We start from the raw sequence: 70,940 nt of genomic DNA, 5'->3' as shown, positions 1-70,940 counted from the left end.
TTCTGACAAGAAATCGACTACGCGTCCGGCATTTCCGACTAGAAATCGCCTACGCATCCAAAATCTCCTCCACAACAAGGAACTCTTGACTTAGAGTCTTCCACGTCTCCAAAAGAGAGAAAGCACACATTCTCTCTCGGGTCCGCGATCTCCGAAGTTATGAGACGTCGCCGAGGACTCCTCCGCGCTCCGTCTCCTTCGTCGAGTACGCTTCTCCACCAAGGCTCCGCGCCTCATACTGCGTCTCACACGCTTGAACTACGTTCTGACCTGATCCCACGCATGGGTAAGCAGCCGACACATAAGGCACGGTCACTCCTCCTCCTCACCCCTTCTCTCCTCTGAGAGGTGGGTCCATCGGAGAAAGCCTAGCTCGAGACTTTCGAGTTCACACTTTTGGCCCGGGTGCGATCACCTTGTCCGGCCTTCGATCGAACCGCCCGAGGTATTCAATAGTTGTTAATTTTTGTGCGACAACATTTTGGCGCTAGAAGGAGGGGACTTCCCGACCTGTTCAGCCTAAAATCCCTTCTATTCATCTTCTTCTTTTCTTCTGAAAACTCGACTTTCTCGGACTTGAGAAAAGATGAGTAATCAGCCACCCATACGTTCTGAGGGCGTTAACAGCCCCGATAACATCACTAGGACCAAAAAAAATATTTCTTGCACTCTAGAGCGCATGGTGACGAAGAGTCGCTCCACGAAGAGAGCTCGACCCGCTCACAATCTCCATCTCCATATAGCAGGGACGGCTGCATCATGGAGTTGGAGGAGAATATCCGCCAACTAAAGGCGAAGAACGTGAGGTACCACAGCCGACTGGCTGCGAAGCCACCCGCGCATAAGACGGTGATCCCTGATGGAGATCCCGAGAACCTCAATGAGGAAAGTCGCGACCGCGACCCAGATTACGAGGGTGCCGATGATTCGGAGGATATCAAAACTTCTCTCACAAAGGACGGGGAACTCCCCGCTGTGAATGAAGCCGGTCCTTCGGATCCTTCACCCAAGACGGGGAATGCACCTGTGGCCTCCCAAGCAGGGAGCTCCCGACGTTCGGCCCATGACCGACTTGGTCAAAGGGAGAATGTTGCGGAAAGTCAGGGCACGCGACGAGTGCGCCGTCTTAGACGAAGCCTGCGCCTCCGTTCAGCGAGCCCGGATCTTAGGGATCATCTTACTGCCCAGCGCAACAAGCGTGGCGATGACCTAAGAGAACGACTAAGCTCTCGGCCAAACATCCCTGTAGCAGCCCCAACTAACGGGAACCGCCGCACGGGTCAAGGGTCAATTGGAAGGCGACAGGTGACTCCTCCCGAATAGGGAGTTACTCCAACTACCGGTCTCGATGTGATCACAATGATCCACAATCTTCTAAATGAAGTACGAGATCTCCAAGAACATGGAATAGGCAGAAGTGCCTATGGGGTCATTGAGGAGAATTCCTCGCCATTTACGGCTCAGATACTGGCCGAGGTTTGTACGGGAAATTTCAAACTCCCAAACCTCGCTCTTTATGATGGAAAAGCAGAGCCAGCTTACCACATCCAGCACTATGAAACCTGGATGACGATGCAGGGTGTCTCTCCCGGCGCTATGTGCCAAGCTTTTAGTCTTACCCTCACCGGGCCCGGCTCCGAGTGGTTCAAGAACTTCAGGCCGGGAAGCATCCAATCGTTCAAATACCTGAAGGACATGTTCCTAGCACGGTTCGCTACATCTATGGTCCAAAAGAAAACCAAGATGTACTTGTGGTCAATCAGGCAAGAGAGTGGCGAGTCTCTTAGACGATAGCTCGCCCGATTCACTGAAGAATCGAATAAGGTCGACTGCTTTGACGACAAAGACGCAATTACTACCATCATTGAAGGCTTGTGCACAAGTGACTTCCTCAAGTCTGTCGTCGGCCGTGTCCCTTCTACCATGGCCGAGTTAATGACTCGAGCAAAGACCTTCATGGGAGTCGAAGATTACCTCGATGGCCGCAACGGCAATGATCAAAGCCCTCACCACCGAGACGAACCTAGCAACAAGCAAGGCAACTCCCGTAAAAGGCGAACCAGAGGAGGTCAGACTTCTAAAAGCCAACCTCCGATGCCCCAAAAGCCACGACTTGCGGAAGACTTTAAGGGTTACTCGTTGTTCACGCCATTGAATACGACGCCAGATCAAATCCTAGCTTTGGCACGTGACAAGTTCACTCCCCCGGCTCCAATGAGCAAAGATCCCGCGACTCGCGATCGATCTAAATATTACGAGTTCCATCAGGAATACGGTCACTTGACCTCCGAATGCTATAGTCTTAAAAGGCAGATCGAGGCATTGATCCAACGGGGTGAGCTGAAAGAGTTCATGTTGCGCATGATCAACGCTGTGGGACCCACCACAAACAGACCACAGTCTGGCAAGGGAGGAGGAACAGCCGCTTCTGCCGACCGAACCACGGCTACTGCCGATGCCAATCCACAGCTCCACGTTGTAACCACCATACTGGGTGGCCCACAAGACGGAGATTCAGCCCGACAACGGAAAAAATACCTAAGGGCCGTAGCTCAAGAAGACGATGCTATGCACGTCAACCTCACCTACGAGGAATCTCCCTCCGTACCTCACGAGATGATGTACTTCACCAACGAAGAGGCCAAGCGAGTTGTGCATCCGCAGAATGATGCGATAGTGCTCAAAGCCCAAGTGGCTAATAACTTGGTGAAAAGAGTTCTCATCGACAACAGCAGTGCTACCGACATAATTTTCAAGTCCACCTTAGAGCGCATGAAGCTCGGGGGGCTACCCCCAACTCCGACCCAAACACCTCTATCTGGGTTCATTGGGGAGAGAGTTATGACCGAATGCATCATCGATCTGCCGATCGCCTTCGAAACTCCCGAAGGCATTGAAGTTGTTCACATGGTCCCATTCCTAGTGGTTGGTCAGGAGTTGCCATATAATCTCATCATTGGGTGACTTACGCTGAACTGACTGTTGTCGCCGTTTTCCGGACAACGATTTAGAAGCCGCAGGCGGTTAGACCCAAGGCCGGACCATGTGGCTTCGCCTGGGCTTGAGCGTGTCGGACTCGGTGTCCCGGGTCTTCCCTTGGCTGTCGGTGGTGTCTGAGCTCGCCGGGGTACCTAGAAGGGATGAGAGAACCGTGAGCTAAAAAGGGGAAACAGAGGGGGTGCCTCTGTTTACCTCTCCGACGCTCAACATTAGTGGGATTGAGGTGGATAATATAGGGTTTAAGTATTTAGGGGCCGAGACTTGAGAGAAACGAGCGAAAGGTGAGTTCGGCAGCGTTTCCTTTCTCAAATTTGGATTACCTCTGGAAGAGGGAGGGCCTCTTGTATTTATAGGCGACCAAAGGGGTCATTGGTGGGCCCTTTGGCCGAGTGAAGTAAATGACCGAGGATAGCCCATGACCGAGTATAGCCATTGGCCGAGGATGGCCCATGGCCGAGGATAGCATTTGGCCGAGGATAGCCATTGGCCGAGGATGGCCCATGGCCGAGGATAACATTTGGCCGAGGATAGCCATTGGCCGAGGATGGCCCATGGCCGAGGATAGCCCCTGACCGAGGATAACATAGGGTGGCGTCACTGGTGGGCCCGTCAGTATGGGCTCGGCTGGGGATAATATAGACTGGCGCTATTGATGTGCCCCCTGGCCGAAGATAACATAGGCTGGCGTCATTGGCGTGTCCCTGGGCTGAGGACAACATGGCCTAGCGTCATTGGTGGGCCCCTTGGCCGAGGTCGAGCTGAGGCCCAGGTCGAGCTCGCTAGGCCGAGGCCGAGCTCGCCAGGCCGAGGTCGAGCTCGCCAGGCCGAGGTCGAGCTGAGGCCGAGGCCGAGCTCGCCAGGCTGAGGTCAAGCTGAAGTCGAGGTCGAGCTCGCCAGGCCGAGGTCGAGCTGAGGCCGAGGTCGAGCTCGCCAGGCCGAGGTCGAGCTGAGGCCGAGGCCGAGCTCGCCAGGCCGAGGTCGAGCTGAGGCCGAGGCCGAGCTCGCCAGGCCGAGGTCGAGCTGAGGCCGAGGTGGAGCTGAGGTCGAGGTCGAGCTCGTCAGGCTGAGGTCGAGCTGAGGCCGAGGCCGAGCTCGCCAGGCCGAGGTCGAGCTGATGCCGAGGTCGACCCATCACGAAAAAGGTTCGACCCGAGCCCCCTTCACTTTTTAATTTCCCTTCTCTGGTTTCTTTTCGTTTTTTGCCTCGCTACACGTGCCAATGGTCCCCACTAACCATCTGTCGGGGCGTGGGTCCATTGAAGATGACCTCTTCCCTCTGCTCGTGGATCAAGATGCAGACCTAGATGATCTTTGGGCGCAATTCTTACCCCCTGTGGATACCCAAAACGCAGCGCCCCCATCAACGCCTTCGGGCGACGGGACGGTTGAGATGGCTGGAGGCGATCCTTGTTCGGTCAATGCGCGGCTGGCCGACGTGGAGGAGGGAACGCGAACCGGAGTCATCGCCAAAGGGGACCCCGAGGTCGCCGGGAACGCGCGCGGCCTGGGGGGAGGTGCGCCCGCCGAGGCGAGTCCGTGCGGAAGCGGGTTGGCCACCGTCGGCCTTGTCTGTGCTGGAGGTGTTGCCGGGAGAGGCCTAAACCGCGCTGGTGGAGCTCCCGCCCTGGAAGGAGTCGCGTCGGCCGGGTCGGGCGCAGGAGGAGTCGCGCCGGTCCCGGGCGGCGGCGAGGGAGGCCCGAGTACTCTGGGTCCGGTCTCCCTCGAGGAGAGGTGCATCGGTGGAGGTCGATCGGAGACGGGCGGTGTTGCTGGCGGTAACGCCGGCGCTAGAGACGAGGAAAGCCGGCTGGACAGTGCCGGCCAAGGGGCGGCGGCCGAGGCGCTGGTTGCCCTAGCCCTAGGGGCCGGTGGCGTCCCACCTGGCGAGTCGGGCTGTGCCGCCGGGCCAGGCGCAAGCGCCAATGGGCCGGGCGAGAGCCCAAGGAGCCCGGGTGGCCTGGGCGCACGAGGGAACTCTCTGGACAGGCCGGGCGCTGACGGTGGGCCCGCTGCAGGGCCGGACAAGGAGGAGACAGGGCCGGCTGGCCCGGGCGGCCGCCGTGAGGGGTCTGCAATCCGTGGCGACCTGGACTGCTCGGGCGTCGATGTCCCGAGCTCGCTCTCGGTCGTTAGCTTCGCGAGTTTGAGGAAGCGTTACGGCATCCCAGACTCGGTGTCGATCCTGAGGCCGTTGGGCGACGATCGCCCGACCCGTCCTCCGAATGAACACGCGGCCATCCACGAGGCGAGTCTTCGCGGGGGGCTACGGTTACCCTTCTAGCCGTTGATTCAAGAGCTATTGATTCGGTTGGGGGTGCACGCGTCGCAGATGTCCCCGTTCTTCTACCGGGCGGTCGCCGCGTGCCATATGATGCTCTACTGAGCGAAGAAGCGGACAGTCACTGCCGACGATATCCAGGATCTCGTGGTTGTTCGCGGGGTCCCGGGGAAACCGGGCTTCTATTGCGCATGCCCTCGGAAGCGCATCTCCATCGTTACCAAGGTTACCTCGAAGCACCGATACCCTTGGGTGTGGGTTTCCGAGTCGGCCTTTGGGTCCGCACCCTTAGCGTTTGGGCCCGCGGTCGACTTTCCCTCCGTCGGGGATGTAGAAGATTCCGAACTCGTATCTGTGATCAAGGCGATCCCGGATTCGAGGCGGCAGGGGTCACTGTTCGAGTCCCCGGACCTCATGGCGAGGACCGGGTGGTTCGTGCCTCGCGGCAACGTCCCTCCGTGCCTCGGTCTTGGCGTGGAGGTTGCGGTGGACCTTGTATCAGAGGCGGGGGGTTCGTCCGCCCCTCCCCCCGACGCGGGGGGTACTATCCGTTCACATGCTCTCGCGTTATCGCGCTCTCTGTTGTTTTAAGCTTATTGTGTGTATTCCAACTTACTGCCGTCTCTCTCTCTTTCAGATATCATGCCCAGGCGACATCGGCCGCGCACACACGTGCCGGCAGCGGCACCCATTGCTGAAGCCACGATCGTGGCTTGCCCCCGAGCCGAGGGTCGCCGCCGCAGGCGGGGAACGAGGCGATCTCCTCTAAGAAACGATCGTCGCCGTCGATTCCCTTCGGGCCACCCTCCGGCCAGGCGAAGTGGCGAGCTCGGCCTAGGCGAACTGGCGAGCTCGACTGGGAGCTCCACCAGGCGAAGTGGCGAGGCGAGTTCGGCTTAGGCGAACTGGCGAGCTCGGCCTAGGCGAACTGGCGAGCTCAGCCTAGGCGAACTGACGAGCTCGACTTGGCGAACTGGCGAGCTGGCGAGCTCAGCCCAGGCGAACTGACGAGCTCGGCCTAGGCGAACTGGCGAGCTCAGCCTGGAGAACTGGCGAGCTCGACTGGGAGCTCTAGCGAGCTCAGCCTAGGCGAACTGACGAGTTCGACTTTGGCGAACTGGCGAGCTCGACTGGGAGCTCCACCAGGCGAAGTGGCAAGCTCGGCCTAGGCGAACTGGCGAGCTCGGCTTGGCGAACTGGCGAGCTCGACTGGGAGCTCCACCAGGCGAAGTGGCGAGCTCGGCCTAGGCGAACTGGCGAGCTCGGCTTGGCGAACTGGCGAGCTCGACTGGGAGCTCCACCAGGCGAAGTAGCGAGCTCGGCCTAGGCGAACTGGCGAGCTCGGCTTGGCGAACTGGCGAGCTCGACTGGGAGCTCCATCAGGTGAAGTGGCGAGGCGAGTTCGGCTTAGGCGAACTGGCGAGCTCGGCCTAGGCGAACTGGCGAGCTCAGCCTAGGCGAACTGATGAGCTCGACTTGGTGAACTGGCGAGCTCAGCCCAAGCGAAATGACGAGCTCGGCCAAGGCGAACTGGCGAGCTCAGCCTGGAGAACTGGCGAGCTCGACTGGGAGCTCTAGCGAGCTCAGCCTAGGCGAACTGACGAGTTCGACTTTGGCGAACTGGCGAGCTCGGCCTTGGCAAACTGACGAGCTCGACTTGGCGAACTGGCGAGCTCGACTAGGCGAATTGGCGAGCTCGATATCACAACAATCCGTTACTCAACTCGAGGACTTATGTGGAGTTTGCACGAGGAGTTACGTGATAAGTCTTTCCTTGGGACCTCCGGCCTAACCACCCGCCGGAATTTTGTTATACTTTTGTTTTTTAGTCGTTTTTTTTTTGTTGAGCTAGTGAGCTCTAGTTTCGTTGAGCATTGTTTCCCGTTAGCCCCCCGAGTTTCTTGTGTGCTTGCAGAGAAGACGAGAAATTGTTACAAAGTAAAGTAAAGGTTTCGAAGCGAAGTGTAGTTCGATTACAACGTTGAAATAGTTAAATAAAAAAGATTACATTCCGAGGCCGTTCGGCCGTACTTGAGATTTAACAAATGTCATTTCACAGAATTGAAAATGGAATGACATAACAAAACATAGAGTAAGCGGGAACGGGCGTCTATTGGTAGTACCGCCGAAGATGTTCCGCGTTCCAAGGGTGTGTGAATACGAGTCCCTCCAGGTTCTCGAGCTCGTACGTGCCGTTGTGGATGGCTCGGCATACGCGGTACGGACCTTCCCAAGTGGGTGTTGTCAATGGTGCCCACAAGAAGAGTAGTAGTGTCTATTTATGTGCATTTGATGTCATATAGTCTTACGAAGACTCTTGCTTGTAATTGCTTATTAATTAATAAAAAGTTGAAACGTTCATATAATCTTCCTTGTTTGAAGCTTTATGATAAAACCTTAGTCTTTAGTCCATAAACAAACTAAACAACTTACGAAGAGACAAATGTAGATTTGCATGAACAAACTCTTCGTAGTTTGCTTAAAACGATATATTCGCAATCTTAGGGTCAAAGGACTATTGACCTCAGTACGATTGTTAGAAGAATCTATGATGTCTGGTTATGAGGCCTTGAGAGTTGGAGACTCTATAGTTCTTCTAGGTATCTTCCGAAGGTACTGAATTGACCAGTGCACTTCTAGAGACAAGATAAGAACAAACCATTTAACCTCTTATGTCTCGAAGTCACTATGTATGAATTGCATCATGCTTACCTTAATCCTGAAATGAGACATGTCATTTCACACCTTAGTATTCTCATTTGAGAAAGTCAGAGTTCGGACTCACTATGTGATTCCGAACAGGGCCTATTGGTGAAGTACTAAGTTGTGAGTATGTCATGAGTAACTTTGTGAAGTTCTCATAGATATGGAATTCATGTACAAGATTGCTGAAATGCAATGTATGTCACCTCATGCTTTGTTCCTTGGAGTGTGAATAAATGAACTGGCCAGTGTCCAAATTGAGTCCTGACTCTTTTGGATGAAACAAGGTGACTTGTTAGCTCCTCGTCAATACATTGCTTCTAACTTATTCACAAGCGACAAAGGAGTTGAGGAAATAACAGCTAGAAGGGTAAAATGGTAATTTAGTAAATCCCGATTAGCTGATGACATTCATGAAGGGTAAACATAGATAATATTCAGTGGATCCGCTCATTATAATTAGGTGAATTCTTGAGTAGAAAATAAATTCATTTGAACCGAGAGATTTTCAGTGTCAGCTCTTTAGTGGAGTCAGTTGGCATTGAGCTAAACTTGGAAAAGGTTTGTGAACTTTTGAGTCCAAGTGTTTAGCTCAAGCTTTGTTCATTTGGGTCCATGAGGTCACTGTCACGAATCACATCGATGGGAATAGTTAAACTGGAAGCTAAGTCAAAACGAGAACGAAAATAGTCAAAAGGGTATTTTTGTCTTTTGAGACAAAGGATGAAATGAATGTCAATAAATTTTTTGACAAGTTCATTTTATGACTTAATGTCACTCGGCCATGACTTGATCATTGGGCCTTGTGGATTAATTTCATTTCATAAGAATTTTATTGAAAATTCTTAATGGGGCTTTCTCATGTTGTTATGAACAAATGACGAGGCTTCTAGAAGCTCCTTCTAGAGAAAATATGGGCGCCCAAATACCTAAGAGAAAGAGAGTTTATTTTGTGCATAAATGTATTTAGATACTTGCCAAAAGAAAAAGAAGAAACAAATTTGCATGTAGATGCACTAGGGTAATCGGCCAACCAAGAGAGAGTCAAAGGCATGGAACAAAATAGGAAACAAATCCAAGGCTTATTGAAGCCTAGTTTGGTCGTGTGACTCAATAAAGGAAATAGGGAAATTAGCTCATGAATATGTGATATTCTATAGAAGAGGAAACTACTTTATTGAAGGTAAAGCCTCTCCTATAAATAGGAGCCTCATTTCCTCACATTTCATTCATCCAAGTTTAAGAGATTTGAGAGACTCTCTCTCTAGAACCTTGGCCGAAACTCCTCTCTCTCTCTCTAGTTTATTTTCGATTTTTCTTGTTTTGGCACCTAGGTCCTCACTCGACCTAGTGTTTAGCTCTGCGACTTCAAGACTCGTTCTTAAGTCGTAGTGTTTAAAAGTGCCCACTCACTAATTCCTTTATTTCGAGTGATTTAGTGATAGAAACTTTCGTTGTTGCTCGAGGTGCCGAGGAAAGAAAGAGAGACGTGCAGCGAGGGGAGACGAGTGTTGCAACTTTCTAAGAGCTTCTCAAAGATCAAGCTTCAAGAAAGGTTAGTAAACTTCTTAGCTCATATTAGTTTTTAATTACATGTACTTGCACTTGTCTAGGTTAGTAAAAACTGTTTTTACTTGTAAAAGAAATTTTTTAAAATTCCGCCGCTTACCGAAGCGTTTATTATTTTCTTAAACCCTAGATCGATTCCAACAAATGGTATCAGAGCTATGGTCAAAGATTAGCATGTACATGTATTTAAAAATATGAGCTTGAAAATCGTTTTCGAAAGTTTACTAATTTTGTGACAAGTTAGAATTGTTATCTTAGGTTTTTTTTTTAATTTATTGCTCTTGCCTTTAAATTAAAAACCATGTTGTTTTTCTATGATTTTGGGATGTTTTTAAAACACATTAGAATCAGTTCTAAAAGTTTTTAATTTTTTATATTGAAAAACGTGTTTTAAAGGTTTGAGAAATTTCGAGTAAAATTTTGTGACTAGTTTTGTTATCTTGCTAGTTTCTTATTTTTACTTGAATCGTTTTATGCTTGTTGTTATTTCTTTTATGCCTTGTTATTATCTTGCTAATAAAACATAAATAAAAGCTTTAACAACCTTCATAAAACGTTCCGTTACACTCGATTCTTTCTCGCACCTAAAAAGGACCAAGCTTTAATTATTTCTTTTTCTTCGAGCTGGAGTAAACCCGCATTAAAAGTGGCATAACTCTCTGCTCAGAAATCTAAATTTAATGATTCTTGAATCAAATTAAATCTCTGTCTGTCCTCTGTCCAATGCCACCGGTTTCAACTCAAAAGGACATCGGACCTGCCAGATATGGCGATTTTACTCCGAGGTGCGCGGCTGTTCCGAAACTCCAGTTTTTTAGAAATCCGGATTTTCAAACCCCACTACCATGAGTTATAGAACTCTAATGAGAAAATTTTCTTGAGCAAAAATGTTTTTCATATGATTATAAACATGATGTGTAAGATTAAAATGTTTTGATTTTTGAAAGTTTAATTGAAATTGAGTTTTTACAAAACTAGTTTGAATTTTGAAAAACCGTTTTCACTTTCAAACTTGAAAATATTTTGTCATCCAAATCAAATAAGTTTTCAAAATGTTTTCAAAACTATATCTATATCACATATGTTCAAAATCTATATGCTCTTGAAAATTTGAGTGGGAGGTCTCTTTGTAGACAAGCCGAAAAATAAAAAGATGTGTAATCTCAAACTTTCAAGTGTTCGAGTGAGTTGAAGTTCACACTTCCCTCATGCACTTTCCCGAAATAGAAAAATAGGAAAAGATCGAGTATGTACCTTGTGCCTTTATGCACTAATACTACTCTGAACATGTCGATCTAGGATTCTCTTCTAGTTGTCTGCTCTGTCGCTCTCTAACTAGGAAATTTGTTTCCGAACTTATAAGAGTCGATGAACCAACTCCAAAAACTAAGTGGGAGGGTTATACTTGTGGTTAGTAACCCACGATCCCCAACACTAATGAAAGAAGCAATTCACGTGGGACTAAGAGCCGCTCTTGCGACCCTCACTTAAATGGGAGTACTCCAAGGCGTTATTGCTTCGATCATTGCTCAATAAGCTACGTCCGAGAGTGAGACGATGATGGCAAGGCCTCCCCTTGGGGGATTGTTTTTCAAAGTTGACCTTTTGGACTAAGTGGTTGGTTGCACACTTAGGCTCAATCCCTAGTAATCCTCCCTTGAGGCTCTGCGAAAGGATGTGAATGAACAAACCAATTTAAAAGGTGGCTAGTCAAAATAGATGTATTGACATCTTGGCTTAGCATTAATGATGTATAATTTACTTATAAAAGGAGATTTTTTGCGGCCTTCTCTTGAGGGAGTAAATTATCGTTTGGTTTATAACACCTTTGGATTTTATAAAAGTCTTAATAAAACTTAAATCCTAAACCAAAGACTAATCATAAACTTGTTTCAACTTTTATAGGCAATATGTCTGTTAACCCTCTCTCAACCATTCTTTCCTCGAATAAACTCGAAGGCGACAATTACGTTGACTGGATACATAACCTCGACATAGTCCTTACTGTCGACAAGCACAAATGGGTTCTCACCACCCCATGTCCTCAAACGAATGATGATTCGACGCAAGAGGAGAAAGACGCCCTGGCGGCCTGGCTTCGATCCGATGAGATTGCGAGATGCTATATTTTGGCATCGATGAACAATGTTTGCAACAACAACATCGTGATTACGAAACTGCCACCGATATGCTCTACAATCTCCATGAGATGTTTGGAGGGCAAGGACGTCAAGCTAGGCAACAAGCGGTCGGACAATTCATGAACTATCGTATGAAGACTGGAACTCCCGTTAGAGATCATATGATGCTGATCATTAGCTATCTCAACGAGATGGAGATCCGTGGATCAGAGATTGATGGTGAGACTAAAATAGATATGATCTTGGAAACTCTCCCCAAAACCTTTGATACCTTCAAATTGAATTATTCCATGAACAAGCTAGAGTACACTGTTACCAAGCTCATGAAGGAACTTCAAACCGCTGAGGCACTCACTAAGAAAAAGAGGGCTCAAGGAGAAGTACATGCTACTGCCTCCACCTCTGGATCTAAGAAGAGACCTCGCAATGCCGAGAAGAAGAACCAACCTAAGGTTCAAACGAAGAAGAAGGCGCCAAAGGCTCCGAAGGTAGACAAGTCTAAAGACAAGTGCCACCACTGCAATGAGCCTGGTCACTGGCGTAGGAACTGTCCTGCCTACCTCAAAACCAAAGTAAAAGGTATTGTACTTGTTACTGAAGCTTGTTTAGTAGCTGATAATGTATCATCGTGGATTATTGACTCCGCTGCTACTAACCATATTTGTTGCTCCTTTACTGGTTTTAGGAAAAGCAAAAGCTTAGAGGATGGCAACTTCTGCTTCAAATGGGGTGATGGGAGCGTGGTGTCTGCGAAGGCTGTGGAATCCGTGACGCTATCTTTTGAAGATCGAACTTTAAATTTGAATAATGTTTATTATGTTCCTTCCTTATGGAAAAACCTAATATCTGTTGCTTAACTTTTAGAGCAAAATTATTGTTTAAAGGTTATACAGAATGGAATTCGTATTTTTTTTTCTAATTCTTTTGTCACTGATGCATGTATGAAGAATGGTCTTTTTTACATCTATCCCACTCAACCTTCACTTTTAGACACCGAAATAGATAACGATCTAATTAGGGAGCCAAAGAGGATCAAACTATCTGAATCCTCCAATCTAACAAAATCAACATACCTATGGCACTTAAGACTTGGTCAAATCAGTCTAGATAGGATTAAGAGACTTGTGACGGACGGTCCACTCCAAGCCTCTGCAATAGGTTCACTACCTACTTGTGAATCCTGCATAGAAGGAAAAATGACTAAGCGACCTTTCTCTGATAAGGGTCGAAGAGCCACTGAGTTGCTGGAACTAGTACATTCTGATGTATGTGGTCCGGTCAACCAACATGCACGTGGAGGATACGAATACTTCGTTACCTTCACCGATGATTACTCGCGATATGGGTTTGTCTATTTGCTCAAACACAAATCCGAGACCTTTAACGTATTGAAGGTCTTTAGGGCTTTCGTGGAAAAGCAAACTGGCAAAGTGATCAAAACCCTTCGATCTGATCGAGGTGGTGAGTATATATCTGAAGAGTTCGATGACTTTCTTAAAGAAGAAGGTATCGCTTCTCAGCTTACCGCACCTGGCATGCCTCAACAAAACGGAGTGTCAGAGAGAAGAAACCGAACTCTTATGAAGATGGTTAGATCAATGATGAGTTACTCAATTCTCCCTCTTTCCTTTTGGGGATATGCCCTTGAAACAGCCGCCTATATTCTGAACCAAGTTCCGTTCAAAACGGTTCGTGGTACTCCTTATGAACGATGGACTGGCCGTGAAGTGAATCTTGGCCGCATCCGAATTTGGGGTTGCCCTGCACACGTGGTGTGGCAAAAGACTAGCAAGTTGGCTAGTAGGTCAGAATTGTGCCTGTTTGTGGGATATCCAAAGGAAACCAAAGGTTTTACTTTCTATAGTCCCGAGGACGATAAGACTTTCGTTAGCAGGAATGCTCGTTTCCTTGAGGAGGACTTTATGAAGGATGCAAAACCTAGAAGCAAAATTCTGCTTGAAGAAAAGTTGGGTGAGGAAGCTTCTACCTCATCTCTAAGAACTGTTCTTACCCCAACTGAAACACAACCTAACTCATCAGAATCTCGTTAAGTAGTACTTAGACGTAGTGGGAGGGCTACTCAAAAGCCTGACAGGTACATGTCTTATGGATACTCTCTTGTAGCCGTCTCTGACATGGATGATCCTGTTTCCTATAGCCAAGCGATAGCTTGTTCTGAATCAAACCTTTGGCTTGACCCCATGAAAGTTGAAATGCACTCGATGTATGTCAACAAAGTCTGGAAACTTGTAGACCTTCCTGAAGGGATTAAACCCGTAAGGTGTAAGTGGATATACAAGAAGAAAAGGGGTCCTGATGGGAACGTCGAGACGTTCAAAGCACGACTTGTGGCGAAGGGTTATACCCAACAAGAAGGGATTGACTATGAAGAAACCTTCTCGCCAGTCACGATGCTTAAATCCATCCGCATACTCCTATCCATAGCTGCAGCTCTCGACTATGAGATCTGGCAAATGGATGTCAAGACAGCCTTTCTGAATGGCAATCTTGACGAGCGCATTTACATGGCTCAACCAAACGGTTTCGTGGAAGAAGGTCAAGAGACCAAGGTTTGTGAGTTGCTTAAGTCCATTTATGGATTAAAGCAAGCATCTAGGTCATGGAATATTAGATTCGATGAAACTGTAAAAAGCTTTGGCTTTGAACAGTCAATAGATGAGCCTTGTGTTTACAAGTTAATACACGAAGGCAAAGTTGTGTTTCTGGTACTATATGTCGATGATATACTACTCATTGGTAATGACGTGGGTAAGTTATCTGAGGTTAAGGTCTGGCTGGCAAAGCAATTCGATATGAAGGATCTAGGAAAAGCCGCGTACATTCTGGGGATCCAAATCTTTCGAGATAGGAAAAACCGGACCCTGTCGCTCTCTCAAGCATCTTATATTGATAAGGTGATGGATCGCTTCTCGATGCAAGACTCCAAGAAGGGCCAAACACCCTTTAGGCATGGAGTTTCACTCTCTAAGGACCAGTCTCCCAAGACTGCACAAGAGATTGAAGACATGAGGAAAATTCCTTACGACTCTGCCGTAGGAAGCCTCATATATGCTATGCTTTGCACTAGACCTGACATCTGTTTCGCCGTTGGCGTAGTTAGTCGTTTCCAATCGAACCCTGGACCCGAGCACTGGATTGCTGTTAAGCATGTTCTTAAGTATCTTCGAAGAACTAGGAACTTGATGCTTACATACTCAGGTACTGACCTGACTATGACGGGATATACTGACTCCGATTTTCAAGCGGATAAGGATTCCAGGAAATCCACTTCGGGATCTGTGTTCATCCTTAATGGTGGAGCTGTCGTGTGGAGGAGTATTAAGCAATCTTACATTGCTGACTCCACAATGGAAGCAGAATATGTGGCTGCTTGTGAAGCATCTAAAGAGGCTGTATGGCTTAGAAAATTCCTTAAGTATTTGGAAGTTGTTCCAAACGTCGACGAGCCCATGACCCTTTATTGTGATAATAGTGGGGCTGTCGCTAACTCAAAGGAACCTAGAAGCCATAAGCGCTCTAAGCATATTGTGAGGAAATACCATTTGATTCGAGAGATCGCGCAACGCGGAGACGTGTAGGTGAAGTAGATCTCTGGCAGATCTATTCACCAAGGCCCTAGCGAACATGGTCTTCGACCAACTTCGAGAGGGATTAGGCATGTAGGACTACTCACATCTTATTTGAGTCAAGTGGGAGTTTGTTGTCAATGGTGCCTAAAAGAAGAGTAGTAGTGTCTATTTATGTGCATTTGATGTCATATAGTCTTACGAAGACTCTTGCTTGTAATTGCTTATTCATTAATAAAAAGTTGAAACGTTCATTCAATCTTCCTTGTTTGAAGCTTTATGATGAAACCTTAGTCTTTAGTCCATAAACAAACTAAACAACTTACGAAGAGACAAATGTAGATTTGCATGAACAAACTCTTCGTAGTTTGCTTAAAACGATATATTCGCAATCTTAGGGTCAAAGGACTATTGACCTCAGTACGATTGTTAGAAGAATCTATGATGTCTGGTTATGAGGCCTTGAGAGTTGGAGACTCTATAGTTCTTCTAGGTATCTTCCGAAGGTACTGAATTGACCAGTGCACTTCTAGAGACAAGATAAGAACAAACCATTTAACCTCTTATCTCTCGAAGTCACTATGTATGAATTGCATCATGCTTACCTTAATCCTGAAATGAGACATGTCATTTCACACCTTAGTATTCTCATTTGAGAAAGTCAGAGTTCGGACTCACTATGTGATTCCGAACAGAGCCTATTGGTGAAGTACTAAGTTGTGAGTATGTCATGAGTAACTTTGTGAAGTTCTCATAGATATGGAATTCATGTACAAGATTGCTGAAATGCAATGTATGTCACCTCATGCTTTGTTCCTTGGAGTGTGAATAAATGAACTGGCCAGTGTCCAAATTGAGTCCTGACTCTTTTGGATGAAACAAGGTGACTTGTTAGCTCCTCGTCAATACATTGCTTCTAACTTATTCACAAGCGACAAAGGAGTTGAGGAAATAACAGCTAGAAGGGTAAAATGGTAATTTAGTAAATCCCGACTAGCTGATGACATTCATGAAGGGTAAACATATATAATATTCAGTGGATCCGCTCATTATAATTAGGTGAATTCTTGAGTAGAAAATAAATTCATTTGAACCGAGAGATTTTCAGTGTCAGCTCTTTAGTGGAGTCAGTTGGCATTGAGATAAACATGGAAAAGTTTTGTGAACTTTTGAGTCCAAGTGTTTAGCTAAAGCTTTGTTCATTTGGGTCCATGAGGTCACTGTCACGAATCACATCGATAGGAATAGTTAAACTGGAAGCTAAGTCAAAACGAGAACGAAAATAGTCAAAAGGTTATTGTTGTCGGTCGTTTTCGGAAAACCCGAGACGCCAAGAAGGCACGTCGCTCAAAGGGCCGATGGTCAGGCCGGAGGTCCTGAAGAGCGGCAAGTCTTCAAGCCTTCGCCCAAACTCTTGACTCTTTGAGTCGAGCCTAGCCCCTCGAGTTGAGACTTGAGTCGGCTCCCCGAGTTGAGGTTCGCTCCTTGGGTTGAGCCTTGAGTCAGTCTCCTCGAGTCGAGCTTCGCTCCTCGAGTCAAGTCACTCTCGTCAAATGGAAACCTTCATATTTCTTGTGGCAAGAATGGTATTCAAAGGCTCGCAAGAGCCCGACGAAACGGGCCGTGCGCCGCGCGCGCAGCCGCGCCGGCCAACCAAGCACAGCAGCCTGCGCGCCGCGCCAGACAGGCCGCGCGCCGCGTCAGGCAGACCGCGCGCCGCGCCAAGACGCGCCCGCTCCGTGCGCTCCATGCGCCGCGCATCCTGCGCCGCGTCCAAAGACCCGCGCGCCGCGCTAGATGACCCGCGCGCCGCGCCCCCTGCGCCGCGCGCCGCGCGCCGCGCGTTGTGCGCCGCTCTTTGTGCGCCGCGCGCGCCGTGCGCCTCCAATTAATGCCACGCGCGTTCCTAGTCCCACATGGACGAAAAAGGAGCCTCCTAAGGCCCCCAAACACCTACAAATACCCCCTCCCATTGAGGGGAAAGCCATCCCATTCTTTCTCAAGGAACTTGAGACTTCTGTCTGCTTCTCTGGATGCCATCCTTGGCCTGCAGCAGATTCTCCACGATTTCTCGTTCTCAGAGATTCTGAAGCGCTTTCCGGGGACTCCCGAGTGCCGCCTCTCTTGATCGAACGATCAATCTCGAGCCCACGAGCGCTCTAACGGTTTTCGACTGAAAATCGCTTACGCGTCTAGCACCCTAGACGCGTCCGCCATTTCTGACAAGAAATCGCCTACGCGTCCGGCATTTCCGACTAGGAATCGCCTACGCGTCCGGAATCTCCGCCACAACAAGGAACTCTCGACTTAGAGTCTTCCACGTCTCCAAAAGAGAGAAAACACACATTCTCTCTCGCGTACGCGATCTCCGAAGTTCTGAGACGCTGCCGAGGACTCCTCGCGCCCCGTTTCCTTCGTCGAGCACGCCTCTTCGCCAAGGCTCCACGCCTCATACTGCGTCACACACGCTTGAACTACGTTCTGACCTGATCCCACGCACGGCTACGTAGGCAGCCGACAACCAAGGCACGGTCACTCCTCCTCCTCACCCCCTACCTCTCCCGAGAGGCGGGTTGATCGGAGAAAACCCTAGCTCGAGACTATCGAGTTCACACTCTTGGCCCGGGTGCGATCACTTGGTCCGGCCTTGGATCGAACCGCCCGAGGTTTTAAATAGTTGTTCATTTTCGTGCGACAACATTTTGGCGCTAGAAGGAGGGCACTTCCCGACCTGTTCAGCCCGAAATCCCTTCTGTTCATCTTCTTCTTTTCTTCTACAAACTCAACTTTCTCGAACTTGAGAAAAGATGAGTACTCAACCACCCGTACGTTCTGAGGGCGTGAACAACCCCGAAAACGTCACTGGGACCAAGAAATACTTCTTGCGCTCCCGAGCGCATGGTGACGAAGAGTCGCTCCATGAAGAGAGCTCGACCCGCTCACCATCTCCATCTCCAGATAGCAGGGACCACCGCATCATGGAGTTGGAGGAGAACGTCTGCCAACTAAAGGCAAAGAACGCGAGGTACCACAGCCGACTGGCTGCGAAGCAACCCGCGCATAACGCAATGACCCCCAACGGGGATCCTGAGAACCTCAACGAGGAAAGCCACGACCGTGACCCTGACTATGAGGGTACTTGCGATCCGGAGGATATCGAGACTTCTCTCACGAAGGACGGAGGACTCCCCGCCATGTTTGAAGCCGGTCCTTCGAATCCCCTACCCCGGAAAGGCGACGCGCCGGCTGCTTCTCAAGAGGGAAACTCCCGACGCTCGGCCCTCGACCGACTAGGTCGAAGGGAGAACGTTGAGGAGAGTCAGGGCACGCGGAGAGCGCGCCGTCGCAGACGAAGCTTGCGCCTCCGAACGACCAGCCCAGATCTTAGGGATCACCTCACCGCCCAACGCATCGAGCGTGGCGATGACCTAAGGGAGCGACTAAGCTCTCGGCCAAACATCCCCGCAGCAGCCCCAACTAACGTGAACCGCCGAACGGGTCAAGGGTCAAATGAAAGACGACAGGTGACTCCTCCCGAACAGGGAGTTACTCCGACTACCGGTCTCGATGTGATCACAATGATCCACAATCTTCGAAATGAAGTACGAGATCTCCGAGAACACGGAATAGGCGGAAGTGCCTATGGGGTCGTTGAGGAGAAGTCCTCGCCTTTCACGGCTCAGATATTGGCCGAGGTATGTACGGGAAATTTCAAACTCCCGAACCTCGCTTCATATAATGGAAAAGCAGATCCTGCTTACCACATCCAGCACTATGAAACCTGGATGACGATGCAGGGTGTCACTCCCGGCGCTATGTGCCAAGCTTTTAGTCTTACCCTCGCCGGACCCGGCTTCGAGTGGTTCAAGAACTTAAGGCCGGGAAGCATCCGCTCGTTCAAAGACCTGAAGGACATGTTCCTAGCACGGTTCGCTACGTCTATGGTCCAAAAGAAGACCAAGATGTACCTGTGGTCAATCAGGCAAGAGGATGGCGAGTCTCTTAGACGATACCTCGCCCGATTCACTGAAGAATCGAATAAGGTCGACCGCTTTGACGACAAAGACGCAATCACTGCCATCACTGAAGGCTTGCGCACAAGTGACTTCCTTAAGTCCATCGTCGGCCGTGTCCCTTCTACCATGGCCGAGTTAACGACTCGAGCCAAGACCTTCATGGGAGTCGAAGATTACCTCGATGGTCGCAAGGGCAATGATCAAAGCCCTCACCACCGAGACGAGCCTGGCAATGAGCAAGGAAACTCCCGTAAAAGGCGAAACAGAGGAGGTCAGACTTTTAATAGACGACCTCCGATGCCCCAGAAGCCGCGACTTGCGGAAGACTTTAAGGGCTACTCGTCGTTCACACCGTTGAACACAACGCCGGAGCAAATCCTAGCTTTAGCGCGTGACAAGTTCACTCCCCCGGCTCCAATGAACAAAGATCCCGCGACTCGCGATAGATCTAAATATTGCGAGTTCCATCTGGAATACGGTCACTTGACCTCTGAATGCTATAGTCTTAAAAGGCTGATCGAGGCATTGATCCAACGGGGTGAGCTAAAAGAGTTCGTGTTACGCATGATTAGCGCTGCGGGCCCCACCTCGAACAGACCACAGTCTGGCAGGGGAGGAGGAACAGCCGCTTCTGCCGACCGAACCACGGCTACTGCCAATGCCAATCCACAACTCCACGTTGTGACCACCGTATTGGGAGGTCCACAAGATGGAGATTCGGCCCGACAACAGAAAAAATTCCTAAGGGCCGTGGCTCAAGAAGACGCTGCTATGCACGTCAACCTCACGTATGAAGAACCTCCGTCCGTGCCTCACGAGACGATGCATTTCACCACCAAAGAGGCCAAGCGAGTTGTGCATCCGCACAATGACGCAATTGTGCTCAAAGCCCAAGTAGCTAATAACTTGGTGAAAAGAGTTCTCATCGACAACGGCAGTGCTGCCGACATAATCTTCAAGTCCACCCTAGAGCGCATGAAGCTCGGGGGGCTACGCCCAACTCCGACCCAAACGCCTCTATTCGGGTTCACTGGGGAGAGAGTCATGACCGAAGGCATCATCGATCTACCGGTCACCTTCGGAACTCCCGGAGGCATTGAAGTCGTTCACATGGTCCCATTCCTAGTGGTCGACCAAGAGTCCCCCTACAACGTAATCGTTGGGCGACCCACACTGAACCGACTAAGGGCCATTACTTCAACATACCACCTACTGGTGAAGTTCCCTACCAAGAATGGAATCGGCATCATGGCTGGAGACCAATCCCAAGCCAGAATATGTTACATCCAAGGAATCGATGGAAAGACCGCTAAAAAGACGGTTAACACGATCTCTAAACTTAGAGATAGCGTCGAGTCGACCAAGGTCCTCCGCGAAGTCCATAAAGACACCTGCATGACACCCAAGTGCAAGGTAACGGCGTCCTCATCAGGGACCCCACACGGTCTACCAGGCCATACATGGACGAGACACCGATCTATCGCCTGTGGAATGCGGAACACTGGAAGAGAGTACTACCACTAGCCAGCGATCCCCCCATTTTATTTCTTTGCTTTCTAAACATTCAATAAGGCCTACGAGCCAACGTTTTAGGATTTCAAATTTATTTGCAATATTAATAAAGTTCGATGTTTTTCTTTCAAAATCCACTTTATCAAAGATTTTTAATCATCAAAGGTTACACTTGTAAACCCAAAACTCGGGGGGCTAGTGCCATAGGCAATGGAAAGTACGCTCAAAATCCTCAAGAAAGTACGCTCCACAAAAAGAAAGCACGCTCCATCAAAACAAAACACCCGAACACAAAACGGGAACAGGCGTGCACATAAGACGCCTCCGTGGCGCGCCCAAGAGACATCCCAGAGATGCAGGCTAAAGACGCCCCCGCGGCGCGCCCAAGAGACATCCCCGAGATGCAGGCTAAAGACGCCCCCGCGGCGCGCCCAAGAGACATCCCCGAGATGCAGGCTAAAGACGCCCCCGCGGCGCGCCCAAGAGACATCCCCGAGATGCAGGCTAAAGACGCCTCCGCGGCGCGCCCAAGAGACATCCCCGAGATGCAGGCTAAAGACACCCCCGCGGCGCGCCCAAGAGACATCCCCGAGATGCAGGCTAAAGACGCCCCCGCGGCGCGCCCAAGAGACATCCCAGAGATGCAGGCTAAAGACGCCTCCGCGGCGCGCCCAAGAGACATCCCCGAGATGTAGGCTAAAGCCGTCCCTCGCGACGCACTTAAGACGCCTACATGGCGCACGTAAGACGCGTAAAGGCGCAACCCGTAAGACGCCTACATGGTGCAACCTAAGACGCCTACATGGCGCACGTAAGACGCGTAAAGGCGCAGCCCGTAAGACGCCTACATGGCGCAATATAAGACGCCTACATGGCGCACATAAGACGCCTACATGGCGCAACCTAAGACGCCTACATGGCGCAACCTAAGACGCCTACATGGCGCACGTAAGACGCGTAAAGGCGCAGCCCGTAAGACGCCTACATGGCGCAACCTAAGACGCCTACATGGCGCACTTAAGACGCCTACATGGCGCACGTAAGACGCCTACATGGCGCAACCTAAGACGCCTACATGGCGCACTTAAGACGCCTACATTGCGCAGCCTAAGACACCTAAACGACGCACAAAACCGTGTCTCGCAACGCGCTCTGAGTCGCCACGAGGTGTTGCATATGATGACTAAATCGCAACGCACCTGAACCGCCGTACGAGGCGCAGTTCATGCCATCTTCGCCATCGCCAACTAAACACGATCACCGTGGGAGAATCCCCGTTCCATGCGAGTTAATTGAAGCTGCTCGCAAAAACTCGCGAGCCCCGCCTCTGAGCAAGAACCTCGCTCAGCCTGAACTAGCTAAGACCTTGCTCCTCGAGTCGAGTCATGCTCCTCGAGTCAAGTCACTCTCCTCGAGTCGAGCTTCGCTCCCCGAGTCAAGTAATTCCCTTTGAGTCGAGCCTCGCTCCTTGAGTTGAGTCATTCTCCTCGAGTCGAGCCTTGCTCCTCAAATCGCACCATTCTCCTCGAGTCGAACTTCGCTCCTCGAGTCGAGTCATTCTCCTCGAGTCAAGCTTCGCTCCTCGAGTCGAGTCATTCCCCTTGAGTCGAGCCTCGCTCCCCGAGTCGAGTTACTCTCCTCGAGTCGAGCCTTGCTCCTCAAATCGAACCATTCTCCTCGAGTCGAACTTCGCTCCTCGAGTTGAGCCATTCTCCTCGAGTCGAGCTCTGCTCCTCGAGACGAGTCATCCTCCTCGAGTCGAGCTTCGCTCCTCGAGTTGAGCCATTCTCCTCGAGTCGAGCTCTGCTCCTCGAGACGAGTCATCCTCCTCGAGTCGAGCTTCGCTCCTTGAGTTGAGCCATTCTCCTTGAGTCAGGACATCCTCCTCAAGTCGAGTCACGCCCTCCTCGAGTCGAGCCATGCTCCTCGAGTCGAGTCACTCTCCTCGAGTCATCCCCCTCGAGTCGAGCATCACCCCTCTCATCAAGTCATTCTCCCCGAGTTGAGTCTTGCTCCTCGAATTGAGTCATACACCTCGAGTCGAGCATCGCTCCTCGAGTAGAGTCATATTCCTTAAATGTCCAGCCAGTCTCCTTGAGTCGAGTCTAGCCCCTCGAGTTGAGACTTGAGTCGGCTCCCCGAGTCGAGCCTAGCCCCTCGAGTTGAGACTCGAGTCGGCTCCCCGAGTTGAGCTTCGCTCCTTGAGTTGAGACTTGATTCAGTCTCCTCAAGTCGAGCTTCGCTCCTCGAGTCGAGCCTTGAGTCAGTCTCCTCGAGTGGAGCTTCGCTCCTCAAATCGAGCCTTGAGTCAGTCTCCTCGAGTCGAGTCCCACTCCTCGAACAAACGCCTGGAACGACCTGAAGAACAGGTCAGCCAAGGTAGAGACCCGCGCTCGCGCCTGGGGAATAAGGGCCGATCTTCCGAACGCAGACGAAGAAGCGTCACCAAGGCGGGAATGGCGGATGCCCCGTGAGGCCAACTTATGCTTGATGCGTGGACAAACTTTTAGCGTTTATCCCCGAGCAGTCGAAGCCCTCCGGTGCGGCAGAGCCTTCCGCCAGGTGCCGCTCCGTCTTCTCGAAGCATCAGCCCGCAGCATCAACCTCCGTCTTCGAGACCTCGGAATGAGCACGCCTTTGCAAAATGCAAAAGTGCAGTCGCCTTCCAAGCTGGCCGAGACGGAAGCCATGATCTTCCCCTAATAGGTCACGATTACACAATCGTCACCCTGCTAGTCACCGTCGAGTCCCATGGACTCCGGGTTGATGATATCATCAAACAAAACGCCATCGAAGATAGAATTGGGCATGACCTCGCCCAAAGATCAATAAGCCGCGACACGCCGGCACGCCTCTACATAAATGCACGCCCTACTTGTGCACGCATATCCCCATTGCTCCGGGGCTAGAGCGACGGACGCCAACGCGTTTGCCTCGCCCACGTCGAGCTACGTCTCCTATCCGCTTGGATCCTCCTCCACCTATCGATCACACACTCGTGTCGACAAAGACGGAAAAGCGAGAAGGAGCACTTACAATTGTGAGAGTATTCTTTATAATCACAAAGGCTTCGCAACACTGAAGCCCTGGGAAGCATATTTTCCTCAAACACCCGGCGAAAACAACTAAAAGTTCACCGCCCGGGGCCTCCCGAGCAATGAACTTGGGGGCCTAATGTTGTCGGTCATTTTCGGAAAACCCGAGACGCCAAGAAGGCACGTCGCTCAAAGGGCCGATGGTCAGGCCGGAGGTCCTGAAGAGCGGCAAGTCTTCAAGCCTTCGCCCAAACTCTTGACTCTTTGAGTCGAGCCTAGCCCCTCGAGTTGAGACTTGAGTCGGCTCCCCGAGTTGAGCTTCGCTCCTTGGGTTGAGCCTTGAGTCAGTCTCCTCGAGTCGAGCTTCGCTCCTCAAGTCAAGTCACTCTCGTCAAATGGAAACCTTCATATTTCATGTGGCAAGAATGGTATTCAAAGGCTCGCAAGAGCCCGACGAAACGGGCCGTGCGCCGCGCGCGCAGCCGCGCCGGCCAACCAAGCACAGCAGCCTGCGCGCCGCGCCAGACAGGCCGCGCGCCGCGTCAGGCAGACCGCGCGCCACGCCAAGACGCGCCCGCGGCGCGCGCTCCATGCGCCGCGCATCCTGCGCCGCGTCCAAAGCCCCGCGCGCCGCGCTAGATGACCCGCGCGCCGCGCGTTGTGCGCCGCTCTTTGTGCGCCGCGCGCGCCGTGCGCCTCCAATTAATGCAACGCGCGTTCCTAGTCCCACATGGACGAAAAAGGAGCCTCCTAAGGCCGCCAAACACCTATAAATACCCCCTCCCATTGAGGGGAAAGCCATCCCATTCTTTCTCAAGGAACTTGAGACTTCTCTCTGCTTCTCTGGATGCCATCCTTGGCCTGAAGCAGATTCTCCACGATTTCTCGTTCTCAGAGATTCTGAAGCGCTTTCCGGGGACTCCCGAGTGCCGCCTCTCTTGATCGAACGATCAATCTTGAGCCCACGAGCGCTCTAACGGTTTTCGACTGAAAATCGCTTACGCGTCTAGCACCCTAGACGCGTCCGCCATTTCTGACAAGAAATCGCCTACGCGTCCGGCATTTCGGACTAGGAATCGCCTACGCGTCCGGAATCTCCGCCACAACAAGGAACTCTCGACTTAGAGTCTTCCACGTCTCCAAAAGAGAGAAAACACACATTCTCTCTCGCGTACGCGATCTCCGAAGTTCTGAGACGCTGCCGAGGACTCCTCGCGCCCCGTTTCCTTCGTCGAGCACGCCTCTTCGCCAAGGCTCCACGCCTCATACTGCGTCACACACGCTTGAACTACGTTCTGACCTGATCCCACGCACGGGTACGTAGGCAGCCGACAACCAAGGCACGGTCACTCCTCCTCCTCACCCCGTACCTCTCCCGAGAGGCGGGTTGATCGGAGAAAACCCTAGCTCGAGACTATCGAGTTCACACTCTTGGCCCGGGTGCGATCACTTGGTCCGGCCTTGGATCGAACCGCCCGAGGTTTTAAATAGTTGTTCATTTTCGTGCGACAACATTTTGGCGCTAGAAGGAGGGGGACTTCCCGACTTATTCAGCCCGAAATCCCTTCTATTCATCTTCTTCTTTTCTTCTGCGAACTCAACTTTCTCTCATTTGATGACTTAATGTCACTCGGCCATGACTTTATCATTGGGCCTTGTGGATTAATTTCATTTCATAAGAATTTTATTGAAAATTCTTAATGGGCCTTTCTCATGTTGTTATGAACAAATGAAGAAGCTTCTAGAAGCTCCTTCTAGAGAAAATATGGGCGCCCAAACACCTAAGAGTAAGAGTGTTTATTTTGTGCATAAATGTATTTAGATACTTGCCAAAAGAAAAAGAGGAAACAAATTTGCATGTAGATGCACTAGGGTAATCGGCCAACCAAGAGAGAGTCAAAGGCATGGAACAAAATAGGAAACAAATCCAAGGCTTATTGAAGCCTAGTTTGGCCGTGTGACTCAATAAAGGAAATAGGGAAATTAGCTCATGAATATGTGATATTCTATAGAAGAGGAAACTACCTTATTGAAGGTAAAGCCTCTCCTATAAATAGGAGCCTCATTTCCTCACATTTCATTCATCCAAGTTTAAGAGATTTGAGAGACTCTCTCTCTAGAACTTTGGCCGAAACTGCTCTCTCTCTCTCTAGTTTATTTTCGATTTTTCTTGTTTCGGTACCTAGGTCCTCACTCGACCTAGTGTTTAGCTCTGCGACTTCAAGACTCGTTCTTAAGTCGTAGTGTTTAAAAGTGCCCACTCACTAATTCCTTTATTTTGAGTGATTTAGTGATAGAAACTTTCGTGGTTGCTCGCGGTGCCGAGGAAAGAAAGAGAGACGTGCAGCGAGGGGAGACGAGCGTTGCAACTTTCTAAGAGCTTCTCAAAGATCAAGCTTCAAGAAAGGTTAGTGAACTTCTTAGCTCATATTAGTTTTTAATTACATGTACTACAAAAACATTGATTAACAGCGTTTTTTAAACGCTGTGAAATATGATTGAAGGCGTTTTTTGCACGCTGTTGTATCGCATGATGTTAAAAGTATTCCACGGCGCCTAAAATAAACGCTGTCTAAAGTGGTGCCACGTAGGAGCCACGTAAGAATTTGAGCGAAAAAGTTTTCACGGCGTTTGTATATAAGCGCTGTCTACTGTTTTTCACAGCGTTTGTATATAAGCGCTGTCTATTCTTTTCCAACGTGGCATCCACGTGTCTTTATGGCAGGTAAGAAGTTTTTACAGCGCTTATATACAAACGCTGTCTATTCTTTTCGAATTTTTTTTTAAATACATAAAAATTTGAATATTACAAAAAATTCATGCACACAATTTCAATATATATTCCAAAATCCGAACCTAAACATACCAATACGAATTTTTAATAATCCATTCAATAATTTCAAAATCAAATTCTATTATTCGTACTTTGTACCGTATATTTAAACCGAAACATATCAATCCATGTAAACGAATGTTCATGCACCGAAAACACACTCACTTTACATTCACATTTGACGATTTGACTTCCGTGTCCATAAAGTTTAACACCATTTTGTACCATTCTTCTCGATACGCATCTATTGCCTCATCCGTATAACTCTTCAACTTTTCAAACTAATAATATATAAAAACGAGTTGTTTGTGAGTGAAACAATATATATACGTATTGAATATGTGTATTTAAATGTGTACATACCTCTTGCAAACATTTATGAAAATCTCGAGTTTCAACAATGTTTTTCATCATCATTGAAACAAAATAGCCACATTCAATTGTCGAAGGTTGTTTCGGTACCTGTAAAAAATATGTTAGATTGAAATATATAATAATGGATATACTAGTTTAATTGTGCATATATATACCTTTGGAATTTTCCATGAAAACTTCTTGTTACCGACAAAGCTATCGAATGCTCTACACATGTATATAAAAGTTATAACAAAATAATCATAACTATTAATTTTAAATATATATATATATATATATATATATATTTATGTTTTAATATACTCACAAGTCCACTATCGAATTCAAATGAGGCGGACCTCTTTTAGAATTCATGGGATCAAGAAAGTATGCCGTGCGCTTGCTAACATCTACCACCAGAAGAACCCAATGAAAACTATAAAAAAAATAATGTAAGTTAACATAAATTTAACCCGGTTAAATAAAAAGATATTTCTAGTGTAATTACTTACTCGTAATTATAAGGCGTGAGTAACAATTGACCAGGGAACAACTCTTTCATTCCCTTAAAAAGGTGTTCTGATCGCCCTATAGGCTCGTCTAATTGAGTTACAGACGGAGAAACGTCAATGGGATTGCTAAAGGCGAATTTTCGCAATTCTCCGCCAACCCGCATATGGTAACGTAAGTGTCTACAAAAGGAAAAGAAAAACACAGAAGCTATAATAAAATCAATGTTATTATACTTAAAAAAGTTTTAAAGTTAGTATAAGAATACCGTATATGAACTAGAATACAGTTTACTCCGATCTCCTTCATGTACATGAATTGCTCGACATCTTCCTTCATCAACTTTAATGTGACTTCGCCGTTGAACACACACTCGGGAAACTTATAATCGATCACAATATCATCATTTATTATTGAAATTCGATCTACCAATGTCGGTAATAATGATTCTTGATCGTGGAATGCTTGAGGAGGAGTTGCTTGACTTGAACCTTTTTTATGCACGCGATGAGTTGTAGATTTAGATTTTTTGTTTTTTAGCGATTTGGCAACCTTTTTACTCTTCTTTTGTGGTGGCTGTAACTCCTCCTGTGAATAGTAATTAAGATTATTAAAATACAAATCAACTAATAGTAAAATACATTTTAAAAAAAAATTTACTTACATCATCTTCGTAGATGACTAGAGATTTTGGCCATGCAACCATCGACTTAGCAGCGTGAGTGACTAAATACATTTCATCATTGACCGGTATCGGTAATTCGTCTTCTAGATGATCAGGTTCAATCTCGCTCACATGCACGCGCACATTCTCGCTCCCAAGTAGAATTCCATGAATGCGATCACTTCCCGTATCTATCACATAACCATTTGCAACAATATTCTCCAAATTTCCGATGGCAAGGAGACACTTTCTAGCGGGTATCTGAGGTATCGTCGTCGATATCACCGACAATTCGTTCTCTTTCGGAGGTATCGTCGTTGATGTCATAGGCACTTCGTTCTCTTTCGGAGGTATCGTCGTCGATGCCACCGGCACTTCGTTCTCTTTCGAAGGTCTCGTCGTCGATGCCACCAACACTTCGGTCTCTTTTGTAGGTGACAAAATTTTTCTTTGAGCTCTCTTTGGTTTTGGCTTATGCAGTGGATGTTTAATTGATTGAGCTTCAGATTGTATCGGACGCATGACCTGAAACAATGGATATTATTAACACTATAAATATTGTTACACTATAACACAGTATCAATGCAGAGAATTGAAGGTGAATGGTTGAAGAGTAACTGTACCTTTGGCGTGCTTGTATTTATGGACGTCACTTGGGACTGTATATGCACCTGCGCGTGCATCAATTTTTATTAAACTAATTTATATTGTATGTTGAACTATGTGATAATCAGCTCCAAGTTAATGATTATTATATACTTGATGTGGAGCAAGAGTTGAATCGCGCACGTAAGGTTCAAATGGTATGAATTCAGACGAACAATCATGCATAGGAGACAACCCCTGCGAATATCTAGCCTGTTATAATTTCACATTATTTATTATAATAATCAACATATAATAACTTTAGATTATTACCTGAGGGGGATTGGAAATATGTGGTGACTTTGATGTGGAAGGCGCTTCAGAAGTAAACGGTACATGCGACTGATGTTGATCCTCCTATGATTTTACATTATGAACTAAATAAATTAACATATAAAACTTTAATTAAATTCAAAGAACTACCTCAGGGGGATCTGGAACGTATGGTGATTGTGATCTAGAAGGCGTTTCGGAACTAAACGGTACTTGCGATTGATGTCGACAATCCTACGAGTTCATGTTATTAGTTATAGAAATCCACCAATTTAAGCTATCTATCAAAATACTACCTGGAGAGGCTCTTGAGGATATGCTGACTGCGAGAAGTACTGCGAGAAATACGGATATTGTGAACCAAAATCCGGCGAGGGGGCTTGTGGGGGCCATGACGCACCATATTGAGGGCGATATTGAAAACCTGCTTGCGGTGTGAATGGAATATATGGCATACCATATTCTCCACTAGTATGATGCATGAACGGCATGTGTTGTTGTTGAGATCCGATTGGCCCTCCATTCATGTTTTCCCCTCGTTCTCTCTCAAACATTTGCAACTTCCTTTCGAGTTCTTTCTTTTCTTGTTGCAACAACAAGATCCGCTTTTGGGCTTCAAGGTCTGCTTCCTCTCTAGAAGGTACTTTCGACATATATCGCTTCCAAGGCACTGATCCACCAACACCTCGAGTGCGTCCGCTATATTAAGGTTTTGATAGAGCCGTAGTTAGGACATCTGCGGATCCATGTACTACAAATGCCCCGTCTTCTTGTATATTTTCCTACACATAACCAACAACAACAAATAATACATATCAATTTATTAACTCGATCTATTAACTTTAAAATTATATATACTTACCATTTTTTTATCACTTCTTCTTCATTTGTAAGCTTTCCATTTGCGTCTTTGCGTGCTTCTATCCAAACTTCAGCTCGATCAGGTTGTCTACCATCGTTTCTTTCCGTCTATATTCTCACAATAGCATCACAGTTGACAAAAAAAAGGTAAAACGAGACAAAGATTTTGTCTTTTGGAAAAAAATTATAAAAATAAAAATGCAAAATCAGACTTACCAAATCACATCTAAGTGCGGCATATGGTTTTCGGGAAGTCCGATGAAGAAGGACTTGGCTGCTCTGATTTCCTTGTTTAGTTTTCCTAAGCGTTTCAAAATCAGGATTAATGCGACTTTGGACGAATCTAGTCCAATCTTCTGGAGCAATCCCGTACTCCAACTCCATTGTTGAAGTAAGAGACATCGGATCATCACCTGCTTTAAGCTTTTCAAAAATCTTTTTTGTAAGTTTCGTCTTAAAACCTCTCCATCGTGCCCCAATCTTTTGCATCGCCTCGTCACGATAGCGATTCTCAACAATGAAGGTGTTCTGCCAAAATTGAATACGGCAACTTTTAAGTTATTTAAACCTATGTATAGAAAGAAGTACAAACAAACTTACTTGAACTTCATTCCAAAGACCGTCCTTCACATTCTCTTCCACGAGACGCCAATCATCGTGGTTGACTATTGACACTTTCTTGGCTAAATAGCCCAAAAAACTTCTATAAACTGGAGAGTTGTCACCAATCGCTTCTCCATAAACATCAAATTCTACACGTTGCTTGATTCCTTGACTCCTTAGACGTACAAGGTTCGGGAGCCTTGTTGGACCTCTTTTCCCTGGCTTATCTCGAGGTGGCCTAGACATCAGACCTGTAAAATGTAAAAATATAACATTAGAAAGCACAATTAAAGTTACATATTAAGGAGCCTAATTAAATATCATACAAGAAATCACAATCAAAATAACAATAACATTTTAAGAGTTAACACTATATATACCCAAATTCCTTCTACGTTTTTCCTTAAATATAACGCGTCGTTCTCATCGTCTACGACGGAGTTGGTATCACTGGTTGTCAAGCCTTTGGTTGGAGTTAAGTGCTCGAAAAGGACATCGCTCTCCTCAAATTCCTTCTGAACTTCATTTGCGTAATCTTTGCTTTGAGTAGCAAATACGTATGACCACTTCGAATCAATTTGACTTGTAACATAAAACACTTGCTTTACATGTGTTGCCATCACAAATGGCTCCCTTTTATGACCGTGTCTCTTGAGGTCCACCAATGTAGATCCATGTGCATTGACTTTTACTCCACCGTTACTCTCCACCCAATCACACAGAAATACCGGTGTTCGAAAAGACAAATAGTCTATTTCCCATATTTCTTTTATCACTCCATAGTAAATCATATCTGAATTTATGGGATGTTTGTCCTTAGCGCTTGCGTACTGCATAGTCTCTGCTACTAAGCACACTCCACTGTTTTGAGTAACCCTTAACTTATCTCGCTTCTCAGTGGTGAATCTGACTCCATTTATGATGTAGCCTGAATGCTTAACGACTTGCGTTCTTGGTATCTTTGATAAATTATAGAGCATGTCACTAACACCAAGTTCACTTTGCATTATACGCATTTCGAACCATTGAGGAAAGCTACGAAGATGTTCCTCTTGTGCCTTTCTCGCCGATCTTTTATTCGCTGCATCTTCTAGCAAAATATTCATATGTTCCCTGCAATTCACAATAATGGTTATAGCAAAGAAAAACATTATTATGACTACACATTTTAGTATTGAGAAAACTTACTCGATAAAAGGTTGAACCACACTTGAATTTTGTAGAACGGCTTGATGTGCCAATAAAAGATCTGCTTGCGCTACTGTATGCACTGCACCGTTTGTTACGCCTCTACTCACATTATAATCTTGATCTACTTTATCACGGAGACCAATAGATTCAAGATCGTGCAAGTATTCAGAACAACATTCAATGGATTCTTCAGCCATGTAACCTTCAACAATACATCCTTCAGGCCGATTTCGATTTCTAACATATCCCTTTAACACTTTCATAAATCTCTCAAAGGGATACATCCATCGAAGATAAACGGGCCCACACAACTCCACTTCTCTCACCAAGTGCACAGTAAGATGAAGCATTATGTCAAAGAATGATGGAGGGAAGTATTGCTCCAATTTACATAATGTGATCTCGATGTCAGTTTGGAGCAGCTTTAGAATTGACACGTCCACCACTTTGGAGCAAAGAATGTTGAAGAACCCACAAAGCCGAATAAGAGCATTTCTCAATCCTTCTGGTAAAATCGACTCAATGGCAACAGGCAAAAAATGTTGCATTAACACATGTGTATCGTGCGACTTTAGGCCAAAAAGTTTCAACTCATTCATAGATACATAACTACGAATGTTTGCCGCATAGCCTTTGGGTACCTTAATATCAACCAAAGTTTGACAAAACTTCTGTTTTTCTTTTCTTGACAGAGTAAAAGAAGATGGTGGTAGATATATTCGCTTCCCATTTTCCCTCGGGGCTAGCTCTTCTCTTATTCCAAGTAACTCCATATCACGCCGCGAGACTATACCGTCTTTTGTTTTCCCCGGGACATTTAGAAGAGTGCTGACAATACTCTCACATACATTTTTCTCAATGTGCATCACATCCAAATTATGACGTACAGGTAGATGTTTCCAATACTCCAGTTCAAAGAAGATTGATTTCTTCTTCCAACATTTATCGTCAAACATCTCTTTTGTCGTCTTTGTAGTCTTTTCTCCGGGTTTTTTCTTTGGAATTTTCCCAAACGGCTTGAACTTCATAGACGACACTCTCTCAAGTGTTTCAAGTCCTGTCAACGGTTGGCTATTTCTACCAAACTCTTTCTTGCCGTTGAACGCCTTCATTTGTCTTCGATATGGATGTCTTAGTGGTAAAAACCGTCGGTGACCCATGTACACCACCTTTTTCCCGTGCTCCAAGCGGAGAGTGCCTTCTTTATCTTCTCCACAAATGGGACATGCGTGATAGCCTTTCACGGAACATCCCGATAAATTACCGTAAGCAGGAAAATCATTTATCGTCCACATAAGAAGGGCTCTTAGAGTAAAATCCTCTCGAGAATATGCATCAAATGCATGTATACCATTTTCCCATAAATCTTTAAGTTCATCAATCAATGGAGCCAAATAAACATCGATGTCATTACCTGGCTGCTTCGGGCCAGAAATAAGTAAAGACATCAACATAAATTTGCGCTTCATGCACAACCACGGAGGAAGATTGTAAATTACAAGAAGCACCGGCCAACAGCTGTATCTGCTACTCTGGCTGCTATGTGGATTGATTCCATCGGCAGAAAGTGCAAGTCGTAAATTTCTTGGCTCTTTGGCAAAGTCTGGCCACAATGAGTCAACGTGTTTCCACGATGGTGAATCAGCAGGATGTCGTAGCATTCCATCGTCAACTCTTTTAGTCATATGCCAAGTTAAATTCTCGGCGTGCTCAGGATTTCGAAATAGGCGCCGCAGACGTGGGATAATAGGAATATGCCATAAGACTTTTGCAGGAATTGGAGGTTGTTTCTTTGGATTGTTTGCTCTCTTCCACCTTGATTCATTGCACACGGGACATTGCTCCAAACATTCGTATTCTTTACGGTAGAGGATACAATCGTTGCGGCATGCATGGATTTTGGTATAACCCAATCCGATGGCCGCCAATGTTTTCTTGGCTAGGTAAAGACTCGTTGGCAATTGATTGTCTTCGGGCAACATCTCTCTAAGCAATTCAAGGAGTTCTGAGAACATAACATCGCTGCATCCGAATTTAGCTTTTAGATTAAACAACCTTACTAAGATCGAGAGCTTTGTGAACTTGGGGCAGCCACGATAAAGTGGTTTTTCGGCATTGGATAGTAAGGAATGGAGATGTTCGGGGTTATCAAGCAGTTCATCTTCTAGATCATCGACCATCTCAGCAACATACGGAGCATCAACATTGTTATCACCAAGACCTGTTTCAGTTGACGCTTCAGTACTCTTGCGCTTCTTAGACTTCTCACCATGATGTACCCATTCAGTGTAGCTTTTGTCGACACCATTTATGATCAAATGATCTCTTAAAGAACGGCTGTCCCCGTATTGATAATTTCCACATTTCTCACACGGACAAGGAATTCGATTTACATTCTGCCAAACCGATCGACAATGACTTAAGAATGATTCCACACCATCAATGTACTGTTTTGTTCCTCTATGAAAAGTCATCCATGACTTGTCCATTTGATCAGACTAAAAAAAAAATTGTATCAAACTCAAACATTTTTAAGAAATTATTTACTAAAACATAAATGACAAAGTATATATAGTTGAGACTCAAATAATAAATGCCCTCAGCAAACAAAATAAAATATTTAATAATCAAATCATAAATTCAGAAAAGGACAAAATATTTAATACATTTATTTATTTCACAAAAAGACAAATAAATACTTTTGAATACAATAGAAGGCGTTTGTATATAAATGCCTTCATAACACACCATGTTGGACCTACCACTACTAAAATTAAATATAATAATGTGATTTGTTGCCATAAAAAGACAACCAAGACACTTTGTTTTCAATCAGAATACAATAAGTTACTTTGCTGCCTTTATTTTTTATTTTTTTATGTATGTGGCTTTATCTAGATCATAAACGACAAATCGTGATAAGCATAATTATGACAAGCTAAAAGTAGCTCATGAAAAGACCAAATTTCAATGCAAACATGTCGAATTTGGGAGCCTTTACAGCAAATAGTGCACGATTCAAGTTTGGCAAGAATTTTGTCTAGAAGTTTTGATTGTAATCTGGGCCACCTTTATCCAAAGACTCCAATACCAAAAGGAAAGTCATGTTTATCATTAACAAATATTGACAATCAGATATTCTTTTCCGTTGTTTGCCTTGAGCATATATTTATAAATTTTACAGACTTGACTATAAAACAACTCAATTCAGCATATATCAAAGTTACAGTTATTATGTACGTTCAATATCGATGAACTTCAAAATTATTAAGACTTCTCTATGTCTAAGATCATAACAAGCTTATTTAGCAGAGCTTTAGATTTTTCTTTCACTAGTGTAAGAGTAAAATTTGTGAAATAAAACCCATTAAGCAATAACTCATTAAGCAAACAGACTAACAAGTCAAATAAAACCGAAACGCGAATTCGAAAAAAGAAAAGAAAAAACAAGAGCTAGAGCCAGAAAATAAATCATCGAAGGGATTACCTTTCTTTTAAATTCACTTGTCTCGAGAACTTGAACGACCGAGAGGAGAGTTTCACAGAGTAAGCCCTGCGAGAGATAGCCTTGTGGGATCATTCACTCATCAGGAAATATATTATTCTTTAGTTTGACAGACTAGATTTAGTTGACTTCAAACAAATACATTTTGACAACTTTTTGGGACAATTTTTTTGAGCATATGTTCAAGTGCAATGTCAAATTTTTGAACAAATTCATATGTATGACTAATACAAAAATCCGAAAAGTTTAAGGACTAATTAGTGCAACCAACTTAAGAAGCTCTGGGGTAGTTTTTTAAACATTTTGGAGGTGAGCTGTATAAACGAAAAAAGCCTAAAAAAACCTTATATGAAAAGGTCTTAAAGGCGAGGGAGTGGTGGTGGCGGTGCGGCACCGGAGGAGGAAGACTAGGGGCTGTGAGTGGGGAGAGGCCGAAGTCGGAGACCGAGGCGTGGTGGTCGGCGGAGAGGAGGACGTTTGCGGACTTGATGTTGCCGTGGATGATCGAAGCCGACGACGAGTGGATGTGTGCGATCCCTCGGGCTGCGTCGAGTGGATCTTCACTCTCGATTCCCAGTCCACCGGGGCTCTGTCTGAACCCTTGAATCCTGTTTATCCCTCGGTGACAAACAAACAATGTCTACCATTGAAATTGCAGAAAACAGAAATTAAAAAAAAAAATGCCAAACGCACGAGTATCTGAAAACAGAACAAAAGACCCAACGTTACTTGGGTGGATTGAGAGAGAGAGAGAGAGATACAGACCGGAGCCGGAAACGATGGCGGCGTCGGAGGAGCTGGAGAGGACGCGGCAGAAGCCGGCGGCGGCAGAGATGAGGCCTTAGCCTTGGCCTTGGCCTTGGCTTGAGCGACCTCTTCTTGGGTCTCGGCGAGGAGCCGATGGGGGCGCGACGGGGGCGGTGTGGCCGATGGGTCTCGCGGACGATGGGGCTTTGGTCGTAGGTTGTCAGGGTGGAGGATTCGGTTGTCAATGGCTTGACATTACTCGGAGTGAGCAAAGAGGCTAGGGTATACGCGTCCGTGGAAAACGTGGAGAACGTGAGTGTTTGGAGATTGGAGAAGAAGTTATTATACTCAGAGAATTAGGGGTTTTTTATTCCATATATGCTTAGAAAATAGAAATAAACTGCCATATTTTTTAAAAACAAATAAATTAAATTCTGAAATGTACACGTGTCAAGATATAATTGTACATTAACTTTTGACAGCGTTTGTATATAAACGCTGTCAAAACTTTTTTTTTCAAACCGTTTCTTCTCCACGTGGCTTCTTGTAATTCGAGGGAATAAAATGAAAGCGCTTATATATAAGCGCTGTCTTATGTTTTCTACAGCGTTTCTCTTCATAGGCCACGTGTCTTCTTACGATTCGACAATAAAAAAAAATGATGTTTTGACGGCGTTTTTTTGCCAAGCGCCGTGAAAACATGTGCTGTGAAAAGCATGATTTCTAGTAGTACTTGCACTTGTCTAGGTTAGTAAAAACTGTTCTTACTTGTAAAAGAAAATTTTTAAAATTCCGCCGCTTACCGAAGCGTTAATTATTTTCTTAAACCCTAGATCGATCTCAACAGTGGGGCCCAAGACTTCCGCCCCTTGCACTTTGGTGTTTTGGAACACTCTCCTGAGGACGAGGTTTCCGTCGGTGAACTGCCGTAGCTTGACCTTGGAGTTGTAGTACTTTTCGACCTTCCTCTTTTGTGCGGCAAGGCGGGTGAGGGCGTCCGCCCTCCTCTCATCTATGAGGTCCAACTCGAGCTTGATCGCGCTGTCGTTGGCGGTTTCTTCGTATTCCTCGATGCGCAGGGTCGGCAGCTTGGTCTCGACGGGTACCACGGCCTCGACTCCGAATGCGATAGCGAAAGGGGTTTCACCGGTCGCGTTTCGCGGGGTGGTTCGGTACGCCCACAGGACCATGGGGAGCTCGTCGGCCCAAGCCCCCTTTTTCTCCTCCAACCTCTTTTTCAGATTCTCCTTGATCGTTTTGTTGACCGCCTCTACCTGACCGTTGGCTTGAGGATGGCGGGGGGAAGAGGAAGTCTTGCTAATGCCCAACCGTTCCCACACTTCTCGGAGGCGCGCGTTGTCAAACTGCTTTCCGTTATCGGTCACAATCGACGCGGGAATCCCGAAGCGGCAGACAACGTTCTTCCAGATGAAGTTCGTTGTGTTTGTCTCGGTGATCTTTGCCAGCGGTTCAGCCTCTACCCACTTCGTGAAATAGTCGATTGCCACGATCGCATGCTTGTATTGTCTCGGAGCCATAGGTAGCTCGCCGATGAGATCGATTCCCCATTTTGCGAAGGGGCGCGGTACGATGATCGGACATAGCGGTGCCGGTTCTTGGCGCGGGATATGGGCGAACCTTTGGCATTTGTCGCACCTTTTGGCCCACTCGTGGGAGTCCTTTTTCAAGGTTGGCCAGAAATATCCGAGCCTCAGGAGTTTCAACGCCAAAGACTGTCCGGCGGCGTGGTTTCCGCACACCCCCTCATGCACCTCGTGGAGCGCCCTCTTCGGCTCGACCTCGGTCAAGCAGCGGAGGAGGGGCATGGAGTAGCCTCTTTTGAACAGGTTGTTCTCCCTCGTCGTGTATTTTGGCGCCAAGCTTCTCAGCTTTTTGGCCTCCTCTTTGTCTTCGGGGACGACTCCTCGCTTAAGGAATTCTACGAGCGGTGTCATCCACGAGGGAGGCGGAGTCTCTTCAACTACCCCTACGTCGCCTCTCGAGACGTAGGGTCGGGTCAGGACCTCGATCGGGACGCTGCCTTCGCCCTCCTCGTCTATCCCGGATGCGAGGCGGGCTAGGGCTTCAGCGTCGATGTTCGCTTCTCGGGGGACTTGGACGATTTCGAACCATGACAGCGCCTCTAGGTTTTTTCGGGTCTTGGATAAGTACGCGCCATGTTCGGCTCTTTAGCGGCATAGTCGCCCTTAACCTGGTTCACGATCAACTGTGAGTCGCAGTGGATGCGCAGGTTCTGGGCGCCTAGCTTGTCTGCCAGCTCCAAGCCAATGATCAGAGCCTCGTACTTTGCCTCGTTGTTGGAAGCCTTGAACTCGAACCGCGGGGCATATCTCAGTTTTTCCCTATCGGGATTCGTGAGCACTACGCCGGCGCCAGCCCCCCGGGCGTTTGACGCGCCATCCACGTGCAAGTCCCAGACCAGCCCTGTCGGGCCGTTGGCCCTCTTTCTTGATGGCTCGCCGTGGTCGTCCTCCTCGTCTTTCGTGCCCTTATTACCTTCGTCGCCATCGTCGGCCGGGGGCGTTGTGAATTCGGCGATGAAGTCGGCGAGGGTCTGACCCTTGATGGCAGTTCTTGGCCGGAACTCGACCCCGTACTCGCCCAACTCTTGGGAGCACACGTCCATTCGAGAGGAGGTCCCTTTTTGAAGGGCCTTCTCGATGGGATGTCCCGTGCAGATCACAATGTGGTGCGCCTGAAAGTAGGGTCGGAGTTTTCTCGCCCTCATGACAAGGGCGAGGGACAATCTCTCGATTTCCGGGTATCGAGTCTCGGCGTCGAGGAGCACCTTGCTGACATAGTAGACCGGCCATTGCACCTTGTCTTCTTCGCGTATGAGAACCGTGCTCACGGCCCTGTCGGAAACCGCGAGGTAGATGTACAAGGTTTCGCCATTCTTTGGCTTTGCGAGGAACGGGGGGGAGGCGAAGTAGGCTTTCATTTCGCGGAACGCTTCCTCTCACTTCTCTGTCCACACGAACTCGTCGGTCTTCTTTAGTGCCTTAAAAAACGGTTGGCACTTGTCGGTGGCTTTGGACACGAATCGCGTTAGGGCGGCGATCCTTCCCGTCAAACTCTAAACTTCTTTCACTTTCTGTGGCGACCTCATCTCTAAGATCGCCCTAATCTTCTCGGGGTTAGCCTCGATCCCGCGGCGGCTAACCATGTAGCCCAAGAATTTTCCGGACTCGACCCCAAAAGCGCACTTTTTGGGGTTGAGCTTCATCTTGTAGCGTCGCAGGATCGCAAACATTTCTCCCAGGTCTCGAACGTGGTCGTTGGTCTTGAGGCTTTTGACGAGCATATCGTCAACGTAGACCCCCATAGTTTTGCCAATTTTATCGGCGAACATTCGGTTCACCAAACTTGGATACGTTGCCCCCGCGTTTCTGAGGTCAAAAGGCATGACCTTGTAACAGTAGAGTCCGCGGTTTGTAACAAAGGTGGTCTTGATCTGATCCGGCTCGTGCATGCGGATCTGATTGTAGCCTGAGTAGGCGTCCATGAAGCTTAATAACTCATGGCCCGCCGTGGCGTCCAAAAGTTGCTCGATCCTCGGGAGAGGGAAGCTGTCCTTCGGGCAGGCTTTGTTGAGATCTTTGTAGTCGATACAGATCCGCCACTTCCCGTTTGGCTTCCTGACCATCACCACGTTGGACACCCACTTGGGGTGTTGCGTCTCCCTGATGAAGTCGGCGGCGAGAAGTTTGTCAACTTCTTCACTAATGGCTTGATACATTTCTCCACTGAACGTTCGTCGTGGTTGAACGCGCTCAGCCATTCTCTTGTCGTCGTTGAGACGGTGAACCATTATCTCGGGGTCGATCCCCGGCATGTCGGCGTGTGTCCACGCGAAGACGTCTTTGTGCTTGCGAAGGAAGGTGGTGAGCCGGGCTCGAACTTCGGACGGGAGTTGGGCGCCTATCTTGACTACTTGGTCATGTTTCTCCACCTTTCGACGCTCGACATCGTCTCTTTGGTCTAGTTCTCCGAAGATTCCTCCCTTCCCTATTTCGCACGGGAACTTGTCCCCGAGTTGGAAGACGGTGCTCACCATTTTTCCCTTTTGTTTCCCGTCCACGCCTTGGATGTAGCACATCCTCGCCATTGATTGGTCTCCCAACATTACGGCTATCCCTTTGTCCGTTGGGAACTTCATCATCAGGTGGTAAGTGGAAGTGATGGCCTTTAGCCGATTGAGAGTCGGGCGGCCGACGATGACGTTGTACGCCGAGGGCTGGTCCACGACCAGGAATGACACGATGTGGGTCACTTCGAGCCCCCCGGTGTGCCGAAGGCAACCGGGAGGTCGATAGTTCCCTCCGTCATGACCCTTTCCCCGGAGAAGCCAAAGAGCGGGGTCGATATCGGGGTCGGTCTCATCCCGGATAGCTTCATCCCTTGTTCCTCCTCTTTCGAGGGTCCGGACGATCTCCGTCCGGGTCATTGCGGCGTCGACTACCTTGTCCCCCCGACTTCCGGCCATCTCGGCCATCGAGATAGTCCTCGATTCCCATATACGTGCGCGGGCTCTGGTCATTAGCTCTGCCATGCTTCGCGGGACCTTCCCCACAATGGACTTGAGGAAGTCGCTCGTGCTGTTACCGGTCCGTCTCGGTCCGGTAGATCGACGACGGCCACGCTGGCGGCCGTCCTAAGCCCGGCGCTCGCCCGGGGCCAGCACTCGTCATGGCCGACCCTCCAGGACCGGCGCTCCAAGGCCGGCGCTCCAGGGCCGGCGCTCCAAGGCCGGCGCTCCAGGGCCGGCGCTCCAAGGCCGGCGCTCCAGGACCGGCTCTCCAGGGCCGGCGCTCCAGGGCCGGCGCTCCAGGGCCGGCGCTCCAGGACCGGCGCTCCAGGGCCGGCGCTCCAAGGCCGGCGCTCCAGGACCGGCGCTCCAGGGCCGGCGCTCCAGGACCGGCTCTCCATGGCCGGCACTCCAAGGCCGGCTCTCCAAGGCCGGCGCCCGGCCGAGGGGTTCCCCAAACCCCCTCTGGCCGCCTATAAATATGAGGGTCTCTCCCTCGACCCAGGTAATCCGAATTTGAGTACTGAAACGCTGTCGAACTCATACCTCGCTCGTTTCTCTCAAGTCTCGAGCTCTAAACACTAAACCCTCTACAAACAGCCTCAATCCTACTAATGTTGAGCGTCGGAGAGGTAAACAGAGGCAACCCCTCTGTTTCCCCTTTGTAGTTCACACCTTCTTTGATTGCTTTGCAGGTGCTTGACGAGACAGATACCATAGACAGCTAAGGGAAGACTTGGGATACCGAGTCCGACACGCTCGAGTCGAGACGAGACCACTTGGTCCGGCCTTGGGTCTAACCATCTACGACTCCTAAATCGTTGTCCGAAAAACTGCGACAACATTTTGGCGCTAGAAGGAGGGGATCTCTCGACCTTGACGACGCATTTCCTCTACCAGTTTTCTCCCTTTGTTCTCACGACTCTCGAGAGATGAGTCACATTCCTACCACCTCCGCGGGTACCCGAGCGACGAGCTCGAGGTACGGTCTTCGATGCCTCGCACATCGTCTTGAAGGGCAACCTCGCGATAGCGAGAGCCAGCCCCAAGACCCGATGATTGACCCCGAGGCCGAGCTCCGAGAGGACACGGCCCGGCGGCTTGCGGAGCTCCTTGACCGCCCCGGCGTCGACGGTACGCTCATAGCCGACCTCCTCGGCTATGACATTGAAGATAGGTCCGCCCAAGATGACTCCGACCCCGAGTATGTGGAGGAGTCGAGGACCAACGAGGCAACGCCTACCCTTGCCCCTTTGCGGCCCGAGAGGTCCAACAATGCTCTGGCCGGGCCATCGCACCTAGCGCGGCAACAGGCACGGTCACATTCCCAGGGACTCGCCCCCTCGGTTTCAAGAGGCGGCCGGACACGGCCCCTCGCCGAGGAGAGAGCGACTCTGGCTGATGATGGGGCCGATAGCCGCAGCGCCCGCCGGACGGTCCGACCAAGGGCGACCTCGCCTCGCCCAGCACCAAGCGTGGACCTTAGAGAACGCTTGACGGCGCAGAGAAACTCCCGAGGGGAGGATCTCCGCCAAAGGCTAAACTCTCGAAGGGACGCGCTCCCCGCTGCAACTCTCGGCCGGCCTCAGGCCAACGTCGTGGACCAAGCGTCCAACGAACGCCAACCGGTGACTCCCGTGGCCCCGACGGTCGGCCCCGCTAACGGCCTCGACATGGTCACGATGATTCAGAGCCTCCATAATCAAATCATCGAAATGAGAGAGTCAGGGAGGCAAAGGCCGTACGGAGGGATCGAGGAATCATACTCTCCCTTCGCCGCGCAAGTCCTCGCGCAACCATGCGTGCGGAACTTCAAGTTACCGTCCATTCCCCCCTACGATGGACGCACGGACCCCCACTTCCACGTCCAACATTATGAGACGTGGATGACGATGCAAGGGCAGACGGACGCCACCCTCTGCCAAGCCTTCAGCCTGACCCTCACAGGGTCGGGGTTTGAGTGGTTCCGAAGCTTGAGGCCGGGAAGCATCCCGTCCTTCCGGGCCTTGCGAGAGGCGTTCCTCGCCCGATTCGCCACCCTTGTGGCGCAAAAGAAACCAAAGACCCACCTCCTCTCTATCCGACAAGGAAGAGACGAGACGTTGAGACAATACCTTGCTCGCTTCACCGAGGAGTCTCACAAGGTCGAAGGATTCGACGACAGGGACGCCATCACGGCAATCACTGAGGGAGTACGCACGAGTGACTTCCTCAAGTCTATTGTTGGCCAGGTCCCGCGTGACATGGCAGAGCTGATGACAAGAGCCCGCACATACATGGGAGTCGAGGACTATCTCGATGGCCGAGATGGCCGAAAGTCAGGAGGACAGGGGAGTCGCCGCCGCGACGATCGAGATGAAGATCGTCCCGACCCCCGAAAGAGGAGGAATAAGGGAAGCCAGGCCCCTAACGGCCGTTCCCTCCCCGGGCCAAGGCCGCCACATGTCGATAGCTTCCGAAAGTTCTCGCCATTCACTCCTCTGAACACTTCGCCGGAGCGAATCCTAGCTCTGCACCGTCACAAGTTGGGGAGTCCGACCCCTCTCACGAAGGATCCCGCCAAGAGGGATCAAAGCAAGTACTGCGACTACCATCAGGATCACGGGCACCTGACATCTGAATGGTATCAGCTCAAGCGTCAGATTGAGGCCCTGATTCAAGATGGGAAGCTGAAAGAATACGTCCTTAGAACTATCGGGACGGCCGCGGCGCACGGAGGCCGCCCGCGGCAAGGAAAGAAAGGTCCGGCAACGGTGACTGTCACGAACCGCGCGGCAACCGAAGAACCAGAGAGCTCGCAACTTCACGTCGTGGGCGCGATCTTGGGCGGCCCGGAGTTCGGAGACTCGGCTACGCAAAGGAAGAAGTATGTGCGCGAAGTTTCCCAAGGGAAAATAGCGCACTACATCAACCATACGTACGAGGTCCTTCCTCCGGCCCCCTTCGAGTCCATGTTCTTCACCGGACAAGAAGCGGCGCGAGTACTCCATCCACACAACGACGCGATAGTCGTCTCTGCCCCGGTCGCCAACAACGTCGTCCGGAGAATCCTGATCGACAATGGGAGCTCCGCCGACATAATCTTCAAGTCGGCGTTGGACAGAATGAAGCTTTCCGGGGTGAGACCGACCCCGATCTCAACCCAACTCTTCGGCTTCTCTGGGGAGAGGGTTATGACGGAGGGAACTATCGACCTCCCGGTTACCTTCGGTACGCCCGGGGGGCTCGAGGTTACCCACATCGTATCGTTCCTAGTGGTGGATCAACCCTCGGCGTACAACATCATCGTCGGCCGCCCGACTCTCAATCGGTTGAAGGCCATAACGTCCACGTATCACCTGATGATGAAGTTCCCAACCGAGAAGGGAATCGCCGTGATGATGGGAGACCAATCCATGGCGAGGATGTGCTACATCCAGGGCGTGGACGGAAAAGGGAAAGGGAAGGTGGTGAGCACCGTCTTCCAACTCGGGGACAAATTCCCGTGCAACTTAGAGGAGGGAGGCACCTTCGGAGAGCTAGACCAAAGGGACGATGTCGAGCGTCGAAAGGTGGAGACGCCGGACGACCTCGTTCCCGTCGTGTTGGACGACGCCAAGCCTGACCAAGTAGTCAAGGTAGGCGCCCAACTCCCGTCTAAGACCCGAATCGAGCTCGCCGCTTTCCTCCGAGAGCACAAAGATGTCTTTGCGTGGACACACGCCGACATGCCGGGGATCGACCCCGAGATCATGGTTCATCGTCTCAACGACGACAAGAGGGTGGCCGAGCGCGTTCAACCGCGACGGGCGTTCAGTGGGGAGAGGTACCAAGCCATTGGTGAAGAAGTTGATGTTGTTGGCCCGTCTAGGGCCAACGGGAACAAGGGCATCTCTTCGACCCACATGGCTAGTACGAGGTCTTGGGCGGCGGAACCCTGACTCAACCAGGAGCCGGCCCAAACCAATGGCCAAGTCAAAGCCCAGCCATGGGCCGAGTCAATGGCTCACTCGGCCATTGGCTGGGTCAAATGGCTCACTCGGCCATTGGACAGTTCACTCGGCCAATGGCCGAGTGAACCCTTCAGCCACCAACGCAGTTCACTCGGCCATTGGCCGAGTGAACCTTCCAGCAGTTCACTCGGCCAATGGCCGAGTGAACCCTTCAGCCACCAAGGCAGTTCACTCGGCCATTGGCCGAGTGAACCTTCCAGCAGTTCACTCGGCCAATGGCCGAGTGAACCCTTCAGCCACCAAGGCAGTTCACTCGGCCAATGGCCGAGTGAACCCTCCAGCCGCCAAGGCAGTTCACTCGGCCATTGGCCGAGTGAACCTTCCAGCAGTTCACTCGGCCAATGGCCGAGTGAACCTCCCAGCTGCCTCATCAGTTCACTCGGCCATTGGCCGAGTGAACCTTCCAGCAGTTCACTCGGCCAATGGCCGAGTGAACCCTCCAGCCGCCAAGGCAGTTCACTCGGCCATTGGCCGAGTGAACCTTCCAGCAGTTCACTCGGCCAATGGCCGAGTGAACCTCCCAGCTGCCTCAGCAGTTCACTCGGCCATTGGCCGAGTGAACCTTCCAGCAGTTCACTCGGCCAATGGCCGAGTGAACCTCAGCCGGCCCAAGACCTTCACTCGGCCAATGGCCGAGTGAACCTCGCCACCATGTTCACTCGGCCATTGGCCGACCCAGCCTCCTCCAAGGCCGACCCAAACATTCTCACTCGGCCAAGGGGTCTTCAAACCTCCCCTTGGCTGCCTATAAATACAGGGGCCGCTCCCCTACTCCAGGTAATCCATTCTTGAGCACTGAAACGCTGCCGAACTCGTACCTTGCTCGTTTCTCTCAAGCTTTGGCCTCTAAACACCCCTAAAACCTCTGTACTCCACCTCAATCCCACTAATGTTGAGCGTCGGAGAGGTAAACAGGGGCACCCCCCCTGCTTCCCCTTCGTAGTTCACGTGTTCTCTACTCCTTTTCAGGTACTCTGACGAACTCAAGGGACATCCACAGCTAAGGGACGACTCGGGATACCGGGTCCGACACGCTCGAGTCAAGACGAGACCACTTGGTCCGGCCGTGGGTCTAACCGTCTTTGGCTCCTAAATAGTTGTCCGAAAAACAGCGACAACATTTTGGCGACTAGCTCGAGGCGCGACCTCCAAAGCTCTGCGCACCGTCTCGAAGGGCAACCTCATGATAATGAGAGCCAGCCCCGAGACCCGGCGAATGACCCCGAGGCCGCAGTCCGAGAGGACACGGCTCGAAGGCTCGCCGAGCTCCTAGACCGCCCCGGCGTCACCGGCGTGCTCATCGCCGACCTCCTCGACTCCAACAATGTCGATGACATCAACCACGAGACCAACCTCGACCACGCTATTCACGAAAGTGGACACGCGCGCACGCTTCCAAGGGGACACCCTCGGGCGGCCGCGTCGAAGCATCAACCTTTTGGTGAGCACCCACACGCGCCCTCGAGGGGGCACCCTCGGGCGACCACGTCAAGGCATCAAGGCTCGCGCAATGCCCGAGGACGCTCGGCCTCGAGGTCCCGAAAGGGACGCTCCAAGCTCACCGTCCGCATCCAAAACCCTTGTGAAGGTGACAACGTCGATGGTCTCGGCCTCCGCCAAAGGCGTCGCCTGAACGACGCGCCCTCAACAAGGGTGATAGGGACGGCCTCTGGAGACTTGAGAGACCGCCTCAACTCTCAAAGAGAGGATCACGAGTTCGATTTGAGAGAAAAACTCGACGCTCAACGTGAGACCGCGATCGTCTTGGGGTAGCGACCACCCAACATTGATCAAGCACCCAACCAAAAGCGCGCATCCGTGGGTGTGAAACCGGCCGTTGGTCCCGAGTCATGAAGGAAAAGGCGCCGGAAGGGTCAAGTCCCTAACGACCACCCTTCTCCGACCCCGAAGCGATCCTTCGTCCCGCTCAACACATCTCCCGACCGGATCCTGCGCTTACGCCGCGATGAGCTGGGAAGCCCCGCTCCACTCACAAAGGACCCCGCGAAGCGAGATCAAAGCAGGATCTGCGAATACCACAAAGATCATGGGCACGTGACGATCGAATGCAAGCAGCTTAAGAAGCGAATTGATTCCCTAATTCGAGTTGGGAATCTCAGGGAATTCGTCTCATCTGCTAGCAAGCCGTGATTGTCGCGACTTCGACATTTAAATTCACGCCCGAACTCGATCGGCTTCGTGGTCACTTTCATTTCGAAAATGTAATTTCCTTTTTTCAAAGAAGGCCAAGTGCCATGACAAACTGTAATGACCCCCTTATTGCAATAAAGAGTTACTTCACCCATGAAAAAATGTAACGCATACTATTGTATACCTCTAACGCGAGAGTTTCTCAACCTTTGTCTCACAAACGCAAGAAACTCGGGGGGCTAACAGGGACCAACGCTCAATCAAAAAACAATTCAACAAAAACTCAAAAAATAAAAATAAGAGAGACTCTTCACATGTCTCCTCGAGATGAATTCATTCCTCGAGTCGAGCTACGAGTCCGCGAGTCGACCAATACTCCTCGCGCCGACTCTTCACGAAACTCCTCGTGCAGGGTCTACGCGAGTCCTCGAGTCGAGTTCGAGTCCACGAGTCGACCAATACTCCTCGTTCCGACTCTTCGCATGTCTCCTCGAGATGAATTCATTCCTCGAGTCGAGCTCAGAGTCCGCGAGTCGACCGATACTCCTCGCGACGACTCTTCACGAAACTCCTCCTGCAGGCTTTACATGAGTCCTCGAGTTGAGTCCCAAGTCCACAAGCCAACTAACCACTCCTCTTGCAGGCTTTACATGAGTCCTCGAGTTGAGTCCCAAGCCCACAAGTCAACTAACTATTCCTCGTGCAGGCTCTACATGAGCCCTCGAGTTGAGTCTTGAGTTCGCGCTCGCCGCCCAGCTCGTCGGCCGAAGGGCAACGAGTTACAAATGGGTTCAAGGTCTGCGTCCGCAGGGCGTATCTGGTCTAGCCAGCGTCCACGGGAAACCTCGCCACACAAATGTGGCATCGCGCTCGCCGCCCAGCTCGTCGGCCGACAGGCAACGAGTTACAAATAGGTTCAAGGCTTGCGTCCGCAGGGCGTATCTGGTCTAGCCAGCGTCCACGGAAAACCTCGCCACACAAATGTGGCATCGCGCTTGCCGCCCAGCTCGTCGGCCGACATGCAACGAGTTACAAATGGGTTCAAGGCTTGCGTCCGCCAGGGCGTATCTGGTCAAGCCAGCATCCGCGGGAAACCTCGCCACACAAATGTGGCATCGCGCTCGCCGCCCAGCTCGTCGGCCGAAAGGCAACGAGTTACAAATGGGTTCAAGGTCTGCGTCCGCAGGGCGTATCTGGTCAAGCCAGCGTCCACGGGAAACCTTGCCACACAAATGTGGCATCGCGCTCGCCGCCCAGCTCGTCGGCCGACAGGCAACGAGTTACAAATGGGTTCAAGGCTTGCGTCCGCCAGGGCGTATCTGGTCAAGCCAGCGTCCACGGGAAACCTCGCCACACAAATGTGGCATTGCGCTCGCCGCCCAGCTCGTCGGCCGACAGGCAACGAGTTACAAATGGGTTCAAGGTCTGCGTCCCAACAAAAAAGACGTGCAAATCGATTATGCCTTCGTTGGCAAATCGAGAAAACAAGACGCGCACAATACAAAAAAGACGTGCAAATCGATTATGCCTTCGGTGGCAAATCGAGAAAACAAGACGCGCACAAAACAACAAAGACGCGCAAATCGATTATGCCTTCGGTGGCAAATCGAGAAAACAAGACGCGCACAAAACAACAAAGACGCGCAAATCGATTATGCCTTCGTGGGCGAATCGAGAAAACAAGACGCGCACAAGACAACAAAGACGTGCAAATCGGTTATGCCTTCGTTGGCAAGTCGAGAAAATAAGACGCGCACAACACAATAAAGCCGTGCTAATCGATCACGCCCTCATTGGTAGATCGAGAGAATGAGCCACGCACGATCAACCCGAAACAAAAAGTCGTCCCTCGCGACGCGCGAAAGCCACTCCTCATGATGCAAACCCGAGAGCATTCATCCCGCATCCGCATAAAAGCGTAGATTTTGAGTTTCCACTCGACCTACGCTCGACCAGAAACTCGGGGGGCTAATGTTGTTGGCCCGTCTAGGGCCAACGGGAACAAGGGCATCTCTTCGACCCACATGGCTAGTACGAGGTCTTGGGCGGCGGAACCCTGACTCAACCAGGAGCCGGCCCAAACCAATGGCGAAGTCAAAGCCCAGCCATGGGCCGAGTCAATCGCTCACTCGGCCATTGGCTGGGTCAAATGGCTCACTCGGCCATTGGACAGTTCACTCGGCCAATGGCCGAGTGAACCCTTCAGCCACCAAGGCAGTTCACTCGGCCATTGGCCGAGTGAACCTTCCAGCAGTTCACTCGGCCAATGGACGAGTGAACCCTCCAGCCGCCAAGGCAGTTCACTCGGCCATTGGCCGAGTGAACCTTCCAGCAGTTCACTCGGCCAATGGCCGAGTGAACCTCCCAGCTGCCTCAGCAGTTCACTCGGCCATTGGCCGAGTGAATCTCCCAGCTGCCTCAGCACTTCACTCGGCCATTGGCCGAGTGAACCTTCCAGCAAATCACTCGGCCAATGACCGAGTGAACCTCAGCCGGCCAAGACCTTCACTCGGCCAATGGCCGAGTGAACCTCACCACCATGTTCACTCGGCCATTGGCCGACCCAGCCTCCTCCAAGGCCGACCCAAACATTCTCACTCGGCCAAGAGGTCTTCAAACCACCCCTTGGCTGCCTATAAATACAGGGGCCGCTCCCCTACTCCAGGTAATCCATTCTTGAGCACTGAAACGCTGCCGAACTCGTACCTCGCTCGTTTCTCTCAAGCTTTGGCCTCTAAACACCCCCAAAACCTCTGTACTCCACCTCAATCCCACTAATGTTGAGCATCGGAGAGGTAAACAGGGGCACCCCCCCTGCTTCCCCTTTGTAGTTCACGTGTTCTCTACTCCTTTTCAGGTACTCTGACGAACTCAAGGGACATCCACAGCTAAGGGACGACTCGGGATACCGGGTCCGACACGCTCGAGTCAAGACGAGACCACTTAGTCCGGCCTTGGGTCTAACCGTCTTTGGCTCCTAAATAGTTGTCCGAAAAACAGCGACAACAGTTGACAAACTTCTCACCGCCGACTTCATCCGGGAGGCGGAGCACCCCAAGTGGGTGTCCAATGTGGTAATGGTCAAGAAGCCAAATGGGAAGTGGCGGATCTGTATCGACTACAAAGATCTCAACAAAGCCTGCCCGAAAAACAGCTTCCCTCTCCCGAGGATCGAGCAGCTCGTGGACGCCACTGCGGGCCACGAATTGCTAAGCTTCATGGACGCCTACTAAGGCTACAACCAGATCCGCATGCACGAGCCGGATCAAATTAAAACAACCTTTGTTACGAACCGCGGACTTTACTGCTACAAGGTCATGCCCTTTGGCCTCAAAAACGCGGGAGCGACGTATCAAAGGTTGGTGAACCGCATGTTCGCCAATCAAATTGGCAAAACTATGGAGGTCTACGTGGATGACATGCTTGTCAAAAGCCTCAAAGCCCACGACCACGTTCGAGACCTCAGGAAAATGTTCACGATCCTGCGACGCTACAAGATGCAGCTCAACCCCAACAAGTGCGCTTTCGGGGTCGAGTCTGGAAAGTTTCTGGGCTACATGGTGAGCCGCCGCGGGATCGAGGCCAATCCTGAGAAGATTAAGGCGATCTTAGAGATGAGGTCGCCACAAAAGGTCAAAGAAGTTCAAAGCTTGACGGGAAGGATCGCCGCCCTGACGCGATTTGTTTCCAAAGCCACTGATTGGTACCAACCATTCTTCAAGGCACTGAAGAAGACCGACGGGTTCGTGTGGACGAAGGAGTGCGAGGAAGCATTACGCGATATGAAAGCCTATTTCACCTCCCCCCCGTTCCTCGCGAAGCCAAAGAATGGCGAAACCTTGTTCCTCTACCTCGCGGTTTCCGATAGGGCCGTGAGCGCGGTCCTCATACGCGAGGAGGACAGGGTACAATGGCCGGTCTACCACGTTAGCAAGGCGCTCCTCGACGCCGAAACCCGATACCCGGAAATCGAGAGACTGTCCCTCGCCCTCGTCATGAGCGCGAGAAAGCTCCGGCCCTACTTCCAAGCGCACCCCATTGTGGTCCGCTCGGGACATCCCATCGAGAAGGCCCTTCAAAAAGGGACCTCCTCTCGAATGGCGATATGGTCCCAAGAGTTGGGCGAGTACGGGATCGAGTTCCAACCGAGAACCGCCATTAAGGGTCAGGCCCTCGCCGACTTCATCGCCGAATTCACAAGCACGCCCCCAACCGACGAGGGCGACGAGAATAACGAGAGCACGGAAGAGAAGAAGGACGACCACGTCGAGTCGTCGAAGAAGAGAACCAACGACCCGATAGGGCCGGTCTGGGACTTGCACGTGGATGGCGCGTCAAACGCCCGGGGGGCTGGCGCCGGCGTTGTGCTCACAAATCCCGATAGGGAAAAGCTGAGATACGCCCTGCGGTTCGAGTTCAAGGCTTCCAACAACGAGGCAGAGTACGAGGCTCTGATCGTTGGCTTGGAGCTAGCGAACAAGTTGGGCGCCCAAAACCTGCGCATCCATTGCGACTCGCAATTGATTGTGAACCAGGTTAAGGGCGACTACGCCGCGAAAGAGCCACACATGATCGCATACCTGTCCAAGGCCCAAAAGAATCTAGAAGCCCTGTCGTGGTTCGAGATCGTCCAAGTCCCTCGAGAGGCGAACATTGACGCTGACGCCCTGGCTCGCCTCGCGTCTGGGATAGACGAGGAGGGCGAGGGTAGCGTCCCAATCGAAGTGCTGACCCGACCCTACGTCTCGAGAGGCGACGTAGGGGTCATTGACGAGACTCCGCCTCCCTCATGGATGACTCCGCTCGTGGAATTCCTTAAGCGAGGAGTCGTTCCCGAAGACAGAGAAGAGGCCAGAAAGCTGAGAAGCTTGGCGCCGAAGTACACAATGAGGGAGGACAACTTGTTCAAGAGAGGCTACTCTATGCCCCTCCTTCGCTGCTTGACCGAAGTCGAGGCGAAGAAGGCACTCCGCGAGGTGCACGAGGGGGTGTGCGTAAACCACGCCGCTGGGCAATCGTTGGCATTGAAGCTACTGAGACTTGGATACTTTTGGCCGACCTTGAAAAAGGACTCCCACGAGTGGGCCAAAAAGTGTGATAAGTGCCAAAGATTCGCCCACATCCCGCGTCAAGCACCGGCCCCATTGTGTCCAATCATCGTGCCGCGACCTTTCGCGAAGTGGGGAATCGACCTCATCGGCGAGCTACCTATGGCCCCGAGACAATACAAGCACGTGATCGTGGCTATCGATTACTTCACGAAGTGGGTAGAGGCCGAGCCGCTAGCAAAGATCACTGAGGCGAACACGACGAGCTTCATTTGGAAAAGCATCATCTGCCGCTTCGGGATCCCTGCGTCAATTGTAACCGACAACGGAAAACAATTCGACAATGCGCGCCTCCGAGAAATGTCCGAACAACTTGGCATTAGCAAGACTTTCTGTTATCGGCCCGACGAGGTCCAACGGCTCGATCGACATTTCGGGCGGCCGAGCAAGCTCACTCGGCCATTGGCCGAGTGAAACCCTACTTCCAGCCCACACTCGACCGGCCCATGAACTCACTCGGCCAATGGCCGAGTGAGCCATCTCTCGGCCCAAGCCCATCACTCGGCCAATGGCCGAGTGAACTTCTCCATATGTTCACTCGGCCAATGGCCGAACGAGATCCACCATGATCACTCGGCCCATGGCCGAATGAGGCCTCAGACGTCCCAGCGTGTTCGCCCAGCAGAGGGCCGAATGAAGTCTCCAGCCGGCCCACCATGCTCACTCGGCCAATGGCCGAGTGAGGCCCCAGGCGGCCCAGCGCGCTCGATCGGCCGAAGGCCGATTGAAGACCCCTGCCGGCCCAACAGCTCACTCGGCCAATGGCCGAGTGAGGCCCCAGGCGGCCCAGCACGCTCGATCGGCCGAAGGCCGAATGAAGACCCCTGCTGGCCCAACAGCTCACTCGACCAACCGCCGAGTGAGTCTTCTCTCGGCCCAGACTCTTCACTCGGCCAATGGCCGAGTAAAGCTCACCCGGCGTCCATTCCTTCACTCGGCCATTGGCCGAGTGAGTCTCCCTCGACGGCCATCATCTCACTCGGCCATCGGCCGTCCCAGCCTCACTCGGCCGATGGCGGGCTCAGCCTCACTCGGCCAAGGGACCCTCAACACGTCCCTTGGTCGCCTATAAATAGAGGAGTCCATTCTCTAGTCCAGGTAATCCGAATTTGAGTACCGAAACGCTGTCGAACTCGTACCTCGCTCGTTTCTCTCAAGTCTCGACCTCTAAACACTAAACCATCTACAAACCACCTCAATCCTACTAATGTTGAGCGTCGGAGAGGTAAACAGAGGCAACCCCTCTATTTCCCCTTTGTAGTTCACACTTTCTTTACTTGCTTTTCAGGTGCTTGAACGAGACAGATACCACAGACAGCTAAGGGACGGCTTGGGATACCAAGCCCGACACGCTCGAGTCGAGACGAGACCACTTGGTCTGGCCTTGGGTCTAACCGTCTGCGACTCCTAAATCGTTGTCCGAAAAACTGCGACAACATTTTGGCGCTAGAAGGAGGGGGTCTCTCGACCTTGGCAACGCATTCCCTCTACCAGTCTTTTCCCTTTTGTTCTCACGACTCTCGAGAGATGAGTCACATTCCCGCCACCTCCGCGGGTACCCGAGCGACAGGCTCGAGGTACGGTCTTCGATGCCTCGCACATCATCTTGAAGGGTAACCTCGCGATAGCGAGAGCCAGCCCCAAGACCCGATGAATGACCCCGAGGCCGAGCTCCGAGAGGACACGGCCCGGCGGCTTGCGGAGCTTCTTGACCGTCCCGGCGTCGACGGTACGCTCATAGCTAATCTCCTCGGCTATGACATCGAAGATAGGTCCGCCAAAGACTACTCCGACCCCGAATATGTGGGGGAGTCGAGGACCAACGAGGCAACGCCTAGCCTCGCCCCTTCGCGGCCCGAGAGGCCCAACGACGCTTTGGCCGGGCCGTCGCACCTAGCGCGGCAGCAGGCACGGTCACATTCCCGGGGACTCGCCCCCTCGGTTTCGAGAGGCGGCCGGACACGGCCCCTCGCCGAGGAGAGAGCGACTCTGGCTGATGATGGGGCCGATAGCCGAAGCGCCCGCCGGACAGTCCGACCAAGGGCGACCTCGCCTCGCCCCGCACCAAGCGTGGACCTTAGAGAACGCTTGACGGCTCAGAGAAACTCCCGAGGGGAGGATCTCCGCCAAAGGCTAAACTCTCGAAGGGACGCGCTCCCCGCTACAACTCTCGGCCGGCCTCAGGCCAACGTCGTGGACCAAGCGTCCAACGAACGCCAGCCGGTGACTCCCGTGGCCCCGACGGTCGGCCCCGCTAACGGGCTCGACATGGTCACGATGATTCAAAGCCTCCAGAATCAAATCATCGAAATGAGGGAGTCGGGGAGGCAAAGGCCGTACGGAGGGATCGAGGAATCATACTCTCCCTTCGCCGCGCAAATCCTCGCGCAACCATGCGTGGGGAACTTCAAGTTACCGTCCATTCCCCCCTACGATGGACGTACGGACCCCCACTTCCACGTCCAACACTATGAGACGTGGATGACTATGCAAGGGCAGGCGGACGCCACCCTCTGCCAAGCCTTCAGCCTGACCCTCACAGGCTCGGGGTTTGAATGGTTCCGAAGCTTGAGGCCGGGAAGCATCCCGTCTTTCCGGGCCTTGCGAGAGGCTTTCCTCGCCCGATTCGCCACCCTCGTGGCGCAAAAGAAGCCGAAGACCCACCTCCTCTCTATCCGACAAGGAAGAGACGAGACGTTGAGACAATAACTCGCTCGCTTCACCGAGGAGTCTCACAAGGTCGAAGGGTTCGACGACAGGGACGCCATCACGGCAATCACTGAGGGAGTACGCACGAGTGACTTCCTCAAGTCTATTGTTGGCCAGGTCCCGCGTGACATGGCGGAACTAATGACTAGAGCCCGCACATACATGGGAGTCGAGGACTATCTCGATGGCCGAGATGGCCGAAAGTCAGGGGGACAGGGGAGTCGCCGCCGCGACGATCGAGACGAAGATCGTCCCGACCCCCGAAAGAGGAGGAATAAGGGAAGCCAGGCCCCTAATGGCCGTTCCCTCCCTGGGCCAAGGCCGCCACATGTCGATAGCTTCCGAAAGTTCTCGCCATTCACTCCTCTGAACACTCCGCCGGAGCAAAACCTGGCTCTGCACCGTGACAAGTTGGGGAGTCCAACCCCTCTCACGAAGGATCCCGCCGAGAGGGATCAAAGCAAGTACTGTGACTACCATCAGGATCACGGGCACCTGACATCTGAATGCTATCAACTCAAGCGTCAGATTGAGGCCCTGATTCAAGATGGGAAGTTGAAAGAATACGTCCTTAGAACTATCGGGACGGCCGCGGCGCACGGAGGCCGCCCGCGGCAAGGAAAGAAAGGTCCGGCGACGGTGACTGTCACGGATCGCGCGGCAACCGAAGAACCAGAGAGCTCGCAACTTCACGTCGTGGGCGCGATCTTAGGCGGCCCGGAGTTCGGAGACTCGGCTACGCAGAGGAAGAAGTACGTGCGCGAAGTTTCCCAAGGGAAAATAGCGCACTACATCAACCATACGTACGAGGTCCCTCCTCCGGCCCCCTTCGAGTCCATGTTCTTCACCGGACAAGAAGCGGCGCGAGTACTCCATCCACATAACGACGCGATAGTCATCTCTGCCCCGGTCGCCAACAACCTCGTCCGGAGAATCCTGATCAACAATGGGAGCTCCGCCGACATAATCTTCAAATCGGCGTTGGACAGGATGAAGCTTTCCGGGGTAAGACCGACCCCGATCTCAACCCCGCTCTTCGGCTTCTCTGGGGAGAGGGTTATGACGGAGGGAACTATCGACCTCCCGGTTACCTTCGGTACGCCGGGGGGGCTCGAGGTTACCCACATCGTGTCGTTCCTAGTGGTGGATCAACCCTCGGCGTACAACATCATCGTCGGCTGCCCGACTCTAAATCGGTTGAAGGCCATAACGTCCACGTATCACCTGATGATGAAGTTCCCAACGGAGAAGGGAATCGCCGTGATGATGGGAGACCAATCCATGGCGAGGATGTGCTACATCCAGGGCGTGGACGGAAAAGGGAAAGGGAAGGTGGTGTGCACCGTCTTCCAACTCGGGGACAAATTCCCGTGCAAGTTAGAGGAGGGAGGTACCTTCGGAGAGCTAGACCAAAGGGACGAAGTCGAGCGTCGGAAGGTGGAGACACCGGACGACCTCATTCCCGTCGTGTTGGACGACGCCAAGCCTAACCAAGTGGTCAAGGTAGGCGCCCAACTGTCGTCTGAAGTCCAAACCGAGCTCGCCGCTTTCCTCCGAGAGCACAAAGATGTCTTCGCGTGGACACACGCCGACATGCCGGGGATCGACCCCGAAATCATGGTTCACCGTCTCAATGACGACAAGAGAGTGGCCGAGCGCGTTCAACCGCGACGGGCGTTCAGTGGGGAGAGGTACCAAGCCATTGGTGAAGAAGTTGACAAACTTCTCGCCGCCGACTTCATCAGGGAGGCGGAGCACCCCAAGTGGGTGTCCAATGTGGTAATGGTCAAGAAGCCAAACGGGAAGTGTCGGATCTGTATCGACTACAAAGATCTCAACAAAGCTTGCCCGAAAGACAGCTTCCCTCTCCCGAGGATCGAGCAGCTCGTGGACGCCACTGCGGGCCACGAATTGCTAAGCTTCATGGACGCCTACTCAGGCTACAACCAGATCCGCATGCACGAGCCGGATAAAATTAAAACCACCTTTGTTACGAACCGCGGACTTTACTGCTACAAGGTCATACCCTTTGGCCTCAAAAACGCGGGAGCAACGTATCAAAGGTTGGTGAACCGCATGTTCGCCAATCAAATTGGCAAAACTATGGAGGTCTACGTGGATGACATGCTTGTCAAAAGCCTCAAAGCCCGCGACCACGTTCGAGACCTTAGGGAAATGTTCACGATCCTGCGGCGCTACAAGATGAAGCTTAACCCCAACAAGTGCGCTTTCGGGGTCGAGTCTGGAAAATTTATGGGCTACATGGTGAGCCGCCGTGGGATCGAGGCCAATCCTGAGAAGATTAAGGCGATCTTAGAGATGAGGTCGCCACAAAAGGTCAAAGAAGTTCAAAGCTTGACGGGAAGGATCGCCGCCCTGACGCGATTTGTTTTCAAAGCCACTGATAGGTGCCAACCGTTCTTCAAGGCACTGAAGAAGACCGACGGGTTCGTATGGACGGAGGAGTGCGAGGAAGCATTCCGCGATATGAAAGCCTATTTCACCTCCCCCCCGTTCCTCGTGAAGCCGAAGAATGGCGAAACCTTGTTCCTCTACCTCGCGGTTTCCGATAGGGCCGTGAGCGCGGTTCTCATACGCGAAGAAGACAAGGTACAATGGCCGGTCTACTACGTTAGCAAGGCGCTCCTCGACGCCGAAACCCGATACCCGGAAATCGAGAGACTGTCCCTCGCCCTCGTCAAGAGCGCGAGAATACTCCGGCCCTACTTCCAAGCGCACCCCATTGTGGTCCGCTCGGGACATCCCATCGAGAAGGCCCTTCAAAAAGGGACCTCCTCTCGAATGGCGATATGGTCCCAAGAGTTGGGCGAGTACGGGATCGAGTTCCAACCGAGAACCGCCATTAAGGGTCAGGCCCTCGCCGACTTCATCGCCGAATTCACAAGCACGCCCCCAACCGACGAGGGCGACGAGAATAACGAGAGCACGGAAGAGAAGAAGGACGACCATAGCGAGTCGTCAAAGAAGAGAACCAACGACCCGATAGGGCTGGTCTGGGACTTGCACGTGGATGGCGCGTCAAACGACCGGGGGGCTGGCGCCGGCGTTGTGCTCACAAATCCCGATAGGGAAAAGCTGAGATACGCCCTGCGGTTCGAGTTCAAGGCTTCCAACAACGAGGCAGAGTACGAGGCTCTGATCGTTGGCTTGGAGCTAGCGAACAAGTTGGGCGCCCAAAACCTGCGCATCCATTGTGACTCGCAATTGATCGTGAATCAGGTTAAGGGCGACTACGCCGCAAAGGAGCCACACATGATCGCATACTTGTCCAAAGCCCAAAAGAACTTGGAGGCCCTGTCGTGGTTCGAGATCGTCCAGGTTCCTCGAGAGGCGAATGTTGACGCCGACGCCCTAGCCCGCCTCGCGTCTGGGATAGACGAGGAGGGCGAGGGCAGCGTCCCAATCGAAGTGTTGACCCGACCCTACGTCTCGAGAGGCGACGTAGGGGTCGTTGACGAGACTCCGCCTCTGTTACCGGTCCATCTCGGTCCGGTAGATCGACGACGGCCACGCTGGCGGCCGTCCTGAGCCCGGCACTCGTCCGGGGCCGGCACTCGCCGTGGCCGGCTCTCCACGGCCGGCTCTCCAAGGCCGGCCCTCCAGGACCGGCGCTCCAAGGCCGGCCCTCCACGGCCGGCGCTCCAAGGCCGGCCCTCCTCGGCCGGCGCTCCAAGACCGGCCCTCCACGGCCGGCGCTCCAAGGCGGGCCCTCCACGGCCGGCGCTCCAGGGCCGGCCCTCCACGGCCGGCGCTCCAAGGCCGGCCCTCCTCGGCCGGCGCTCCAAGACCGGCCCTCCTCGGCCGGCGCTCCAAGGCCGGCCCTCCACGGCCGGCGCTCCAAGGCCGGCCCTCCACGGCCGGCGCTACAAGGCCGGCCCTCGGCCAAGGGGTTCCTCAAACACCTCTTGGCCGCCTATAAATATGAGGGTCTCTCCCTCGACCCAGGTAATCCGAATTTGAGTGCTGAAACGCTGTCGAACTCGTACCTCGCTCGTTTCTCTCAAGTCTCGACCTCTAAACACTAAACCCTCTACAAACCACCTCAATCCTACTAATGTTGAGCGTCGGAGAGGTAAACAGAGGCAACCCCTCTGTTTCCCCTTTGTAGTTCACACCTTTCTGTTCACGTTTCAGGTGCTTGGACGAGATAGAGATCATCTACAGCTAAGGGACGGCTTGGGATACCAAGCCCGACACGCTCGAGTCGAGACGAGACCACTTGGTTCGGCCTTGGGTCTAACCGTCTACGACTCCTAAATCGTTGTCCGAAAAACTGCGACAACATTTTGGCGCTAGAAGGAGGGGATCTCTCGACCTTGGCGACGCATTCCCTCTACCAGTTTCCTCCCATTGTTCTCACGACTCTCGAGAGATGAGTCACATTCCCACTACCTCCGCGGGTACCCGAGCGACGAGCTCGTGGTACGGTCTTCGACGCCTCGCACATCGTCTTGAAGGGCAACCTCGCGATAGCGAGAGCCAGCCCCAAGACCCGATGATTGACCCCGAGGCCGTGCTCCGAGAGGACACGGCCCGGCGGCTTGCGGAGTTCCTTGACCGCCCCGGCGTCAACGGTTTGCTCATAGCCGACCTCCTCGGCTATGACGTTGAAGATAGGTCCGCCAGAGACTACTCCGACTCCGAATATGTGGGGGAGTCGAGGACCAACAAGGCAACGCCTAGCCTCGCCCCTTCGCGGCCCGAGAGGCCCAACGACGCTTTGGCCGGGCCGTCGCACCTAGCACGGCAGCAGGCACGGTCACATTCCCGGGGACTCGCCCCCTCGGTTTCAAGAGGTGGCCGGACACGGCCCCTCGCCGAGGAGAGAGCGACTCTGGTAGACGATGGGGCCGACAGCCGAAGCGCCCGCCGGACGGCCCGACCAAGGGCGACCTCACCTCGCCCCGCACCGAGTGCGGACCTTAGAGAGCGCTTGACGGCGCAGAGAAACTCCCGAGGGGAGGATCTCCGCCAAAGGCTAAACTCTCGAAGGGACGCGCTCCCCGCCGCAACTCTCGGCCGGCCACAGGCCAATGTCGTGGACCAAGCGTCCAACGAACGCCAACCGGTGACTCCCGTGGCCCCGACGGTCGGCCCCGCTAACGGGCTCGACATGGTCACAATGATTCAAAGCCTCCAGAATCAAATCATCGAAATGAGGGAGTCAGGGAGGCAAAGGCCGTACGGAGGGATCGAGGAATCATACTCTCCCTTCGCCGCGCAAATCCTCGCGCAACCATGCGTGGGGAACTTCAAGTTACCGTCCATTCCCCCCTACGATGGACGTACGGACCCCCACTTCCACGTCCAACACTATGAGACGTGGATGACTATGCAGGGGCAGGCGGACGCCACCCTCTGCCAAGCCTTCAGCCTGACCCTCACAGGCTCGGGGTTTGAATGGTTCCGAAGCTTGAGGCCGGGAAGCATCCCGTCTTTCCGGGCCTTGCGAGAGGCTTTCCTCGCCCGATTCGCCACCCTCGTGGCGCAAAAGAAGCCGAAGGCCCACCTCCTCTCTATCCGACAAGGAAGAGACGAGACGTTGAGACAATACCTCGCTCGCTTCACCGAGGAGTCTCACAAGGTCGAAGGGTTCGACGACAGGGACGCCATCACGGCGATCACCGAGGGAGTGCGCACGAGCGACTTCCTCAAGTCTATTGTTGGCCAAGTCCCGCGTGACATGGCGGAGCTGATGACAAGAGCCCGCACATACATGGGAGTCGAGGACTATCTCGATGGCCGAGATGGTCGAAAGGCAGGAGGACAGGGGAGTCGCCGCCGCGACGATCGAGATGAAGATCGTCCCGACCCTCGAAAGAGGAGGAATAACGGAAGCCAGGCCCCTAACGGCCGTTCCCTCCCCGGGCCAAAGCCGTCGCATGTCGACAGCTTCCGGAGGTTCTCGCCATTCACTCCTCTGAACACTCCGCCGGAGCAAATCCTAGCTCTGCACCGTGACAAGTTGGGGAGCCCGACCCCGCTCACGAAGGATCCCGCCAAGAGGGATCAAAGCAAGTACTGTGACTACCATCAAGATCACGGGCACCTGACATCCGAATGCTATCAACTCAAGAGTCAGATTGAGGCCCTGATTCAAGATGGGAAGCTGAAAGAGTACGTCCTGAGAACTATCGGGACGGCCGCGGCGCACGGAGGTCGCCCGCGGCAAGGGAAGAAAGGCCCGGCGACGGTGACTGTCACGGACCGCGCGACAACCGAAGAGCCGGAGAGCTCGCAACTTCACGTCGTGGGTGCAATCTTGGGTGGCCCGGAGTTCGGAGACTCGGCTACGCAAAGGAAGAAGTATGTGCGCGAAGTTTCCCAAGGGAAAATAGCGCACTACATCAACCACACGTACGAGGTCCCTCCTCCGGCCCCCTTCGAGTCCATGTTCTTCACCGGGCAAGAAGCAACGCGAGTTCTCCATCCACACAATGACGCGATAGTCGTCTCTGCCCCGGTCGGCAACAACCTCGTCCGGAGAATCCTGATCGACAATGGGAGCTCCGCCGACATAATTTTCAAATCTGCGTTGGACAGGATGAAGCTATCCGGGGTAAGACCGACCCCGATCTCAACCCCGCTCTTCGGCTTCTCTGGGGAGAGGGTTATGACGGAGGGAACTATCGACCTCCCGGTTACCTTCGGTACGCCGGGGGGGCTCGAGGTTACCCACATCGTGTCGTTCCTGGTGGTGGATCAGCCCTCGGCTTACAACATCATCGTCGGCCGCCCGACTCTCAATCGGTTGAAGGCCATAACGTCCACGTACCACCTGATGATGAAGTTCCCGACCGATAAAGGGATCGCCGTGATGTTGGGAGACCAATCCATGGCGAGGATGTGCTACATCCAGGGCGTGGACGGAAAAGGGAAAGCGAAGGTGGTGAGCACCGTCTTCCAACTCGGAGACAAATTCCCGTGCAAGTTAGAGGAAGGAGGCACCTTCGGAGAGCTAGACCAAAGGGACGAAGTCGAGCGTCGAAAGGTGGAGACACCGGACGACCTCGTTCCCGTCGTGTTGGACGACGCCAAACCTGACCAAGTGGTCAAGGTAGGCGCCCAACTCCCGTCTGAGACCCGAATCGAGCTCGCCGCTTTCCTCCGAGAGCACAAAGATGTCTTTGCGTGGACACACGCCGACATGCCGGGGATCGACCCCGAGATCATGGTTCATCGTCTCAACGATGACAAGAGGGTGGCCGAGCGCGTTCAGCCGCGACGGGCGTTCAGTGGGGAGAGGTACCAAGCCATTGGTGAAGAAGTTGACAAACTTCTCGCCGCCGACTTCATTAGGGAGGCGGAACACCCCAAGTGGGTGTCCAACGTGGTGATGGTCAAGAAGCCAAACGGGAAGTGGTGGATCTGTATCGATTACAAAGATCTCAACAAAGCCTGCCCGAAAGACAGCTTCCCTCTCCCGAGGATCGAGCAGCTCGTGGACGCCACGGCGGGCCACGAGTTGCTGAGCTTCATGGACGCCTATTCAGGCTACAACCAGATCCGCATGCATGAGCCGGATCAGATCAAGACTACCTTTGTTACGAACCGCGGACTCTACTGTTACAAGGTCATGCCCTTTGGCCTCAAAAACGCGGGAGCAACGTATCAAAGATTGGTGAACCGCATGTTCGCCAATCAAATTGGCAAGACTATGGAGGTCTACGTGGATGACATGCTTGTCAAAAGCCTCAAAGCCCGCGACCACGTTCGAGACCTTAGGGAAATGTTCACGATTCTGCGGCGCTACAAGATGAAGCTTAACCCCAACAAGTGCGCTTTCGGGGTCGAGTCTGGAAAGTTTCTGGGCTACATGGTGAGCCGCCGCGGGATCGAGGCCAATCCTGAGAAAATTAAGGCGATCTTAGAGATGAGGTCGCCACAAAAGGTCAAAGAAGTTCAAAGCTTGACGGGAAGGATCGCCGCCCTGACGCGATTCGTTTCCAAAGCCACTGATAGGTGCCAACCGTTCTTCAAGGCACTGAAAAAGACCGACGGGTTCGTATGGACGGAGGAGTGCGAGGAAGCATTCCGAGATATGAAAGCCTATTTCACCTCCCCCCGTTCCTCGCAAAGCCAAAGAATGGCGAAACCCTATACCTCTACCTCGCGGTTTCCGATAGGGCCGTGAGCGCGGTCCTCATACGCGAAGAGCACAAAGTACAATGGCCGGTCTACTACGTTAGCAAGGCGCTCCTCGACGCCGAAACCCGATACCCCGAGATCGAGAGACTGTCCCTCGCCCTCGTCATGAGCGCGAGAAAGCTCCGGCCCTACTTCCAGGCGCACCCCATCGTGGTCCGCTCGGGGCATCCCATCGAGAAGGCCCTGCAAAAAGGGACCTCCTCTCGAATGGCGATATGGTCCCAAGAGCTGGGCGAGTACGGGGTCGAATTCCAACGGAGAACCGCCATTAAGGGTCAGGCCCTCGCCGACTTCATCGCCGAGTTCACAAGCGCGCCCCCAACCAATGAGGGCGACGAAAGAAGTAAGACCACGGAAGACAAGGAGGACGACCATAGCGAGTCGTCAAGGAAGTGAACCAACGACCCGATAGGGCCGGTCTTGGACTTACACGTGGATGGCGCGTCAAACGCCCGGGGGGCTGGCGCCGGCGTTGTGCTCACAAATCCCGATAGGGAAAAGCTGAGGTACGCCCTGCGGTTCGAGTTCAAGGCTTCCAACAACGAGGCAGAGTACGAGGCTCTGATTGTTGGCTTGGAGCTAGCGAACAAGTTGGGCGCCCAAAACCTGCGCATCCATTGCGACTCGCAATTGATCGTGAATCAGGTTAAGGGCGACTACGCCGCAAAGGAGCCACACATGATCGCCTACTTGTCCAAGGCCCAAAAGAACTTGGAGGCCCTGTCGTGGTTCGAGATCGTCCAGGTCCCCCGAGAGGCGAACGTTGACGCCGACGCCCTAGCTCGCCTCGCGTCTGGGATAGACGAGGAAGGCGAAGGCAGCGTCCCAATCGAAGTGTTGACCCGACCCTACGTCTCGAGAGGCGACGTAGGGGTCATTGACGAGACTCCGCCTCCCTCATGGATGACCCCGCTCGTGGAATTCCTTAAACGAGGAGTCGTCCCCGAGGATAAAGAAGAAGCTAGAAAGCTGAGAAGCCTAGCCCCGAAATACACGATGAGGGAGGACAGTTTGTTCAAGAGAGGCTACTCCATGCCCCTTCTCCGTTGCCTGACCGAGGTGGAGGCGAGGAAAGCACTCCACGAGGTGCACGAGGGGGTGTGCGGTAACCACGCCGCCGGGCAATCTTTGGCATTGAAGTTGCTAAGACTTGGATATTTCTGGCCAACCTTGAAAAAGGACTCCCACGAGTGGGCCAAGAAGTGTGACAAGTGCCAAAGGTTCGCCCACATTCCGCGCCAAGCGCCGGCCCCTTTGTGTCCGATTATCGTGCCGCGACCTTTCGCGAAGTGGGGAGTCGACCTCATCGGCGAGCTACCTACGGCCCCGAGACAATACAAGCACGCGATCGTGGCTATCGATTACTTCACGAAATGGGTAGAGGCTGAACCGCTAGCAAAGATCACCGAGGCGAACACGACAAGCTTCATTTGGAGAAACATCATCTGCCGCTTCGGGATCCCTGCGTCGATTGTAACCGACAACGGAAAACAATTCGACAATGCGCGCCTCCGAGAAATGTGCGAACAGCTTGGCATTAGCAAGACTTTCTCCTCTCCCCGCCATCCCCAAGCCAACGGTCAGGTCGAGGCGGTGAATAAGACGATCAAGGAGAACCTGAAGAAGAAGCTGGAGGCAAGAAAGGGGGCTTGGGCTGACGAGCTCCCCATGGTCTTATGGGCATACCGCACCACCGCCCGAAACACGACCGGCGAAACCCCTTTTGCTCTCGCGTTCGGTGTCGAGGCTGTGGTACCCGTCGAGATCAAGTTGCCAACCTTGCGCATCGAGGAGTACGACGAAGCCGCCAACGATGACGCGATCAGGCTCGAGCTAGACCTTATAGACGAAAAGAGGGCGGACGCACTTACCCGGCTTGCTGCGCAAAAGAGGAAGGTCGAGAAGTACTACAACTCGAAGATCAAGCTGCGGAAGTTCGCCGACGGAAGCCTCGTCCTTCGAAGGGTGTTCCAAAACACCAAAGTGCAAGGTGCGGGAGTTCTAGGCCCCACCTGGGAAGGCCCGTACCGTGTGCGCCGAGCCATCCACAATGGCACATACGATCTCGAGAACATGGAGGGACTCGTGTTCACGCACCCGTGGAATGCGGAGCATCTCCGACAATATTACCAGTAGACGTTCATTCGTCCTTTTTCCGCTTTTTGTCCTCATGTAATTTTCAATTCTAGCAAAGGCAATTTACAATTTCAAGTTTGGCCAACAGCCTGGGATGTAATTTTTGAACCATTTCGATAATTTAATAAATTACATTTCACTTCAAAACACTTGGTATCTTAGTTTCTAGCCTCCTCTACGAGCACCCAAGAAACTCGGGGGGCTAAGGAGGATATTTCCACGCGCCAAACGGCAACAAAACACCCATAAATCGGATCCGCGCTCCGGACCTCCGACTTCGTATCCTCCTCGTGCGACGCTCTCGCACGGGTTGAGGCCGTATGCCGAGAGATAGCGAAACGTCGATGAGTTGGATCCGCGCACCGGACCTCCGGCCTCGCACGTCTTTTGCTGCGACCCTCTCGTGCACCGATGCACCTTGCGCACCAATAGGCGGCAAGTCATCGATGGATCACTTCCGCGCACCGGATTGTCGATCTCGGCAGTCAAAACCCAAAACGTGACACGCGTACCAACGAGTACCACGCTCACTGGGAGCTGCAAACCAGCCGATAGGTAGCGCACTCGCCGGAGGATGAGCGCGACGGCCACCCAGCTCGCGCGCGCCGATAGGCAGCGAGTCACAAATGGATGGCCGGAAATCGCACCCGCCGGATGAAACTGGTCTAGCCTGCGTCCGTGGGAAACTTCGCCGCCAAATGCGGCAGTAAGCCGTGCCAACCGGTTACGCTAAGCATAGTAAGCCGGGCTCGTAAGACACGCACTATTCAAATTGCGCAAATCGATTACACTAAGCGTAGCAAGTCGAGAAAATAAGACGCACGATGAAAAGAAAGCTTCAATCAAGGCAAAACAATATTGCGTAAACAACCCAATAAGAAAAATACGAAAGTACGACGCAAACATAGCAAGAATCCGAAAGAAAGCATAAAGCAAGCGCTAAACAAGTGCGCGAAAAAACCAAAGAGAACTCGATCACTCCGAGCCATAATCGACCTGCTCTTCGTCGTCCTCAAGGTGAGGGGCGCCCGACCCGCCAACGGCTCCTCCACCGGACCGACAGTTTGACGACTGGGCGGCCTCCGCAGGGACTTCGGGAGGCAGGTCGTCCTCCGACAGCTCGTCCTCCAAGGGAGGAAACATGGCGTCGAAGAAGGAAAATGTGATCCCTCGAGACGCGTTCTCCTCCGCAGTCGCATCTTTGACCCGCATGGCCACCTCGTAACGGGCCACCTCTAGCGAGAGATCCCAGTCCTCCTCCAACTCCGTCTTCGATCGCACGGCGTCATCCTTCTCCTCGATGAGGGTCTGCACCTCCGCTCGCAGGGTTTCCCTCTCCCTCTCGGCCCTGACTCGGGAGATCTCGCTTGCCGACAATCGGGCGTGGACAATGTTCGGCTCTTCGTCCCGGCTCGAGAGGGCCGCCTGGAGTTTCTTGGTCTCCCCTAGGAAAGTGTCGGCCGCCTGCTCAGCCTTCTCCCGAGACGCCTTCTCGGCCGTCGCCTTCTCACGAGCCCGCTTTAGTTCCTCCTCAAGCACTTGGAACTCTTGGACGGTGCGGACCCCCGCCAAAGCGGCGGCATGGGCGGCCGCTGTATCCTCCTTGTCTTTTTCCATGATCTGCATACGACGCAACAAGTCCCGGAGAATGCGGTCGCTCCGTTCTTGGCGCGCGAGCATCTGTGGAAGCGAACAACGTACATGCAATCGAAATAAGCACAACAAATCACAAATGAGGTAAACAAGAAAGTCATACCTTTCGGGCGTCGCCGATCCCGCTCTGGAAATGCTCGAGGTCGCTCACCGTCAGGAGACTCTTGAAATCCCGTAGAGAGGTTTCAAGGATCCCCCGAGAGCATCGGTCCCTCAGCTCCGCCGCCTCCGCCAGGAGCATCGACTCCATGCCATCTGACGTCGCCGACGTGTGAGCGCGCTTGTGGCCGGAGGACGAGCCGGGGAGGATCGTCGACGACGGTCGCTTATTCGAGGAGTTCGCCTCGGCCCTCGCCCGCGTTGGAAGCCCCCCATGGCGGGCCTCGGCTTGTGGTTGAGCCGCGATCACGGCCTCGACGTCGGGCGCCACCCTCGGTGCCTGAGTGCGTGGTCTGTGTCGTCGTGTCATCGTATCTGAAAAAGATGAAGAGGTGACAGGTTAGAGTGCAATACAATGGAATATACATTAACTAGAAGCTTGTGTGCGGTTGGTACCCCCCACGTCAGGGGGAGGAGCAGACGAGCCCCCCGCCTCTGATTCGGGGTCCTCCGTAGCCTCCGCGGCGAGGCCCGAGCTCGGAAGGGCGTCGTCTCCAGGCGGGAACCACCCAGTCCTTGCCATTAGGTCTGGGGACTCGAAGTGCGGTCCTTGTCGCCTCGATTCCGAGAGCGCCCTGATCACCGCGTGAAGCTCAGAGCTTTCGATATCGCCCATAGGTGGAAAATCAGCCGCAAGACCAAAGAAGAGAGGCGCGACCCCGAAGGCTGATTCGGATACCCATATCCAAGGATATCGGTGCTTCGAATTAACGTTGCTGACGATGACGAAGCGCTTGCGATGTAGCGCTTGGTAGAAGCCCGGCTTCCCCGGCACCCCTCGTATCGTCATAAGGTCCTGGATGTCGTCGGCGGTGACAGCCCTCTTCTTCGCCCGGTAAAGCATCATGTGGCACGCTGCGACCACCCGATAGAAGGCCGGAGACATCTGTAAGGCGTGCACCCCCAGTCGAACTAGCAACTCCTGGATAACCGGCTGGAAGGGCAACCTTAGCCCACCGCGGAGGCTCGCCTCGTGGACCGCGGCGTACCCCCTTCGAGGGCGGGACGGAAGATCGTCAGGCAACGGTCTGAGGATTGACACAGAGTCCGGGATGCTGTAGCGCTTCCTGAGGCTCTTGAAGCTGACGATGGAGATCAGGCTCGGGACATCGACGCCCGAGCAGTCAAAGTTGCCCCGCACGGCTGACTCTCCTACCGGGAAGGACGAGGTCCGCGTTTCGTCCTGCGCTGTAGAGGAAAGTCCCCTCGCCGCGGGTGCTGCACGACGGCTCGACGAGTCGCCGGAGTGCCCGGAGTCCGGGGCGGTGCCCGGGCGCTCGACCGGCTGCCGGCCGGCCGGGTCACTGTCGTCGGGCCGGCTCGTCCTGTGGCCGACGACGTCCTCTCCTGCGTGCGCGTCAAGCCCGAGGACCCAGCCCGCCTCCTGGCTAGGTGGCTCCTCCACGCGCGGCCCCGGCGACCTCCGGCCTTCGGCGCACGCGCCAGGCCCGTCGGCCCGGCCCGGCTCTCGGCCGGTCGAGTCTCCGGCGTTTGTGGCTTGCCCGGGCGTCCCGGCGTTCGGCCCAGGCGCGTCCTGCCTGCCGGCCCGGCCCAGCTCGCGGGCTGCTGGGTCCTCCTCGCGCGCCTGTCGCCCAGCGGCCCTGTCCGGCCTTCGGCCGGTTGGGCCCTCCTCGCGCACGTCGGCCCGGCCCGACTCCCGGCCGGCTGCAGTCTCATCACCTAGGCCCGGCCCATTGGGCCCTAGGGTTTGCAGGGCCACCAGGATGGCCGCCTCTTCCTCTCCGGCGTTGGGCGGCCGGCACTCCTCCTGTCCGGTGCCGCCGACCCCACCTGCAGCGTCGGCCGCCGCCGGCGGCGCTCCCCCGTCGTAGACGCGCTCCAGCCCGGTTGGGGCCGACCCGCCTGGGCTCCCATGGCCGCCGACCACCTGCAGCGCAGCCCCACCCGAGGGGGTGGGGTCCCCCCTGATGCCAACGCCGCCCCGGGCGGCGCTCCTCTGCGCCAGCGCGTCCTCGCCGGCGTCGGCCTCGCCAGACGCGTCGCCCGCGTCCTCCACGACCGGCTCGGCCCCGCCGGGACGGGGGACGTCTCCCCCAGGTCTGGGTTCGCCCCAGACGGCGCCGACTCGGCCGGGCTCGGCCTCCTCCACACCGGCGTCGGCCCCCTCTGCCTGGTCGGCGTGCTCCCCGGTCGGGGTCGTCGCGCGCGACTCTTCTGGCGCGACCCCGGGGCTGGGTCCAGCGCAGACGGCGCCGACCCAGCCAGGCGCGGCTCCCCCGGCCTTGGTGGCGGCCTGCACAACGCCGCTGGTCTCCTGCGTGGTCGGCCCCGCGCGCGCGGCCTCCATGGCGCGTCCCTCGGCCAGGCCGGCCTCGTGTTGGTCGGCCCGGCTGTCCCCGGCGGCTGGTGCCATCAGGCCGGCGCTCTCCTGCCGGCGCTGGCCGTCTCCGGCACGCGCGCCCTCACCCTCGTCGGCCAGCCACGCTTCAACCAGTGAAAGATCCTCTCCGGTCATCTCAATAGCGTTGAACGAATGCGATGAGTGTCGTGTGTCGGGTGGTGTTGATGGGGGCGAAAATTGAGCCCAAAAAGCATCCAAATCCACGTGGTTTTCCTCAAACAAGTCGTGTAAGCCATCGTCAACGGTCCCACATCCCGGGTCAATGGGGTCCATGGGCGCGAATAACGAAGCGAGCACGATCGACAAAAAATATAATAATAAAAACAACATGAAAGGACGTCGGAGCATACCTCTTGACGGCGGGCTTCTCCGATGGGCCAACGTCGGACTCTGAGTTTACCACGCGATTTACAATCCATGATAAACTCGGGGGGCTAATGTTACCGGTTCGTCTCGGTCCGGTAGATCGACGACGGCCACGCTGGCGGCCGTCCTGAGCCCGGCACTCGTCCGGGGCCGGCACTCGCCGTGGCCGGCTCTCCACGGCCGGCTCTCCAAGGCCGGCCCTCCAGGACCGGCGCTCCAAGGCCGGCCCTCCACGGCCGGCGCTCCAAGGCCGGCCCTCCTCGGCCGGCGCTCCAAGACCGGCCCTCCACGGCCGGCGCTCCTAGGCCGTCCCTCCACGGCCGGCGCTCCAAGGCCGGCCCTCCACGGCCGGCGCTCCAAGGCCGGCCCTCCTCGGCCGGCGCTCCAGGACCGGCCCTCCACGGCCGGCGCTCCAAGGCCGGCCCTCCACGGCCGGCGCTCCAAGGCCGGCCCTCCACGGCCGGCGCTCCAAGGCCGGCCCTCCTCGGCCGGCGCTCCAAGACCGGCCCTCCACGGCCGGCGCTCCAAGGCCGGCCCTCCAAGGCCGGCCCTCGGCCAAGGGGTTCCTCAAACACCTCTTGGCCGCTTATAAATATGAGGGTCTCTCCCTCGACCCAGGTAATCCGAATTTGAGTGCTGAAACGCTGTCGAACTCGTACCTCGCTCGTTTCTCTCAAGTCTCGACCTCTAAACACTAAACCCTCTACAAACCACCTCAATCCTACTAATGTTGAGCGTCGGAGAGGTAAACAGAGGCAACCCCTCTGTTTCCCCTTTGTAGTTCACACCTTTCTGTTCACGTTTCAGGTGCTTGGACGAGATAGAGATCATCTACAGCTAACGGACGGCTTGGGATACCAAGCCCGACACGCTCGAGTCGAGACGAGACCACTTGGTCCGGCCTTGGGTCTAACCGTCTACGACTCCTAAATCGTTGTCCGAAAAACTGCGACAACAGCCTCCCTCATGGATGACCCCGCTCGTGGAATTCCTTAAACGGGGAGTCGTCCCCGAGGACAAAGAAGAAGCCAGAAAGCTGAGAAGCTTGGCCCCAAAATACACAATAAAGGAGGATAGCTTGTTCAAGAGAGGCTACTCCATGCCCCTTCTCCGTTGCCTGACCGAGGTAGAGGCAAGGAAAGCACTCCACGAGGTGCATGAGGGGGTGTGCGGTAACCACGCCGCCGGGCAATCTTTGGCGCTGAAGCTGCTGAGACTTGGATATTTTTGGCCGACCTTGAAAAAGGACTCCCACGAGTGGGCCAAAAAGTGTGACAAGTGCCAAAGGTTCGCCCACATTCCGCGCCAAGCGCCGGCCCCTTTGTGTCCGATCATCGTGCCGCGACCCTTCGCGAAGTGGGGAATCGACCTCATCGGCGAGCTACCTACGGCCCCGAGACAATACAAGCACGCGATCGTGGCTATCGATTACTTCACAAAGTGGGTAGAGGCTGAGCCGCTAGCAAAGATCACCGAGGCGAACACGACAAGCTTCATTTGGAAAAGCATCATCTGCCGCTTCGGGATCCCTGCGTCAATTGTAACCGACAACGGAAAAC

At 52.6% G+C, this 70,940-nt stretch overlaps 2 protein-coding genes and 2 long non-coding RNA genes across 4 annotated transcripts; all 4 read right to left on the bottom strand.

Moving 5' to 3' along the window:
* Positions 1 to 26,806: 26,806 nt before the first annotated feature.
* On the bottom strand, positions 26,807 to 27,385 carry LOC149393502 (uncharacterized). Its single transcript, XR_016299947.1, has 4 exons — positions 27,357 to 27,385; positions 27,205 to 27,256; positions 27,038 to 27,136; positions 26,807 to 26,955 (listed from the first exon to the last, which is right to left on the bottom strand). It is a non-coding gene; the product is annotated as an uncharacterized LOC149393502 (long non-coding RNA).
* Positions 27,386 to 27,601: 216 nt separating this feature from the next.
* Positions 27,602 to 28,280, bottom strand: LOC149393501 (uncharacterized). The gene is made up of 3 exons (XR_016299640.1): positions 28,203 to 28,280; positions 27,807 to 28,126; positions 27,602 to 27,720 (listed from the first exon to the last, which is right to left on the bottom strand). It is a non-coding gene; the product is annotated as an uncharacterized LOC149393501 (long non-coding RNA).
* Positions 28,281 to 28,330: 50 nt separating this feature from the next.
* LOC149393500 (uncharacterized) lies at positions 28,331 to 30,087 on the bottom strand. The gene is made up of 7 exons (XM_089618053.1): positions 29,983 to 30,087; positions 29,417 to 29,902; positions 29,271 to 29,354; positions 29,121 to 29,204; positions 28,826 to 28,873; positions 28,488 to 28,727; positions 28,331 to 28,393 (listed from the first exon to the last, which is right to left on the bottom strand). The coding sequence occupies exons 2-7, from the start codon at positions 29,771 to 29,773 to the stop codon at positions 28,331 to 28,333; spliced, it is 876 nt and encodes a 291-aa protein (XP_089474179.1). The 5' UTR covers positions 29,774 to 29,902; positions 29,983 to 30,087.
* A 1,681-nt stretch (positions 30,088 to 31,768) lies between these two features.
* Positions 31,769 to 34,264, bottom strand: LOC149393499 (uncharacterized). Its single transcript, XM_089616425.1, has one exon. The coding sequence runs from the start codon at positions 34,262 to 34,264 to the stop codon at positions 31,769 to 31,771; it is 2,496 nt and encodes an 831-aa protein (XP_089472551.1).
* Positions 34,265 to 70,940: the final 36,676 nt, after the last annotated feature.

The sequence above is a fragment of the Urtica dioica genome, chromosome 6, assembly GCF_054948205.1.
Source record: "Urtica dioica subsp. dioica isolate 48M chromosome 6, U.dioica_male_clone48M_v1_H2, whole genome shotgun sequence".
In the NCBI taxonomy this organism is placed as follows: Eukaryota; Viridiplantae; Streptophyta; class Magnoliopsida; order Rosales; family Urticaceae; genus Urtica; species Urtica dioica.
Note: the sequence above shows the minus strand (reverse complement) of the source record. Positions and strands in the feature narration are given on the sequence as shown.

Coding starts and splice junctions, on each gene's coding strand:
- LOC149393500 (XM_089618053.1), bottom strand. CDS start 29,773: ATGTCGAAAGTACCTTCTAGAGAGGAAGCAGACCTTGAAGCCCAAAAG. Junction 29,205..29,270: donor ACGTTCCAGATCCCCCTGAG/GTAGTTCTTTGA, acceptor GTAAAATCATAG/GAGGATCAACATCAGTCGCA. Junction 28,728..28,825: donor TAAATACAAGCACGCCAAAG/GTACAGTTACTC, acceptor CCATTGTTTCAG/GTCATGCGTCCGATACAATC.
- LOC149393499 (XM_089616425.1), bottom strand. CDS start 34,264: ATGGACAAGTCATGGATGACTTTTCATAGAGGAACAAAACAGTACATT.